Source organism: Arachis hypogaea, chromosome 2 (genome assembly GCF_003086295.3).
Source record: "Arachis hypogaea cultivar Tifrunner chromosome 2, arahy.Tifrunner.gnm2.J5K5, whole genome shotgun sequence".
NCBI lineage: Eukaryota > Viridiplantae > Streptophyta > Magnoliopsida > Fabales > Fabaceae > Arachis > Arachis hypogaea.
The window spans coordinates 4,672,256-4,744,344 of NC_092037.1; the positions used below are offsets into that span (position 1 = coordinate 4,672,256).

Below are 72,089 nucleotides of genomic sequence, written 5' to 3' on the forward strand. Positions count from 1 at the left end.
TTTTGCTCTTTTGAATTTTTCCAGAGCAGTGGACCAGAGCCACAAAACTATCCTCCTCATCCATTTGTGAATAACACTCTACCTCTCCATATTTGGCCCCTCCATGGTTTATATAGGGAGCCCAATGAAACACACTAAACGTAAACCGCTATAGGCACCAGCGATTTACGCACGCACACCAACCAACATAAACCGCTGCTGGCAGCAGCGGTTTATGAACAACGCATCATACATGTAAACCGCGACTGGTACTAGCGGTTTCTGTTTTTTTGTAAACTGTTGCTGCCAGTAGCAATTTATATAGATATGTGAATCAATGTATTTACGTATCAGTTTCTGTAACAATGTATTTGCATAATATTAAAAGTAAAACAATTTAAACAAGTAAATTGTCCTTATTTTTATTATTTAGAAAAAATAAAAAAGAGTCTATGCCCAAGCGTTTTTCCACGCTTACCCACCACTCTATCAGTAGCTACATATATGAAATGTTTACTAATTTTACATGGGTGTTTCCATGTAATTTCTAATAATGACTATTAAAAAACAATATCCCTTTGCTTTCATCCTAATAAAAGTCAAAAGGAAAAAAATAAAAAATAAAAAAGATTCTTTCATTTGAAATTAGAAATTACTAAACTCAAGTTGACTAAGGGAATTGAAGCTGGTCCAGCTTGTGTAGTGCAAAGTACAAAACAAGACCTGGTAGCTTTAGATAATGGAAAAGGGGAAGAAGTTACATGGAAGTTTCCATATCTAAGAAAGTTGACACATTTCAAATATAATAATGTGTCTTAGTATCTGAGCATGATATGATTAAACTTATTTAATGGAAATAAAACATATTTAGGAAATAAAATAAAGAGAAATTAAAATAGTTAATTCTTTTTCCTTTTTTTAAAGTCATGGGGGACCATTTGGCTTATAAATGAAAGACATGTGTATTTTCGGTCAAAAGCTGTTATGAAAGAGACCAACCTAAAAAGAGTTTATTATATTGAATTTTTTATTTTTTATTTTAAAGGATCCAAATTGTACTATGATTGACTCTAACAAGAGCTTTATGTTAACACTACAAATAAATTTTCAAACTAGAAACCAGTCTTCTATAGTCCTAAATGTTTAATCTCAAACAAAGACAATCCTATTTTGGCACTGATTTTACTTTTTTGTTTTTTGCATTATTAATACCTGCAGCCACCATGCACCAACCTTGTTCCACTTATTAAATTCTTCTATTATTTTTATTTATTATTTTTTTAAATTATTATACTTATCTTTTTTTAATTAGTTATACTTATTTTTTTTAATAAAATTATTTAGAAATTTTAGTTATTTTATCTTATTTTAAAATTCAAAATTAATTTAATAATTAATATAAATAAGTAACATTTATTTTTTCATATTAACAATAACCTTTTTCAAACATAATAATAAATTTTTTATCTTTTTTTTTTCATTCTTTCACAATTTTATTACCACTCTTTATTTTCCTCGGTTTAACTTTGATTGTTTGTTTAATAGTATTCTTGTTGTAACGACAATTTGGTAGGTTTGAACTTTCAATTATTACCATTAATTTATTTACTTAATCTTTAATCGTTATTATTGCATCTTTGACAAATCTGAAAGCAATAGGTAGTAGAGAGAGCTGCAAGCTGTTTTCATGCATTATATACGCCACAACACTAGTTGAACCTATCATATATCTTAATATTCGATATAAAATATTTACGTGAAAAATAACAAAATTATATTAGGAAAGAGAAGAGTAAACTGATAAATAAATGTTTGAAGATTTATACTTGGGATAGATTAACAAAAATAATCAACTTTTATATTATTATATTAAATTTTTATTTTATTTATTATTTTTTTTAAAAAACAAAATTTGTTATATTTATTTTTTTTTTAAATTAGTTAGGTTTATCTTTCTCTAAAAGAATCATAAATAAATTTTTCAACTTATTTTAAAACTCAAAATCAGTTTAGTAGTTAGTATAAATAAATAGGTTAAATAGCATTGTTATCCCATAATATATAATAACATACAATAAAAAATTTTTATTTTTTTTATTCTTTCATAATTTTATTAGATTATGTTAATAATAATAAAAAATAGATATAATTCAACTATTAAATAAAATATTTTACACTATTTGCATCAAAATTAACCTAAAAAAAACTCAAATATCATCCAGCAAAAGGTCAAAAGCATAGTGGGTGGTGCAGTTTTGTTCCAACTTCCAACTCATGCGTCCCATAATCCCATTACTCCTCTTTAGAAAACTTCTAAAAAGTAACTGTCTCCACTTTGAACATTTGTTATCATTACAAAAGAAGAAGTAAGATTTGAAAAAGCATCCGAACCACATTCTAGATTCTCATTCACTCCCAACCAAACCCAACATAACATAACAACACAACACATTCTTAAATTCTTTTTCAAACACAGTATTAGTCTTAGTCTTCAGTCTTCACAGTTGCATTTCTTGCAGAAAAGGTTTCCTCCTAACTGTTGGAAAATTCCAATTCATGGGCTTTAACTTTGCTTTCTTTCCAAGCTAACAGAATTTTCAACTTCGTCCCTTTCTTATATTGGTACAAATTTTGTTCCTTTCACATAAATTAGACAACCCTTTATATTGTTTTGTATGAGTTTGTCTGTCAGTGGTTGAGGTATGTAGTAATTATTGTCCTTGATGCCCTTTTAGTTGTATATATTTTTTATGAATGATGATAAGATTAAGATGAGGTTCTTGTCCCTTTTTGGGTCTTGAAGAGCTATAAATTTCTGCATTTAATTACTTTGTGAACTATAATTCATCCTGAAAGTACAGAAAATCTTTGATTCTGTTAAATGTTTTTTGTTCAAGTTAACATTGCATTTGATCTGTTCACCGAAATGCTTGTGTGAAAGTAATTTGAATGCCCTTTTTTTTCAGTGTTGAGTTCTAGCTAACTTGTCCATGGAAGTTCCAATGGAGGAGAAACCATTCCCAGCATGGTCATGGTCTGTTGAGGAGTGTTTGAAAGAGTATGGAGTGAAACTCGAAAGGGGTCTGAGCACTTTCGAGGTTCAGAGGAGGCGCGAAAAGTATGGTTGGAATGAGTTAGCAAAGGAGAAAGGGAAGCCATTATGGCAATTGGTATTAGAACAATTTGATGACTTACTGGTAAAGATACTTTTGATTGCAGCATTCATATCATTTATCTTAGCTTACTTTCATGGAGGCGAAACGGGGGAATCTGGATTCGAAGCTTATGTGGAACCACTTGTAATCATTTTGATTCTAGTCCTTAATGCCATTGTTGGAGTTTGGCAAGAGAATAATGCTGAAAAGGCTCTTGAAGCTCTTAAGGAGTTGCAATGTGAATCTGGAAAGGTGTTAAGGGATGGAAATTTTGTGCCGGATTTGCCTGCAAGAGAGCTAGTTCCCGGTGATATTGTGGAGTTGCGCGTCGGAGATAAGGTCCCTGCTGACATGAGAGTTGCAGCCTTGAAAACTTCAACTTTGCGAGCCGAGCAAAGCTCGCTAACCGGAGAAGCAATGCCAGTTCTCAAAGGAACAAGTCCTGTTTTCTTGGATGATTGTGAGTTGCAGGCCAAGGAGAATATGGTCTTTGCAGGAACCACAGTTGTCAATGGGAGTTGTGTTTGTATTGTTATCACCACTGGAATGAACACCGAAATTGGGAAGATACAGAAGCAGATACATGAGGCTTCTCTGGAGGAAAGTGACACTCCTTTGAAGAAGAAATTAGATGAATTTGGTAATAGGCTCACCACTGCAATTGGTATAGTTTGTCTTGTTGTTTGGATCATAAACTACAAGAATTTCCTTTCTTGGGATGTTGTTGATGGATTTCCCTCAAACATCAAATTTTCCTTCCAGAAGTGCACATACTATTTCAAAATCGCCGTTGCACTCGCAGTGGCTGCAATACCAGAAGGTCTGCCTGCTGTTATCACAACTTGTTTAGCACTTGGTACAAGGAAAATGGCACAAAAGAATGCAATTGTTAGAAAGCTTCCAAGTGTAGAAACTTTGGGATGTACTACTGTGATTTGCTCGGATAAAACTGGTACTCTTACGACGAATCAAATGTCCGTGACAGAGTTCTTTACTTTAGGAGGGAGAACCAATGCTTCTCGAGTCATTCGCGTGGAAGGCACAACTTATGATCCAAAAGATGGGGGAATTATTGACTGGACTTGCTTTAACATGGATGCCAACCTTCAAGCCATGGCTGAAATATGTGCAGTTTGTAATGATGCTGGAATTTATTTCGATGGGCGCCTTTTTCGTGCCACAGGCTTGCCTACTGAAGCAGCACTAAAAGTCTTGGTTGAAAAGATGGGAGTTCCAGATACAAAGTCAAAAAACAAGATTACTAATTCACAAAACAACATGGTTGAATCCAACAGTACTGTGAAGTTAGGTACGGAAAATGGACCAATTAATGAAAAAATAAATAAATTGCCAAAGTACAACTCTCCTAGGAATAACGGTGTACTTTTTAATTCTTATTGTACAGGTTGTTGTGACTGGTGGAATAGAAGATCCAAGAGGGTAGCAACATTAGAGTTTGATCGCGTTCGGAAGTCAATGAGTGTCATTGTTCGCGAACCGGATGGTGAAAATAGGCTTCTTGTAAAGGTGATTTGTTGGTTATTCTGCTGCATAATTAAGATACATGATTTGGACCTTTAAGTTCTAAAATAGTTGAATCACAGGGTGCTGCTGAGAGTTTACTGGAGAGAAGCTCACATGTGCAACTAGCTGATGGATCTCTGGTTCCAATAGATGAGCAATGCAGGGAATTGCTTCTACATAGACTCATGGAGATGAGTTCGAAGGGATTGCGCTGCTTGGGATTTGCGTACAAGGATGAGTTAGGAGAGTTTTCGGACTACTATGCAGATACTCATCCTTCTCATAACAAATTGCTTGATCCAGCATGCTACTCAGCCATTGAAAGTGATCTAGTTTTTGTTGGTGTTGTTGGTCTAAGAGTAAGTTTGCTGAATATCTTTAATTATACCAATTAATCGATCAATCGATCAATCAATCTTCGTTTTGTTATTCTCTATAGAAAAAGTTTTACACTGTCATCCAATCAGATATTTGCTGAATATCTTTAAGACTATTTTGGTATTCTTGATTAGGACCCTCCACGCGAGGAAGTTCATAAAGCAATTGAGGATTGTAAGGAAGCTGGGATAAGAGTTATGGTGATAACTGGTGATAACAAGTCAACAGCAGAGGCTATTTGCAGAGAAATCAGTTTGTTCTCCAAAGATGAGGACCTTAAAGGACAAAGCCTAACAGGTAAAGAATTCATGTCGCTTCCTCCTTCAGAACAAGTTAAGATGCTGCTGAGACCTGGAGGCAAGGTCTTTTCGCGAGCCGAGCCAAGACACAAGCAAGAAATTGTGAGGTTGCTGAAGGACATGGGGGAGATAGTTGCAATGACCGGAGATGGAGTGAACGATGCGCCGGCACTCAAGCTTGCTGATATTGGCATTGCCATGGGAATAACTGGGACAGAGGTATAACATAACGGAGTTTTCAACTGTTTTATTCTCATTTGATATGATGATTTCTAACATTGTCTGATAAATATTGCAGGTTGCTAAAGAAGCTTCAGATATGGTGCTAGCAGATGACAATTTTAGTACAATTGTCACGGCCGTAGCAGAAGGCCGCGCAATTTACAATAACATGAAATCATTCATCAGGTATGTTTTATGGAATTTGTTTACTTCTGGTTTTGGTTGATCTACACAAGAAGTCCTTACTAAAATTTATTAAACATTAACAGGTACATGATATCCTCAAATGTTGGAGAAGTTATTTCAATATTCTTGACTGCTGCTCTTGGGATCCCAGAATGCATGATACCAGTGCAGCTCCTGTGGGTGAACTTGGTCACTGATGGTCCACCTGCCACAGCTCTTGGTTTCAACCCTGCTGATGTTGATATCATGCGCAAGCCGCCTCGGAAAAGCAATGATTCTCTCATAAGTTCTTGGGTTCTTGTCCGCTATCTTGTAAGTTTCTCAGTTCCCTTCATTTTAGGCTATGTTTTGGCACGCTTGATTGAATTAGGCCTGATAGAATAAACTCTGATACTGATAACAGGAAGCATATGAATGATTATATCTCTAAATTGATAAGTTATATTCTTTTGCGTTGCTGCTTTATGCTGAAATTTTTTTTTTCTTTTGGCGGTTTAATAAGGATCGAGCTCTAGATTTTTCAGTCATACAAGTTCTGATACCGTGTTATAAAACCACTCTTCCCAAAAGTTTAAGCTAATAGGACTAAACTTATGCATAACAAATATGACATACAATACTTATTGAAGTCTATGATCAAGTCTCATAAATTCATCAATTTGATTTTGAAGAATAATTCTACAATGCTTATTGCAGGTTATTGGCTCTTATGTGGGAATTGCTACAGTTGGAATTTTTGTCTTGTGGTACACTCAAGCTTCTTTTCTAGGCATCAATCTTGTTGGTGATGGCCATACAATCATAGAACTCTCCCAGCTTCTCAACTGGGGAGAGTGCCATTCGTGGCCTAACTTCACGGCCACGCCATTCACAGTCAGTGGCGGCCGAGCAATAACATTCTCAAATCCATGTGACTACTTCTCTGTTGGCAAAGTGAAGGCTATGACTCTGTCCCTCTCTGTATTGGTTGCAATTGAGATGTTCAATTCCCTAAATGCCCTCTCAGAAGAGAATAGCTTGAGAAAGATTCCACCTTGGAGGAACCCTTGGCTTATGGTAGCAATGTCAATATCATTTGGACTCCATTGCCTCATACTCTATACTCCATTCCTTGCTAATGTGTTTGGTGTTGTTCCACTTAGCTTGAATGAGTGGTTTTTGGTGATTCTTATATCAGCACCTGTTATTCTCATTGATGAGATTCTTAAATTGGTGGCTAGGAATCAAAGGAAGGTGAAAAAGGAGAAAGTAGCATGATCAAGCCAAATTCTTTGATAGATTTTTATTCTTTTGTCTTTTAGGAAAGTTATTACAGTTCATTAATTTATGTAAAGGAATTTGTCACTTTAAATGTTCATCATACAAAGTTTATCTTAGGCATCTTGTTCAATATCCCTCCATTTTTTTACTACCTGATGAAACAGAAGTTACCAATAAAAAAGAATCTTAGTATCTGGAATATGATTCATGATTTGTAACAAATTAACAATGATATAAGGAATTGTATTCAAAATATGGTTTAACTTAATTATGATGGAAGCTTAAGGCCTTAAACCCTCTTCAAAAAGTAACACATTTCATGACACTTGAAGGTGGGTAAGTGAAAAACAATCTAATATTTGTTTATTTATACTTAGTGACTATAGTGAGTAATACCAATTATGCCAGTACTTTCGCCTTGGTCACATTAAGGTTGTTGAAAAAATTTCATCAACAGTTACAAATATTCCGTCGAACACCTGGCGTGCCATCTACAGGTTCAGCGGAACTGAAAGTTCAGAAAAACAAAAGAGTCAAATACAAAAATATATTCCGTTGCCGGGACTTGAACCCGGGTCTTTCGGGTGAGAGCCGAATATCCTGACCAACTAGACTACAACGAATTGATGATTATGTCGTAAATCGTAATTATTAATTTTAAAAAAAATTTATAATAATTTTTTTTGGGACACATATCTATGATTAGATAAAAAGGACCAGCCCAAATCTTTTAATGTTAAAAAAATATGTTGTGGAAAAAAAATCAATAAGACAAAAGTGTGGGGCTATAAAAGATCCAATCCAACCAAGTTGGGTTGGTCTAGTGGTTAGCTCACTAGTCCGCTTAAGCAAGTGTCGGGGGTTCGAATCCCGCCTTGTGCATGCAGCAACCCATTGGCCAGCGGCAAACCCTTAAATGGAGCTCAGTACCGCGGCGGATTAGTCCTTGGCCTGCCGGGCTGGGGGATACCGTGGGAAACCAAAAAAAAAAAAAAAAAAAAAGATCCAATCCATTTAGAAAATAACAATAGCTGGATTGAACTTAGTTGCACAGTTTCAAAAAAAAAAAAATACAACTTAGCTGTACCCAAAGCTTTGATCTAGTGATTATCATGTATGTTTCGCAACAAGCGCATACGAGTTCGAAATTTGGCTAGGTTAAGTAGTGGATGGAACCTTAAGTAATGTGCATGTGAATGTGGTGTGGCTAAATTTGTAATATCTGGAATTAAAAACTGTTCAATTCAATTGACAAAAACAAAAATAACTTGATTTGAGATAACCAAGTTGAGTTAGTCTAAAATTCGCTCACTAATTTATTTAAAGAGTTGGTTTGAGTTTAAAAGAAAATCTCTCCCATCAGCAAAGCTTAATCGCAAAACAAATAATATATTCCAACGAGTGTCAATCATCCCACTACCCCCCTAAATTGCACAAAAACTTCAAAAAGCCAGATGTTGGGTATAAATTAAATGATGCCACACAACATCTATGCATGTGTGGATTTTTTTTCTTTCAATTTATACCATACAATCTCTCTAATATCATGTTAGCTGTTACCTTATAGAACTATAGGCCATTACACAAATATAAAATACACCAAACTAATTTGGTTTGATTTGGTTTGGCTGAGAGTTAATTTATCCATTTAAATAAGTATTATAAATTTAAATTCTGTTTTATATATAAAGTAATTCATTGACTAACAACAAATTTTTAAATAGAATTTACATTCGAACTAGAGAATACTATAAACGACTAAAAAAAATACAATATACATCATTTATTTTTGTTAGTGCAATAAATTACTACAAACTTATATGATTTGGATCAAAATTTTTTAAAATAAAAAATTGATAAAATGAAAAATAAAAGTCTAATAATTTTTTAATAAAAAAAACTATAAAATTCATATATGATAAAAGTTGAAAATCAATTATAATTAAACTTTTTTTTTCTTTTTCAATAATCTAGCATTTTTTTTCATATGATGCTATAAGTACTATATTCTTTGTATTAATTGCTTATGATATATAAGTACATTCAATAACCAATATTGAATTAGTCGAGTGACAAGTAATAAAGTTATCTTAATAACATAATTTAAATACTGCTGATAAATATAAAAAAGAAACTAATCTTTTAATTATTTTATTGTTCTTTTAAATATACATTAAAACAGACAAAGAATTATTAGGGTTCACTATATTTCCATTTATTTCACCTTGAGGGGGAAATAAAAATGCAAGAACACAACAATATAATATGATGTTCAAAGAAAGTACTTGATTAATCTTTAGCATTTTGATGCATGAGCTGGTTCATCAATGTCCAAGGCCACACCCTAATAAAACATTCAAGAAAAATTCTTAAATGATTAGACTAAAGCATAGCATTTGCAAGATATAAACAATGATATTAATTAGGGGAAAGCAAAAGAGAAAAAAAAAAAAGAAGAAGAAAGAAAAAGGTGGTAAAATTGGTGGAAAAGGAAAAGTAATTATCTCCATCCATGCATTAAGCCTTAAATTAAGGAAAAGAAAAAGAGTGATATGAAACTAGACAGCTCAACCATATTCAACAAATGAAGATTGATAGTTCTATAACATGAGGCATAATAATTAATAAACATCACCACCATAATCAAGGTAAAGAAAATTGAGATTTTATATAAAATAAAAAAATAAATTAAGTGCATAAAATATAAAATTTTAATAAAATTTAAATTGTAAAATCGTTTTAATAATACAAATTTTGTAAAATCGATTGGCTCATTTAAAAACATTACCATAACTACTTTTTAGAAAATTTTGATCAATTCCTACTTAGCAGGTTTCCCTTTTTTGCCTAAAAAGAATTCAAACATTTACTTAAGTACATCCTATATAATACATCAGCAACAGAAAACCATCAATGTTCAAGGCAATAGAGTCCAATAATAGTTCCAAATAATATTAAAATTGTGAGACAAAAGCTGGCCCACATTTCCTTGCCTATTCTTTTGGTTTGGTTTTCTTTTAATATTGTTAAACTAAAAATAATAAAAAATGATTATTTACAAAACAAAATTTTAAATAAGGATTATTTTAAAAATTGTATTTTGTGAGAATTAATTTTACAATAAAATGGAAGAACAAATATTTATTAGCACCTCACTATCTACCAAAAAATATATTAATTAAATATTCTACCTTCAGCATAAAATTAATTTATTATAAAAATATTATGCATATACTAAAAATCAATCACTCTCACAAATTAAAATTCAATTTCCTGAATAATTTTTACTTCACATATCATTATGATATTGTTTTATTTAATAATAATTTCACACAAGTGATTCAACAACTACCTTATCTTGCTCTTTCTTTTTTCCCCACCAAGACCAAAAACTTTAGAAACAAAGTTGCATTTAAATGCTCTACTAGGACCAATTAAAGACTTAGACCAACAAACACATAGTTACCTTTTTTATTTCAAGCTTCTTAGTGTTCTTGACATGAAAATGAATGGTGTTGAGGCTGAAAAAAAACAATATAATGAGAGTGAGAAAATAATAGGGTATTATGATGATGATGTGAATGAGAAAATAGATTATGTGTTTAAGGTTGTGGTGATTGGAGATTCATCAGTGGGAAAGACTCAAATGCTCTCAAGATTTGCAAAGAATGAGTTTTGCTTTGACTCTAAGTCAACCATTGGTGTTGAATTCCAAACTAGGACTCTCACCATTAATGGCAAAGTCATCAAGGCTCAGATCTGGGATACTGCTGGCCAAGAAAGGTTCATTCATGTTTTTTTTTTTTCCTTTCTTTTTTTAGTTATATCCTTAAATAAAATAGTATAACTAAAATATTATTTCTGGTCAGACATTTTATATTAATAGTGGAATTGACCTTTTTTATATAATGATACATATTTGTTTGAGAAATAATATTATATGGCTAATAAATATTTATTATTTTAAATCAATATTTGATCAATAAAAATATTTTTATATTAAATTTTGAATTATAAATCTTAAATTTTAATAGCATTGGTTTCTTGATATTTTCTATTTGCTTTATTTTCTATTTACTTTGCACATGACATGATTATTGACTAAAATGAGACAATGCAAGTTATATATATATTTGGAATACGTTTAAAACATCATTTTTAATGTATCTTTCATGTTATCTTAGCTCAATCGACTACTTGTTATATTTCATATACATTGCGGCTAGAATCCAATGAATCCCAAGTTGGATATTATATATGGTTTAATTATTTTGTTAGTTTCTATAATTTTATAAAATTTTAATTAAATTTTTGTATCTTTTTGTAATTGAGTTCTTATATTAATTTTTTTTATTAGGTTCCTATATTTTTTTTATTTGAGTTTTTATACTATTTTTTTTTAATTGGATTCCCATAAAATTAAGTCAATTACTGTCAAGAGAGATCTAATTAAAAAAAAATTGGTGTAGAGATCCAATTAAAAAATATATATATATAAAAACCTAATTAAAAATTTTGAAAAACTATAAAAACCAACACAATAATTAAACCATTATATATTTATGTGCCTGTACATTAACGATTAATGACAGAAAGAAACATCAAGTACCTATATCTTTTTTTGGCTACATTATGTGCTATTATTTATAACCTTTAAATGCATGGTTGATCTTCAGCCTTTTGACTGAATTTTGACAGAATTTAGTAAAACCTTGAAAAATCATTCTGCCTAATATTAATATAAGAAAAATGTTAAGTGGTTAATACCTTTTATCAATATTAGTAAATATTTTAGGTAAATATTTTATTTTTATACTATTTTTATACCATTTAATCATTGTTAAGATTCAAACCCAAATACAGCATATTAAAAAATATTATATATTGTCACTCAATCAAAGCTCTATTTACAGTTTTAGGATCAAGGATCAACCCTAAAAATACGTTTGTTGACCAAGTTTTGATCTATAATATAATATAATAAGTGTAATTTTTGTTTATCTTTTATGAGACTAAGGGATATTACATAAACACAACATGTCATGATTTTCTACACTCAAATTAAACTGACCTCTTTATAAGTCTAAGGTGATCAATTTTATAAATATAAAAAAAAAGTGAGCACCATATTTTATAAAATACAATTTTAATTTGTTCAGTGTTATATAACCGAAATTTCTGTAAATTATTAAATTGTAAATTGTATTGTTGATGATATATTAGGTACAGGGCAGTGACAAGTGCATATTACAGAGGAGCATTAGGGGCAATGTTGGTATATGACATAACAAAGAGAGACTCATTTGATCATGTTACAAGGTGGATTGAAGAACTAAGATCACATGCAGATAGCTCCATTGTGATCATGTTAATTGGTAACAAATGTGACCTTGTTGACCTAAGAATGGTGTCAACTGAAGATGCAATTGAATTTGCTGAAGAACAAGGCCTTTTCTTCTCTGAGACTTCAGCACTCAATGGTAACAATGTGGAAAGTGCTTTTCTTAAATTGCTTCAAGAGATTCATAATAGGGTTGTTTCTAAGAAGAAAAGTTTGGAATGTGGTAGTGGTGATGATGACATTATTGGTAATGGTGGTAATAATAGTAGCAACACACTTAAAGGATCTAAGATTGATGTAATTTTAGGTCATGAATTGGAAATTAGTGAGATGAAGAAGTTGTCTTCATGCTCATGTTAATCTTGGAAAAGGTTAATGTTGAAAGGAAAAAAAAATATTTGATGGTATTATAAAATATTTAATTGTCATTCTTATTGATATTTGTGTCTAGGGTAAAGTATTATTTTAGTTCTTAATATTTGGGGCGAATTATAATTTGGTTCCTAATATTTTAAACGTTTTATTTCAGTTTCAAAAAACTTTTAAACATTATATTTTAATCCTAAAAAAATTTTAAGCGGGTTTAATGTTGTCGCATTATTAAATTTAATACAAACAGTTCGCTTATTGAAAAACCAATAGCATTCGATTTCAGTATATAAGTAAGATCGATTCACTAACGATCATTAATATAAATTTTTTTCTTTAACTTTGAAGTGTTAGATGATTGATAGTTAGAATTTAAAATTTGATACAAAAAAATTTAAAAAAAATATTACAACAAAATTTTAGTTATGTTTTTTTAATAAATATATGATTTAATTAGTGTTGGTGGTCCCAACTAAGTGGGATTCACAAGTTAAGAAAATATAAAAGTAGCTAATAAGCCACGGTAAAAAAAAAAGAGAAAGTGTGTGTTAAGCTTCTTTTATTGTTTGAAAGAAAGAAATGAAATAAAGAGCTTCCATAGAGAAGAAGAAAAATTGGGGGGAAAAAGAGATGCTATTTTGATTCGATTAAATCAGTAAATTTATTTTATTTTTTATGAAATTTTATAATGTTATTCTTGGTGTAGAGATGAACATTAGAATTTTAACTTGTTATTTGTATTGTCTTTTGTTTTGTCTGATTTGAGATACCCACTTTTATGAAGAGTTTATATTGATTCCATCAATTTTGATGATATATTTTGTTGATTGTTGAGATGTCCTAGTACCATTAGGAAGACTAATTGTGTACTCATTATTTTAATAGTGGAAGATTTTACTGGATTAGATTTCGTTTTATTTTTTGTCCTTCTTTTGGGGGTTTTCCTACGATAAAACTCTGGTGTTTGATTATTTAATTTCTGTCATTATATCTGCTGCTTAGAGTATCTTTGGTATTGCCTATTTAATCGCACAGATTGTGAAAAAATTATTCTTTTTGGTGCTTCCGCTGTTAGACATGTTCTTATTGAACCTTGATTTTCCCAAAAAAAGTGGTATCTAGAGCTTTGATTGTTTATTTCTGTGCTGATTAAATAGAGAAAAATACTCATGGGTCAAATATGATCAAATTAAATTCCCAAAATTACTGAATTTGGAAGATCCTCATGAAAGATATGTTGTATAGCAATGACTTGTATGATCTAGTGGAAAGGGGATAAATCTAAAAGTACCAAATCTGATGTTGAATGGAAGAAGCTGAATTGGAAGGCAGTTACTTTGATTAGGTAATGATTTTATCTTAGCGTGTATCCACGTGTTGACACTGAAACGAATGCCGAAAATATGTGGAAGAAATTGAAGGAGTTATATGAGAGGAAGAATGTACACAACAAAGCATTGTTGATTAGGAAACTTATCAATATGAAGTATATTGAAGGCAAATCAATATCGGAGCACTTGAGCATTTTTTAGGAGACGGTGAACTAACTGACAAATAATGAAATCACTTTGAATGATGAGTTGCAACCCTTGTTGTTGTTGAGTTCTTTACCTGATAGTTGGAAAGTTCTGGTTGTGACACTGACTAACTCAACTCTAAATAAAAAGTTGATATTAGCAATGATTAAAGAGAGTATGTTGAATAAAGAAGTCAGAAAAAGAGAGTGAGGTTTGATTAATGTTTCCTCCCAATCAGAATCACTTGTTTCAGAGTTATATGAGAGAAGTCATAATAGAAAACCTAATAGTTCTGACAAGTCAGAGAGTCAAAACAAGTCAAGAGAAAAGTACAAGCAAAGAAAGGGGTTTATTTGTCACCATTGTGACAAATTGGGGCATATCAAGAGGTATTATAGGTTCATGAAAAGAGAACAATCAATAAAAAGAAATAAAGACAAAGGTAAAAATAATGATAAAAAAAATCGCTGCTATTATTTATGAAGATGTTCTTATCACATATGATGAAAATTACGTAAATCCTGTCTGTGATTGTTCTACTTGGATTATGGACTCTGGTGCCTCATGTCATGTCATTTCGAGACGTGAATTTTTCACTTCTTATACTGTTGAAAATTTAGGCAAAATCAAATTAGGAGATAAAGGAGTGTGTGATATCATTGGTACGGGTGATATGTCACTTGAAACTAACATGGGATGCAAGTTATAGTTGAAGAATGTTAAGCATACGCCAAATATGCGATTCAATCTTATTTCAGTGAAGGCATTGGATCAAGAGGGGTATTGCACTTCCTCTAGTAGTGAAAAATGCAAGATTATCAAAGGGGCTCTCATTGTTGCTAAAGAATACAATAGTCTCACTACTCTCTACCAGTTGCAAGTAAAGTTGTGCAAAGAAGAGGTGAATGTAGCTGATGATTCTTCTTCTGATTTGTGGCATATGCATATTGGTCACTCGAGCGAGAAAGTACTAAGCGTCTTAGCCAAGAAGCACTTACTTCTAGTGAAAGGTACAACTTTAAATACTTGTACTCATTATTTTGTTGGAAAGAATGCTAGAGAATCATTTCATAGTTCTAAATTTCATAGGATATCACATGTTCTAGATTTAGTTCACATTGATATTTGCACTATGGATTCTAAGACACTAGGCGGTGCATCATAGTTTGTTACTTTTATTGATGATTATTTTCGAAAAGTATGGACTTTTGTTTTGAAACCTAAAGAACAGGTGCTCGGTATCTTCAAACACTTTAATTCAAGTGTTAAAAGAGAAAAGGAAGAAAATTGAAATATGTTCGGGCAAATGATGGTGGTGAATACAGGGGTCCATTTGAAGAGTATTGTAAAGGACATGGGATCAAGTTTGGAAAGACGGTTCCTAAGACTCCTCAACATAATGGAGTTGTAGAGAGAATGAATTGCACTATCAATGATAGCGTCGGGTGTATATTCTCTCATACAAAGTTGCCTAAATTCTTTTGGGGTGAAGCAATGAGAACTGTGGTAGATTTAATCAACGACCTTTCTCCTTCAGTTCCACTAAATGGTGATGTTCTAGAAAAAATTTGGAGAGAAAAAAATGTCTTTTATAGTCACTTGCGAGTGTTCGACTGTAGAAATTTTGTTCATATTCCAAGAGATAAAAGGTCCAAACTTGATAGAAAGTCAAAGCAGTGTATTTTCATGGGTTATGGTCACGAAGACTTTGTTACAGATTATGGGATCCGTTGAACAAGAAAATAATTAGAAGTCGAGATGTGATTTTTTTTAAGACCAAACTATTGAAGTCCTTGAGAAGATAGATAAGCCAACAATAACTGTTAGATGTTCTGCTGATGATAAACCTGGTCCTTCCACTAGACCTCCTATTGATGGGAGAGATGTACAAGTTAATAATGTCCATGATGATTTGCGTGATGAACCTATACCTCAACCTGAGGTGCCAGATGCAGAAGTTCCACCAAATGTTGAAGTCCCACATGAACCACCAGTTAAGGCTGAATTGAGAAGACCTACTAAAAAGCGTCATTCTTCTCAGAGATAATCTCTTCATGAGTATGTGATTAACACTAAAACTGGGAAGTCAGAGAGCTACCAGGAAGCTATGTCTGATGAACATAAGAAAGATTAATTGAAAGCCATGCAACAATATATAAAATCCTTGCATGAGAATCATATGTTTGAATTGGTGATGCTACCGAAGGGTAAACGAGCATTCAAGAATAAATGGGTGTTCAAATTGAAAGCTGATGAAAATGTCTTACGGACAAGGTACAAAACTCGATTGGTTATAAAAGGCTTTGATTAAAAGAAAGGTATTGATTTTGAGGAGATTTTCTCTCCAATTGTGAAGATGTCCTCTGATCGAGTTGTGCTTGGATTGGAAGCTAGCTTGAATTTAGAGGTTGAGCAACTTAATGTGAAGATTGCATTTCTTCACGTTGACATAGATAAAGAAATTTACATGTAGCAACCATAGGGTTTTGAGGTTAAAGAAAAGGAACATCTTGTATACAAGGTGAAGAAGATCTTATATGGGGTGAAGCAAGCACCAAGACAGTGGTACTCGAAGTTTGATTCCTTTATGAAAGGTCATGGGTATAATAAGACTTCTTCTGATCATTGTGTGTATGTTAAGAAATTCTCTGATGGTGATTTTATAATTCTCTTACTTTATGTTGATAATACGTTGATTGTTGGTCATGATACTAAGAAGATTGAAAGTCTTAAGAAAGATTTGAACAGAACCTTTACTATGAAGGATTTGGGTCCTACAAAAAAAAATTCTTGGCATGAGTATCACTCGTGACAGGAAGAATGAAAAATTGTGGCTGTCACAGAAGAAGTATATTGAGAATATTTTAGAGAGGTTTAGCATGAGTAATTCCAAACCTGTTAGTACTCCACTTGCTAGTTATTTTCAAGCTGAGTTCGCGGCAATGTCCTACAAATGAGAAAGAGAAAGTAGAAATGAAAAAGATTCCATATACATCTGCAGTTAGCAGTTTGATATATGTTGTGATTTGCACCAGGATGGATATTGCTCATGCCGTTAAAGTTGTTAGTCGGTTTCTCTCTAATCCTAGCAGTTAGCAGTGTCAAAATTTAATTTTTTTTTGACGAATTTTAATTCTTTTTTAACACATATAATCTTAAAAAATAGTCTATATTATTGTAGTGTTTAACGATAGAACTACATTAAACTTGTTTAAAATTTTTTGGGATAGAATTAGAATATTTAAAATATTAAAAATTAAATTAGGAGTTAAAAATTGAAGGCTAAAATAATATTTTATTTTTGTATTTATTTGAAAATTAATAAAATTTGAAGATGAAAAATGGTAAGGTATTTGAATAAAATAAAAATAAAGAAATTTGATGTGATACTCTTTTTTATTAAATGAATAGTTTAAGATATATTTAAGAGAATTTTGAATTTTAAAAGCAAAGGAGCAATTGAATAGTTAATGCGAGTCAATTCAATCACTTCCCAGCACGTTCCAACTAGACATTTCGTGTATAGATAAATTTGTGATATACTCATATCACACACATTTATTTTGAAGTTACCATGTATTTATTTAGGAATTGGATATTCTAATCAAGGTGGCGAGAACCGGACCGGTTAATGAACCGGTGAAGTGACTGGTTTATTGGTTTAGTAGTTTAACCGGAGTTCAATCGGGGTTTAACCGGTTTAATTAAATATTAAATAAAATTATTAAAAATTTAATATATAATTTTATATATTTAAATTCATTAAAATTCATGAATTTTTAAGTAAAAAAATTTTAATAGAATTTAAGATATAATAAAAATTGAAGATAAAAAGTTCATTGATAATATTCAGATTGAGTTAAATTTATTGATAACTTTAAAACAACTAACTGAGGCAGAATTTCCATTCAAGCTGTAAAAAATTAAAGATCTTGCAGGCAACATTGTCAAGGCAAGGCTAATTATTCAACATCAATTCTCTTATACAATCCAATTATCCCTTTTTGGGCTGCCAATATACAATTCAATTGAATAACACATTGATGAAATTTCTTATTATGCAACAAGCTTCTTATAACTAACCAAACCCTAACTAGATTCAACAAATTCAATGCTTTTCAACAACAAAAACTCAGAATGCAGAGTTACAGACAACTCAACCTCCAAATCCAGAAACAGAAAAACTAAGTGAAACAATTCAAATTAAATTCAGACTCACATTAAGGAATAACCCAACTCAGAACAACCCAACTCAGAACACAATCCCAATTCAGAATCTAGTACAAAAAATCAACTCAGAAGCCAGAATCTTAGAAATTGAAACTAAAGAAGCAGCGGCTTACTGGAGACACGGCGAGGGAGGAACGACCGTGGTGACAGTGAGCTAGAAGAGGATCATCAGTTTCTTTTTTTTATTTTAATTAAAGTTTCAAAACCAGATCAATTTCAGTACTGCACCATTCAAACAAAACAAATCAAATTCAAAACAACACAATTTACACAAAAATGTATACATATATACACAAAATTGAATCAGAGGAAACAGATCTAGAGAGAAAAATAGAGAAACCGAATGAAGCCATTATAGACGAGGAAGTTGAAGGTGTGGTTGTCGCAGTTGTAGGTGAACTTGTTGTTGGAGGAAGGAAGCTTCTGGAGGCACTGGAACGACGGCGAGGAGAACAAGCACGTTGGCGACGGCGAGGGGAACAAGCACGTTGGCGACGGCGAGAAGAACAAACACGTTGGCGACGGCGAGAAGAACAGGGCTGAGTAGACGTTCGCGATGCCAGAAGCTTGAGAGTTCAAAGTTCAAGATGACGACGCTGCTGGAAGCTGCTTCGATCCGCGACGGTGGCAGTTTTGCTGACAGAAGCTCCGATTCGGCGTCAATTGTGGTAGTGACGGTGGAGTTTGTTGGAGGAAGTTAGAAGAGGAAATTAGGGTTGAGGAGGTGAGGTGAGTGGCTTCGCGACGAGCACAGAGACGTTGAGGAAGAGAAGAGTGGCGGCGGCTGGGGGCTGACGGTAGCGGCGAATGGGGCTGACGGTAGCGGCGGCTGGGGGCTCTGATAGGGTTAGGGATTTGAATGTGAGAGTGAGAGAGAAGAGAGAGGGGTAGGGACGCACAACGGCTGGGGGCTCTGATAGGGTTAGGGATTTGTTGGGTTTTATTTTTTTTCCTTTTTTTTTATTTTTTTAAGAGCAAAACGACGCCGTTTAGGATTATATTTTCAAACCAATAAACCGTAAAAAACCGGCCAGTTCTCTCGGTTCACCGGTTAACTACCGGTTCGACCAGTTTTTTCACCGGTTTTCTGCCAAACGGTTTCTGACCTTATCCGGACCGGTTAGGTGACCGGTTCTCGATTTTTCCGATTGAACCGGCCGGTCCGGTTCGGTTTTCAGAACCATGATTCTAATGTTTATCCAAGACAAGAATATGCAATGCTATTCACTCAAAAATAAAGAAAGAATATGCGGCTCTGGGGAAGAGTGTGAGTGAACGAAACCATAACATATTAATTGGCCCCTAAGATATTATGGAAATAAATAAGAACGAAAAAGTAAAAATTAAAAATAAAAGGGGTCACGATCATGTATATTACTTGCTACTTGTATGTGTTTACTTAAAAACCATTATCTTGGAGTTGATCTAGTTAGTGACAAAGTTAAGTACTTGACTCTTCAATCGCTATTTATTTATTATTATTTTTATGAAGACATTTACAATCACTTGCAAATATGTACTTTAAAGTTTAAAGGGCGAAAAATAGTAACATTTTAAAGTAGTTTCAAAACAATTTTGATGAGTAACTAGTTTAGTAGTCGAGAGTGAACTTTATTTGACAAATTAATTTCTCTATCATTTTAAAAGGAGAGTTATTATTTGTACGAGGTACTAAATTAGTATCCAAAAATTTTGATATTGGTAAAATAATATCTCATTTTTGTTATTAACAAAATAATTCTTAAATAATTTTAAAATTTTACAAGAATATCTTTAAGTTCGCCAGAGCATATTTTCGACGAAAAGAATGCTGGAGTGGCCACCAAAAAATCTAAAGTAAAATTTTTAATTAGTTACCCAATTCAACCTTTTAAATCCAAAATTCCTCTCGTATGAACCATAATCTCCTTTTTTTCCTTTTGAACCTTAATCCCCCCTCCCCAACGTACTCCCTCACACTCTCAACGCACTCTCCCAAAACGACAGTAGAGTTTAACCTTCTCAGTCTCACAGAGTCGTTGTCATTGACGCCATACAGTTGCATCTCGTCGTCGGGTCTTCTACGTTCGCTAACTCCTGTGTCATTTGTCTCCTCTGTTGGCATCGCATCTCTCGTACGCCTTTACCGTTGTTGCATTGCCTAAATCCACTGTCCGTCGTCCCTGCACCTTCACTGTTATTATTATTATCAAAATAATTTACTTGTTAATTTTTAGAGAGAAAAAAATTGGGGTGAGCACAGGTACCAGGTACCCAATTATGCGTCCAAACTCGAACTCGAACTAATTAAATTGGTTCTGAAATCAACAGGTAATCGGGTCCAATTCGAACCAAACTGATAAGCTTTGTTAGTGATTGGTTCGGATATCGGTTCTGAGGATGTGGAATCCGAACCAACCCGTAAACCCGATCATATATTAAATATGTGTGTGTGTGTGTGTGTGTGACTTTTAGTGAGTTTTGCAACTTGTAACCCTAATACTGTGAAAATTAGACAAATATTTGTATTGCCCTTTTGTATTTAGTTTCTAATGTTTGGATTTTAATGTGTTTTGATTTTAGCTTCTTTGAAAGATTATTCACTAGACTTTTGTATTTAGCTTCTAATATTTCTATTGCATTTTTGTATTTCAATTAGAAAAAGATTATTCACTGTTAATATGTTTGGATTTTAAAGAGTTTAGTTTTTAATGTATTTAGTGTTTATCATATTTAAATTATTTCTATTGATGTTACACGTTTGTTGTACTTGTTGAATTTTTAAGATAAAAATTTGGGAGTTTTTTTTATGAATTTTAAAATCATCGGGTATTCAATTATCCGAATCGAACCAATTCATTTTTAATCGGTTTGGTTTGGTTCAAGTACATGTACAAAAAAATGTAAATTTAAACCAAACCGAACCAATTATATTTTAATTGGTTCAATTCTAATTTTACCTTAAATCCAAACTAAATTGACCCATGTTCACCCCTAGAAAAAAACTTAGCAAATGAATATCGAAGCCTAGTGCAGAAGCTATGGAACAATAAAAGCATGCAATTGTTTGAGTTTGGAGAGTAGAAAGAAACTAAGAAAGAAAAATTGAACGTGTAAAACTGTGAGCGAAGAAGGTGACATGTAAAATTAAAGAGAGAGAAAATAACAATGCAATGTGATTCGTGACGTATATCTCAGCTGCCACGTAGCATACCGTATACTTCGCCTCTAAACAAAGTCAAATAGATAACAACCCACAAAATTTGGATAAGTTGTGAAAGTTCAGAAACACAACTGACTAACTTCAACGTTATCATCATAAATAATCTCGGCAAGAGCGGAGAATCCCGAAATACGCTCCAACCGAACAACCTAAGATGCCTATATAAACAAATGAGCAACCTCGAAGCAAGTCAGGTCACATAACTCACTCTGATTTATTATATTCACTTCTCTTAACTCCTATTCTTACTTGAGTGTCGAAGTGCTTTTTGTAGGTGCTCCCGCTGCGATGTTCCAGCTCAGTTGACATGTAGCTCTTCCACCCGAACTCGGTCAACACTATAAGAGATCCTCATACCTCGGCTTCATACACACAGAACATTTGGCGCTTACCGTGGGGCCTTGAATTAACATAACCCCACTATTTTCTCTACGCAGTTCTGCATTCTTTTCTTTTGCAGGATTCCCGATCTTCTAACATGGCCGATAATGGAGTTCATCAGTCCACACAAGCCAAACTTCTAGCACAAATTGCTGAACTCCAAGCAGAAGTTCGAAGGATAGTCGAGCTGTCCGCCCATAATAATGCCGGAAAGAACAAGGAAGAAAACTCCATAAGCTCGGCCTTGGGTAACACAGACCCTCTAAGCATCACCCCGCCAAAGGAGAAGCTGACATTAGACAATCCCTTCTCTGAAGAGATCACCAATTTTTAAATACCAAAAAACTTCGTGTTACCCACATCCCTCGAGCCATACAAGGGGATTGGTGACCCCCGTGCTCATATTAAGAAATTCCAGTCCATGATGTTTTTTAACGGCGCTAAGAATGAGCCCATACTTTGCCGAGCTTTTCCCACTTATCTTGATGGTGCTGCTTTACTCTGACAACACGAAAGTCTAAAAGACTACATGACCCGATTTGCCGAAGCCACTATGGAGATTCCGGACTTAGATCCCGCAGTCCACTTACATGCACTCAAGACCGGCCTCCGACCCGGAAAATTCCGAGAAATAATTGCAATAACCAAACCAAAGTCACTTGAGGAGTTCAGAGAAAGGGCCACAGGCCAGATGAAAATAGAAGAGCTTAGACAAGCTCGACGGATCAATAAACCAACTCAATCAAAAGAAGATGACCAAGAAAATCTTTGTGAATCAACAAATTGATCGGCATGGGACTTATACCCTTCAAGCACTACTAGGCAAAGAACTATGGCTCGAAGATGTACTCTTTTTTCCACTCACACGACTTTTTCCTACACCGAATTTTGCTTGGAGAGCTTTTTAATGAGGCACTTTCATCCTATACATTTTATATTAAGAGGGTAATTCTCAATAAAGAGTATATTATTTTTAACTTCATCATTCTTTATTTTTATCTATGCCTTTAGTTCAGCTATTGTTTACGCTCTACACATATTATAGCAAACTAATATTAAAGTCGGCATACAAAAATAAACCGACAGTTATAAGTCGGAACCAATCTAACAAATCGGCAACCATAAGTCGGAATCAATACAACAAGCCAACACCTATAAGTTGGAATTAATCTAAACAAACTGACACCTATAAGTCAGAATCACTCCAAACAAACTGATAATTATAAGTTTGAATCAATCAAAGCAAACCGATACCTATAAGTCGGTGCCATTCCAACAAACAATCACTTATAGGTCGGCATTAGTCCAACAAACAATCATCTATAAGCTTGTTAAAAAATATATTGAAATAAGCAACCCATTTTCTCATGACAAACTTGTCTAATTTTATTTTCAAGATTATCAGATTGATCTTGGGGGCTAATCCTCATATCTCTGAATTAGAACACAACCGCATCTTTTCTATATCCTACCGAGTTATACCTCAAAAGCTCAACCTGCTTCTCTTAAAAATAATCAGGTCAAGCTAGGGGGCTATGATCTGGTCACTATAACTCGGCGAATACAAGCTATAATTCAGAGATTAGGTCTGATCTATCATTATAAGTCGGCCACGTAAGCTATAGCTCGGCCACTTACAAATTCAAAACAAAGCAGTTCGTGATCCATCCGTATAAGTCGGCCGTATGTGCTATAACTTGGCCACGTGCAGCAAATTGAAAAAGAGAACGGTTACTTATTGATAACCCTAAAAAGACCTTTTCAAAAAAGTCACCAAATAATTCTCTGCCAGATTCTTGGACCGTATCCATACCTCATATCTCGGAATGAGGAGAACATATCACAATCAAGTCATATACAAATCTTATATAAACAGAACCAAGTAAACGTAGCAGGATAAGTCCCAACCTCCTCCGATGTTCCTCGACGGCTGAAGTATAGCTCGGCGTCTGTACTCTGAGGACAGAAAACTCTATACACACGGAAGAAAGAGTTATACCTCGGCACCAGAAGGAATTATATCTCGACTGAGCCACGTTTTCATGTCAATCATTTCATCCAGTGCGGGAAGCGAAGCGCCCATTAAATGCATAATTTTCTCTCTCCTGAAAACCAGTGCTAGCTCGAGGAAGAAACATCTCCGACAACATATTCACAAGCCGAGGTACACGGACATATTAAAAACTCGCCTTTGTTTTCTTACATGCACAAGACAAGCTTGGGGGCTATGATACGTGACGTATACCTCGACTGCCACGTAGCATACCGTATACTTCGGCTCTAAACAAAGTCAAATAGATAACAACCCACAAAATCCGGATAAGTTGTGAAAGCTCGGAAACACAACTGACTAATTCCAACGTTAACATCATAGATAACCTCGGCAAGAGCGGAAAATCTCGAAATACGCTCCAACCGAACAACCTAAAATGCCTATATAAACAAATGAGCAACCTCGAAGCAAGTCAGGTCACATAACTCACTCTGATTTATTATATTCACTTCTCTTAATTCCTATTCTTACTTGAGCGTCGGAGTACTTTTTGAAGGTACTTCCACTGCGGTATTCTAGCTTAGCCGACGTATAGCTCTTCTACCCGAACTTGATCAACACCAAAAGAGATCCTCATACCTCGGCTTCATATGCACGGAACACAATAAATTTATCGGTTTGCAGGGATTCGATACGTATCAACTATGCAAACAATAAGCGTTTCATGTATTATCAAAACAATACGTCCTTTATGTATTATGCATTTTCAAAAACACGCCGTCTGATTCCTGTAAAACACAATTTCTTCTAATAATCAAATAAATTTCACCTTCTTCTATTATGAAATAAAAAATCCCGTTATTGACAAAGTCCCCACAATAATAAGACTACTCATGACATTAATTATGTGATAGCTTTGTGTTGAATAATTCATTTTTAACAAAAGAAGTAGCCTACGAGTATTAAGTACTATTGAGATTTAATTTTGTGACTCTTAAGTTGTAAGGTAAAGTAAATTCTCTTATAAACTAAACTGCACTTGGATTCAATGGATTCACTTTTCATCTAAAATGATACAAGTAAAGCAAAGCCATTCATATGGTTGTATAATTCCTCATAGCATATAGCATATTCTTCTCCTATCCCAAATCCATTTACATTCTTTCCCACTGTACAGCCATCCCAATATGCCCAAAACCACTAACAAGATCCAACTTAACCATGATTCTATGAACAATTCACTTTCCAATCAAATAATTGTGTATGCATGTATGTATGAAACAAATAATTCCCTATGACCTAAACTTACATGAAAACTTTATATAACTTAATCCATACATAAAATTTTCACCAATGACCATGCCAATGCAACTAGGTATATTTTACCTATGCTTACGGCAAAAAAAATATTTGTACATGTATGATGTATGATCTATCATCTAATCATGGACCAATGTATTATTTGACGGTCGAGATCTTTTCCCATTTCTTAATTTGAACAAACCATACAATTTTCGAAAATCCTTAACAGCATTGCACCCATCTCCGCCGTCAACGTCATCACAGTCATCATCGGCGCTTTCCCGCCGTCCGATCCCATCGCCGCCATCCGGCCTTAGCGCTCCGATTACTGATTTTATGGCTCGACTCGGTGACCCACGGTTCGCAATCATTAACTCGCCGACCTCGGCCGGGCTAAGACTCACCCCACGCGCCAAAATCTCCTCCACCCGCGGGAACAGTTTGTGCTCCTTCACACCCAAGTGGCTACTCGCGAGTTCCTTGAACGATGTGAAATCGCACGTGGGAAAATGAATGTGAACGTCGACCCGACCCGGACGAAGCAGATCCGGGTCGACCCCATCCTTACTGTTCATCGTGAACACCATCACGCGCTCTTCTCCACAACACGCGCTAAGAATCCCGTCCATTATATTCAGCATCTGTATCCCCGTGGCGCTCGCCGCCGGCAACGATGATTCCGTCGTCGCGGCGACAACAAACTTGTCGAGATCTTCCACGACGACGATCGATTTCGGCGTCGTCTCCAGGAGGAGGAGCTTCAGATCTGAATCGCCACCGCGAACATTCTCGAGATCGACGTCGTAAACGTCGTATCCAAGGAAATTCGCCATAGCAGCGACGAAGCTCGATTTTCCGGTGCCGGAGGGACCGTACAGCAAGAAGCTCCGCCTCCAAGCTCGGCCGAGCTTCCGGTAATACTTTTTCCCTCGGAGGAACAATTCCAGATCTGATTTCACCTTGCTCCTCAGATCTTCCCCCATCGCGATCGTTTCGAACGTCGAAGGATGCGTGAACGGTACCGATCTCCACCTAACTCCTCCCTCGCCGTCTCCGGCGTTCACGAAAAGCCTCAATTCGCGTTTCCCGTTGCTCTCCATGTCGCCGGCGACGTCGTGGATGTGGCGGAGATAAGCCCCGAGAATTCTCCTCTTATCGTTTTTTCTGATCTTGAGCAAAAACGAACCGGTCCGGTTCTCATTATTCCGGTTCGGTTCGGTTTTCTGGTTGAACCAGTAGAGAGTTGCACCAAGAAAATGATCCTCTATGAGTTGATTTGCGTCGAGGCATAAAACGATATCGTTTTGGTTGGTTCCGGTAACGAGGTTCGTGAAATCAGAATCTTCAATTGAAGGAAGAGAATGCAAATAGAGAAAGACTTTTCTGTAAAGTGGGTTCGGTTGCATGCTCTCGTTGAGTTCGGGAACTTTAAGGTACTGATGAACGTAGAAAATTTCTTGTAACGTTTGTTGCAATTTCTTTGTGCTGTGGATTAATCCTGTTTTGAATAGCATAACCCGAATCAGGAATAGCAGGATTATTAGAATGAGGATTATCATTACAATAGTCATGGCAATGATATTGATAACAGTAATAACGGAATAATGATAACACTAATTAGTGTTAATGTTGGTTAATTTTGCGTGTTTAGTTTCAGAGACATGTTTGATATGAGGCTTGGAATTTGGAGGAGGAAGAGAAAGATGATGGAAGATGTTTTGTGTTTAAGGTATGTGTGAACACTAATAATCCTCTTTGAATACAATTTTCCATTTGAGGAATTTTGGGATGATATAATTAATAGGGGTAAGGTTAAGTGGTGTATTATATAGTAATTAAGTCACGTAATGTGCTTAGTTTAGTTTCCTTCTATTCAAGAGAAATTACGTGGGAGTGGGGAACTTGAAGAAGAAATTTTAGGTACTCTTTCCTTAGCTTGGCTATGCCAAATTAAGGGATATTCATTTATTATGTGATTAATAAAAAATTAATAATTAGTTACCAATAAAGTTACTGCACATAAAAATATATATAATATTTTATAAAAATTATTTTATTATTATAAATAAATTTAATGGTTCGTCTATTGCATATTTAATTATTCAATTATAATAGATTTAATTATTTTGATAATTTATTATGTAATTAAAAAAATTCAAATAAATATGTATAAATTAATAAAATTATTATTTGTATATTAAAATTAATTACTAAAATCAGATATTATGTATTTGTATATAAATATTTGTAAAATTTAATTTATTATTAACGTGTATTTTATATTTTAATATATATTTTATATTAGTAATTAATTTTAATATACATTTAACATAATTAATAAATTAAATATATACAAATATATAATAGATGATTTAGTATATGAAGTATTTTTGAACAACTAAATATATTGGAGTTGAATTAACAGAGAGAAAGGAAAGAAATAAGAACATATTTACAGTGCATGAAAGTTGTTAATATTTAAGTAACATGAAGTATGATGGTAATCTTATAAATTAGAAGAAAGAAACTCCTTATGGATATATTTCAAAATCTGAATACTAATATATATTAAATTATTGGATCATAATAATAAATAATTACCTTGCTTTGTCCACGGTAAACTTAATTGAAAAAACAAATTAAAAAACATTAGTATTCAACGTCAAAACAAATCGTGATTCAATGTTATCAATTATTTCTCTAATTAAGAAATAATTTCCTTATTAATCTATTCTCCCTATTATATTGAACGGACTTTGTAAACTTTCCTTATGTTAATATTTTCATATATTTCATCGTCACCTCTTTGAAAACCTTCCACACATGAAGAATTCATTTCTATACAACGTGTTAAAAGCAATATATGCAGTTTGGAATATTTTCTTACGAGGAAGTCTTTAATAATGTTACGATTTTGCTATAAAATTGTTTTGTAATCAACAATCAATTAATAGAGTAGTAGATGAGCAAAGATTAAGACCAGAATAAAAAAAATATTCTATAATCTCATTATCTGATACTATATATCCATTTAGGTTTTGGAAATGCCACTATATATGAATAATCATTTCTAAATCCATTTAGGTTTGGAAAATTATTCTGTCATGTCTTGTTTAATTTATAATTTTTCAATAATGTTCTCTTATTTGATGTACTTTTTGGTTTTTCTTTGAGTTTTTTCCAAAATACATATATACCTTACCATTGCAATGAATATTTTATTTTTGTATAAAATTCAATGTTTTCAATTTGGTGATTTTTTAAAGAAAAAATATAGGTAACTAACTCTTAATTCGTCAACTTTAAACAACTGTAATTAATAATTATTAATTTTACATTCTTTTAAAAAATAAAATTTAAATAATCACTAATTAATAAAAATTAATTAGTATGAAATGCAATTTTAAAATAAAATACTTCAAAACAGTATTTAGTGTCTACTATATGTCTATATATACAATGATGCAACTCAACTAGCTAATAATTAACTCATTAACTGGCATGCATGATGTAAAGTTATGCATGGACTTTATATATGTATATTCCAAATGGAGATTATAATTCCATTTGAAAATTATTTAATTCGAAAGTTCGAACTATATGGGGATAAATCACTCTTTGGACACTGCTTAATTATTTATTTGAAAATTTCTCAAATTAAATGCTTCGCATTTGCATGTGCTCTCATGCATCATCTAACTTTTCAATTAATTGGTCCCTTTTTATTTCATCTTTATATCAATGACGTTTCAGATTATCCTCAACCTCAATTAGATCATTCAATTCATCTTTTATAATTTGTTTTTGTGATGAAATCAGATTCCAACGTATGAGTCGGTTCATGACTATATTGTATTTTCAACCTACTTTTTGTTTGTTCTATATTCTCTATTTATTTGTTTTTCTGCTTTTGACAAAGTTTACGACATTAAGCTAATCAAATGTTGCTGGCCAATAATATAAGCTAATCAAATAGTTGATGAATATTTAACAATATAAAGTATGTTCCGATCCTAATTATATAGAGAGTGTATTCCCATAAAGATATTTAATATGTCTTTTTTTAAAGATATTTTTTAATGATTAAAATCTAACTTATATAATCGATCAAATTATGTTATTTTTGTCAAAATTATACTAAACAAATAGATTTGATCGAAAAATCGATAAACCAAATCTTAAACCGATCTAAATTAATATTTTTTTATAAAAATGACTATAATACTCTGTTATAGAAAATAACTTTATATATATATATATATATATATATATATAAAATTTAAATCATAACCTTTCTTTTTTTTATGTTGTCATAGAATTAGAATTTAAGATTTTTAAAATTAATATATAATAAAAATATTTTAGTATTTTTTATAATAAAAATATTATAATTATTTTTTATAAAAAAATATTAATTTAGATCAGTTTAAAATTTAATTTACTAAATTTTTTGTCAAACTAATTTATTTAGTTTAATTTTGACAAAAATATCACAATTTAATTGATTATATAGATTAGATTTTAATTAGTAAAAAACGTCTTTAAAAAAAAAACGTTTTAAGCATACGAGTGGCTCCCTTCTCATATGCGTTGCTCCCTAAATTAAATTACAATCTCTTTTGAGTAATTAAACTAGAGCATAATACTCTTCGTTTTGAGAGTTGAACATCATAAAAGAGATCCTGGTCCAAATAATCTCTCTCTCTCTCTCTCTCTCTCTCTCTCTCTCTCTCTCTCTCTCTCTCTCTCTCTCTCTCTCTCTCTCTCTCTCTCTCTCTCTCTCTCTCTCTCTCTCTCTCTCTCTCTCTCTCTCTCTCTCTCTCTCTCTCTCTCTCTCTCTCTCTCTCTCTCTCTCTCTCTCTCTCTCTCTCTCTCTCTCTCTCTCTCTCTCTCTCTCTCTCTCTCTCTCTCTCTCTCTCTCTCTTGGTCCAAATAATTTTGAACGATCTCTCTCTCTCGTCATCGTTCACTTTTTTAATTTACAATTTTTTAAATTTTTATTTTAGAGGATCCAAATTATGCTAGATTTAGTATATATGTAGCTCCACTTCTATTATTATTATTATTATTATTATTATTATTATTATTATTATTAAAGATAAATTATCATTTGGTACTTAAAAATTTGTAATTTTGATTAAAAAAAGTTCAAAATAAAAAATACATTCATAATCTCCTAAAATATAGAGTAAACTTTGATAATATTTGTCAAACTTTCTAATATCTAAGAAACTACACTTGTCTTTTTTTTTCCAATTTAAAGATTATTTTATCAAATTAAAATCATTCAAGTGTCAAAATGTTTTATCTTAAGTGTAAAACTAAAAAGTATTTTTCTTTTTTAGTTTTTGTTTACTTTAATTTATATATATTTGGAGGAGAATCATTTTCATATGGTTTGACTCATTAATTTGTTGGTCCATTAAATAAGCGAAGAGCCAAGGATATATATTGGGGCAAAAATTATATTTGACTCTAGTGTTGTATGTGTTTCATTCTTTCTAATGACTATATATTTTCCGGTTGTTCCAACTTTTGGACAATTATTTATATTGACCGAACTAATTATTAAAGGATAATACTATTAACGAATAGTGGTTTTGAATGAAGAGTGAACATTGTTTTTATAAAATAAAAAATAAAGACATTATATATAATATATATTTTTAAAAGATTTAGTTATAATTTTCACTCTTTATTCGCCTTTTTTTTCACACAAAAAAATCTCGTTATTAAATATATTATCCTCCAATTTGTAAGCATATGCTTTGGTGGTTTTCTTTCTAATAACTAGTTAGCTACTCTTTGCTACTTGTGTAAGCTAATATATACTTTTCTATATCACCTTAAGTCAAGCATAAGAATCTTTCAACTGAGAAAATAGTAAAATACTCTAGTCCTGAATATATAGAAGAACGAAGAAAGGTATGGTCAAAATCCAAATGGAGGAAATATTTTTATTTTTTCTTTTTAAAGAAAAATGGTTAAAAGAACAAGAAAAGGATTCCCAAATTTATTCTACATAAGCATTCTGACCAGAAGTATTGTTTGCTTGTAATTGTTTATGGGATTAGAATTATCAATGATCAAGACTTCAACATAATGGCAAGGTATGTATCCTGCCTTAATTATATGTTTAATTTTTCGGACTGCTTAATACCTATGATTTTGTCCTATTTATGTGTTTGATAACACAAACTACCTAATGCAATTTTTGTATATCTTTTATTTGGCATATTCTAACGTACAATAATAACAGATGATGAATTTGGTTTGTCTGGCGTTTAATTTGTAATAAGACGAAGGGATAAGTATTGTTTTGGTCCTAATGTTGAGGGTTAGAATTGAAACCGTCTTCAATGTAATTTTGGATTTAAAATTATTATTAACGTGTTTTTTGTATTAAAATCGTCCTTTTAATTTTTTTTGGACAAAAATTCCCTCCACTACCATCAGTATCTTTACCTCCACCACCATCAATACCTTAACCTCTACCACCACCATTAACACTTTTATCTCCATCACCACTACCACTACTTTAACTTCTATCACAAAAAAAAAAAAAAAAAAACATCAATAAAATCAACACAAATTCAACAAATTTAGAAGTCAGAAATTTAACAAATCAACTCAAATTCAATAAATTTAACAACCAAATCAAAATCAGAAACAAAAATAGTCACAGAAACAAAAGCAGAGACAATCATAGAATCAAAAACAGAAATTCAAGCAGAAACAGATGCAGAAGAAGAAGATGCAGAAGCCGAAGCAGAAGAAAAAGCAGAAGAAGCAAATGCAGAACCATCGGCGCTTGGTCACCCATCACTAGCGGCGGCGACGGAGCGTGCGAGGATCGGCGACGCACTCCACCCTCGGATCCCTCTCTCTCCTCGGCCACCCATCACCAGCGGCGGCGACGGAGCGTACCCTAAACCGGCGACGCACTCCACCCTCGGATCCCTCTCTCTCCATGGCGGCAGAAACATGCATGCTCCTCTTCATTTTCTTCCTCTTCTTCTCCGGCTTCTTCCACTTCTCCTCCTCCCTCTCCTCCATCACCACCACCACCAGTAGAAGAGCTCGATTCACTCCCGCCGCTGCCGCATCGAAGCCATTCACCGATCTAGTGGGAGCATTTAGGAGGTGGGACTCGAAAGTGGGGTGCCAGCGGTTTAGGGAAAAAGGGGGTATTGGGTTGGCGCTGGGTTTCCTGGCGGCGGCTCTAAGCTTCGCCGCCGGCGTCATCCCCCCTTCCCCCTCCCCGTTCCCCCTTCCCCTTTCGTATACTCTTTTCCTGCACCCCTTTCCAACGCGTTTTCTTTTATTCTTTTTAAATTTTATAATTTTTTTTATTAAAGTAGGGATAATTTAGGAATAAAATAAAAAAATTTATTAGAAAGGACGATTTTAAAATGAAATATAACATTAAGGATGATTTTAAATCCAAAATAACAATAAGGACAATTTTGATTATAACCCTCAACGTTAGGGACCAAAATCATACTTATCCTTAAGATGAATGTTTGGGTCATATCTATAAAGCACTAAGACTTTTCGAATTTATGGTGCCTGCGTGTTAGACATATTTTAAGGAAAAGTCTAGGGCAGTAACTTTATTAAATTCTGGCCAGCATGTAACCAGCAAAGAAAAGTGAGCCATTGGATGAAATCTCACACCATTAAAATCATCATTGATGGCTATAAATCACAAAGGTTGCTGTCCCCCCTAGCACTCCTCATATTTTAAATACAACACTTATTGACACTCTTTCGACATGCGTATTTTTTGTGTTTAACTTGTCTTGATAAAAAATAAAAAATTCTTTTTCGGATACGTTTAGATACACTTAAATACTATCACGTGTCAGCGTATCTAACCTTATTTTTAACATATATTCTTAAAATGAGTTTAAAAATAGTATATATTATTAATTATTAAAATAAAAATATTTTAAATATTTTATATAATTAAAAAATATTAAAAATATTAAAAAATTAATTTATATTAATATCAATAAAATACTAAAATTTTATTATACTTTATCTAAAAAATACTTTATTTTTATATATATATGTCGTATTTTCGTATCTTATAAAAATTTTAAATTCGTATTTCGCATGTCTTATATCGTATCGTGTTCTATATCCATGTCAGTGCATCATTGAGTCATATACTATGTTATTATCTTTAATTTTATTAAACATTATCGCTTTTAATTTTGGTGGTAGTGGCAAAGTCACTTCACCTCTCATGTTCAAGCCCTAGGGGGCGAAAGTAATTGTATGAACTTATTCTAGAGCTTAAACTTAGAAACAGGAACAAAAGAGAATAATACTTAATTAGAAATTTTTAAAAGTAAATCATTTTATCTTGTTAACAGCAGTTAGTCAATATACTAAATATTAAGGGGAAGTACTGGATTTTAAGCTGGATTAGTGCGAAGGAAGATGACGGTGGATTTTCAATAAATGGATCTAAACAGTTGGGTTTCTATATATGAGACTCTAATACTAAGATCAGTAATAATCTAAGAGGGATAAAAATTAGAGAATAGAAAACATATTCACACACACTAATCTAGCAACGACACTAGGACTCTAAGTTACTCAAAATTTAAAAATATAGGTTAATATAAAACATATACCTAGAAAATATAAATTGTTATATTTTATTCCTTTCTATAAGTGTTGGCTATGTATTAGTCAAAAAGTTATTAAAATATGTATTTACAGAAGGTCATTAAGTTGGAGAAAACATCATAAGCTAAGTAACATGCATGTTGATTGGTGTTTGGAATGAGTGAGCAAATTAGTAATTTACAAATATTTGTTTATGCAAAGCTACCCCACCCTTCATCCCTCCTCCTTTTTATCTATTTTAAAGATTTTTTTATTTGAAGAAAAATAATGAAACATATTTGATAAAAAAAAAATAACAAATGTCAATCTTTGCAAATAATAAGAAAAATTATTGGCTTAACTAGAGGAGTATAATCGAGTTAGATTGGGTCGAATTTTGAATGCAAATAAAAGTCGAATTGATTAAAATTGATCCGTTTAAATTGGATTGATGCACTTTTTGTAATTATACCTGTATCGAACCAAACGATTAAATCTGGATTGAATCGGTTCGAATAATCAGATACACAATTAAAATTAAATTTATAAAAAATTGGAGAAAAGGGACAAAAAAATTCTATAACACTAAGAAATGAAAATAAAAAAATAGATCAATTACACATTACAATTATTTTTAGAATATACAATCCGTACTTTCTAAACTTTTTATTTAAAAAAAGATATTTTAATATAATTAATAAATATTTTTATATTATATAATCAAACATAATTGATAGAAAAATATTTTTATATAAAATATCTAAATATTAAATTACTTACATGTTTTTTAACTACAAATATCTAATTTATATTCTATGGATAGAACATGAATAAGAATATGATACTAGAAGACATAATCTCAATTTAAATATAGCGCCTTGTAAATCAATTAATTAATATGTTGATATTTGTCACCGTTATTTTTGTTAAGTATAATATTTTTCAACAAATGAGAAGTCTCCGGTATTCCGAATTCTATTGGCTATTATTTGAAAAAAAAAACACAAAAACAAAAGAAAAAAGGAACTAATATGGGACAAGCTAGATAATTTTAGAGATCACTTTAATTTAATTAAAATTTAAAATATTAACCTAATTAACGTATGAAATTTAAGTAACTAATTTAAAAACTATTCAAAATATATTAATAGAAAGTATATATATGTAACATTTATGTTTAATAAAAATATTAGGTAAGAAATAATTTTTTTATATTTATTTTGTATTTAGACTAACACTAATCAACGACTCTTTAATTTTTTACTGAAAGTATTTATCTTTAGTATTTTCTAATATTTAATACAACACATTTCATCACTATTTATTAATGATTTAATTATTTTGTCGATCCCTATAGTTTTACTAAATTTTTTATTAGGTCTCTATATTTTTTTTCAATTGAGTCCCTACAATTTAATTACTTTATAGTCGCAGAAAACAATTTAAAAATATAAAAGCAGAATAAAATAGTTAGTAAAAAATAATAATAATGATAGTTATAGACTTATAGTATATAATACGCAATGAATATTGATATATAATATTCTTATTTTAATAATGTCACTTATTTTTCTTTAAATTTATGAAAATATATACACAAAAAAAAGTTATATTTGGAGTGATATTATAAAAAAAATAGAAATTTTTATATAATATAATAAAATACATAATATAATAATAGTCATATTATATTATAAAATATTGAAATTGACCGTTTATAGTTTCTAGTTCTAGTTGCTCCTAGTTCCAACTACATGAAACATGTGCCTTTTGTCTTTTGAATTTGTGATACATGGCATTGCCAAGTGTGTTGTTGTGTGGGACCATGACATATGAATTACCAATCTTAGTCAACAAATTGTTGCAATATTCAACATCTAATCTAAATCTCAATCTAAACTCAAGTTTCTCTTATCTTCTGTACTATTTGGAGTTTCCCATTTCCTCTGAGATTCTCATCTTGTTTTTGTTTCTCCTGTGTCCCCTCCACCTGTTTGATCAAAGTCCTCTCAAACCTGAAACTAGGGATGCTGAGTATGGCTTCCACACTTAGCCTCTTGAAATTTTCAGTTCTTCCCAAAAATCCACACCAATTATTTTCAACCCCAAAAGTTCACCAACTTCCCTCATCAATCTCAGCAAGATTGAACACCCCAAAAGATCCTCCAAAGCCAACACAATTTCTAGAACAACATAGCATCAGCAATGCTCTCAAAACTGTTCCACTTACACTCACAGCACTCACATTCCCATTCTTGTTGGAACAAAAGGCAAGGAATAAGGGTCTGCCCTTCAATTCTTGTTTCTGTATGCATAATGATCCAGTCTAGGTTTGTCACTATAGTTGTTGATCTTTGTTTTCTGATGGGGTGTTTCTATTTTGACAAGGATGCTGCACTTGCTGTTGATGGAGAATTTGGGATATTGGAAGGAAGAACATTTGCTCTGATACATCCTATTGTGATGATTTCTTTGTTCTTCTTTACATTGTGGACAGGGTATTTGGGGTGGCAGTGGCGGCGCGTGAGGACTATTCAGGAAGAGATCAATGAGCTCAAGAAACAAGTGAAGCCTACACCTGTTACACCAGAAGGGAAACCAGTGGAAGGAGCAGAAGCACCATCATCATCTGTTGAACTCAAAATCCAGCAACTCACTGAGGTGATAACTTTGCACAATTTTTTTTTTATGCTATTATTCTGTTGTATTCTGAATTTCATTTTGGTATGCTACTATGATTGTTTTTACTGAAAATGCAAAGAGTCAATTTGACGAGGATTTTGGAACAATTTATGGTCTATGTCATGGCACTATAGTGTTATTTAATCCACGTAACCAAACCCATCTTGTAGGAAAAGATTTAGTTGTTGATGCTGGTGTTGCAAGGAGATATACACTAATTTAACTTACAACAACATAATCTAAGGTTTAACAGCAAATTCCTGAAGTTAGGGACAATATTATCTATGCTTACAATTTTAGGGACTTAAACGGGTTCATTTGATGTACTAACATATTTTTCCAAATTTTGGGGTGTACCTTGTCTTATCTATCATTAGCCGAAAACATGAACACTTGTTGATCTTTGTGCAAGGTTTAAGATCTTGCATTGTTTCATTAGTTACATCATGTTGGGTTGAAACTATAACAAATGTAAACCTTGATTTACTCCTACGTTACTGAATACTTGATTTTGGCATATGGTCATCACCTAACTTATTGGCTTGATTTTCAAATTCAGGAAAGGAAAGAGCTGCTTAAAGGCTCCTATAGGGATAGGCACTACAATGCAGGATCCATACTCTTAGGATTTGGGGTGCTTGAGGCTGTTGGTGGAGGGTTAAACACATGGATTAGGACGGGAAAGCTATTTCCAGGTCCACATCTGTTTGCAGGAACAGGTAAAGTCTTAAATTTACATTTGATTATGGAAAAATTAAGAGGATGAAGATCACAAGAAAATTCAATTTTTTTATGTGTGTCACTTTTTCAGTTCTCTAAACATATTGATTAACTATGTACTTCACTTTGATCTTATAAAAATGATTCATTTAAGTCCTTAGACTCTTCGATAGCAGCATTTTGGTTGGTGTAGCTGCACTGCATCGACCTTTTTAGTTCCGCCATTACAAGTCTGCTGACTGCTAACATGTCACGTGTTTTGACCATATGGCATATCATGTGGCTTGATACATTAGCAGATTCGTAATGGGGGGACCAAATTAACTGAAGGGGTCCAATCTCAAAGATCAAAATGCTGGTGTTGAAATGAATCATGCTTACAAAGTAAAGATTTACTATAAAGTATAAACACTTAGCAAGTATGTGAAAACAAATCTTTTAAAGAAGTATAACATTCTACGATATTATTATTTTGGTGTGAAAAATGATTATGCTGCATTCTTTTGGCCACCAGCTATCACAGTATTATGGGCACTATCAGCAGCACTAGTTCCATCAATGCAGAAAGGGAGTGAATTGGCCAGAAGTCTTCACATTACATTCAATACATTAAATGTTCTTCTCTTTATATCTCAACTTCCTACTGGTTTTGAGATCTTAATGAAAGTGTTTGAGTTCACACAATGGCCTTGAATGTAAGATTCTTATGTGAAAAAATAAAAAAATCATACTCTTTTCATTCTTCACTATTTGTCATTGTGACATTGAATCCTGACTTATTGATTCAAGCATGTACCAAAAAATAACAATGACAGATAAAAAGAAAGGGAGAGAAGCATTTGCTTCCCTTTTAGCTCTCTTTCATGGAAACATCAAATAATAAGAATTTTTCAAATATATGTAAAATGTGTTCCATGAAAGTGCTGTGATAATAGGGATTGTAATTGACAAGTTGAAGACTAGTTCCCTTCATATTTAAGTATTTTAATTTTTTAAGTCTCTTATATATAAACTATTTTATTTTATCGAATAATGATAGAATAATTATTTTTAATGTATTTATTTGAAACTTATCATCTTATAAACAATTTTATTTTTCGTTTTACTAATGTTTTGTATCATAATTCAAGTTTATTTAAAAATTTCTAATGGATAGTAAAATGAAAATAGAAAAAGTTGATAGCTTTGAGTTCTGGGGGGGGGGTGATGTTTACATAATTGATGTCTGTCATTATTGCATTATTTTTTTTGAAGCCATATTTATTTTTGAGATCACTAAAACAAATATCTAAAATTTATTAGCATATGCTTTTCTTCATTTTTTCCCCCATAAGTGTCTATGACAACACTATCAATCGACTACAATTAATTCACTCTAAAAATAAAACTTGTCTTATTTGATTGGATTCTATATTCTTCAACACATTTTAAATTTGGAATTTAAATTTAACCCCCCCCCCAAAAAAAAAAACCTTCATGTTCGTGCTCTCAACTATATGGCTAATGCCATGGTTATTTTGATGAATCCGAATACTTATGTGTATATATACAACAACAACAACAAAGCTTTGTCCCACTAAGTGAGTCGGTTACATGAATCAAACGACGTCATTGTACTCTGTCATTTATCATGTCTACAAAGAAATCGTTTACATGTAAATCTCGTTTGACCACCGCATAGATGGTCTTCTTAGGTCTTCCTCTGTCTTTCGCCCTTTGTCCATCTTTCATCTCATCTACCCTCCTGATTGGATGTTCTATCGGTCTTCTTCTCACATGTCCAAACCACCTGAGACGCGATTCAACCATCTTTTCCACAATGGATGCTACTCCAACTCTCTCTCTTATATCTTCATTCCTTATTTTTTCCAATCGCGTATGACCACTCATCCATCTCAACATCTTCATCTCTGCCACACTCAGCTTATGTTCGTGCTCCCCTTTAGCCGCCCAACACTCCGTACCATACACATAGCCGGTCTTATAGCGGTGCGATAGAATTTACCTTTAAGTTTTAAAGGCACTTTTTTGTCGCATATAAAACCAGATGCACTCCGCCATTTTGACCAACCTGCTTGGATCCTATGATTTACATCCTGTTCAATCTCTCCATTATCCTGTATGATGCACCCAAGATACTTAAAACTTTTAACTTTTCGTAAGATGTTTTCTCCAATCTTCACCTCTATATTGGGGTTTTCCCTTCTCAGACTGAACTTACATTTCATATATTCCGTCTTGCTACGGCTTATGAGCAGACCATACACTTCTAAAGCTTCTCTCCATAACTCCAACTTCTTATTTAGGTCTTCTCTTGACTCTCCCATAAGGACGATATCATCGGCAAAAAGCATGCACCATGGCACAGGCTCTTGGATGTGCTCTGTGAGTACTTGCAAGACTAATGTGAAAAGATATGGACTTAAGGATGATCCCTGGTGCAATCCTATACCAATAGGAAATTCTTCTGTCACACCACCTTGAGTCTTCACACTAGTTGTGGCCCTATATAAGCATGAAAATTATGAAAATTGAATTGCTAAGATTTTTGCTAATGAAAAACTACAGCAGGGCTCACATATATATGAGATTTTTATCTCAGTCTAAGGCAAGATATGATTATTTCGGATTCTTAATTTTTATCTTGACATTAAAGAGTGAAGGTTCTAATAAGTCTATTATTTGACAAGGATATAAAAGTGTTATTAATTCAAAGCAAACTGAAGAAAGCATGGTGAGGATAAAAGAAACAAAATTAGAAAAAGTTTAGGGAGCCAATTAAAGTTAAAACAATTAAGTCTTTTTTTTAATTTTTTATTTTAAAATTCAAAATATTAATATAGTGAGGGGTTATTTTTGTTTTGTTTTGTAATAGACCTGTTTTTAAATTAGTTGGTTAGAGTTGGCTTTATTGTTAGTTGATTTTTTCGCGGAACCGAAAACAATAACAATAATAGTTAAAATTTAATGGGAGTAATTTGTTAATGGAGATATGTATATTTATAAAATAATAAAATAAAGAATTAAATTCTTTTGCATTAACAATTTTTATAATATACTAATCCCACTAAAAAAATGATAATTAATGTTTTAAAAATGTTATTTTCATATAAAAAAAAATAACCACTAAATTAATTACTACATATTTATATATAAATATATGTATAATTTAATTTATTTTTAATATATATTTTATATTACTAATTAATTTTGGTGATTGATTTTAATATATAACTTTCATAGTTGTGAATGTTTCATTTGTTTCTTTATCATTATATTGTCCTAACTTTTGATGATCCTGTTCCACAATTTTTTCTTTGTCACCTTCAATTGAACGCGCATTGTTGTTACTTGTTAGCCAATACCCAAACCAAACATTAGCATATCCTTTTATTCTGATTCCATTTGCATGTAAATGTATGGTACATAAATCAATTGATTTCTAGAAATAATTATAGCTATGATCAATTATGATATCATCAAAATCCACATCTTAAAGTCAACAAATTATAACTCAAATGGATAATCTCTTTATACTCACTTAAAAATTGTGGATTTGAGTCTCTCTATCTTAGAAAAAGAGTCCACGTCTCAAAAGTCTTATACTCCGAAATTTAATATAAAAAAAGGAATTTGTAGAATGATGGACACATGCAAAATTTCATGGCAACTTTAATGAACGAAATCTTGGCCATGGTACAAATTCTTCAATCTCCCAAAATGAAAATTTTCAAGCTTCACCACTTACCATTGACTTTTTATTATGTGTTTATTATATAATTGTCTAGAATATATGTCATGTATGGAAAAGGTTAATGGAAGCCGCAATCTCTTCATAGAAGATTAACGAAAGGCTTCACAAAAATGTCAAAAAATGGAACAAATTACAATCATCTATGATCTCGTCTGAACATTACTTTTGTTTTTTACTTTGTATACTAGAATAAGGAATAAATACTAATAATTTATATAGTGAGACCATTTTTGACGAACACAAATTAAAGACTACTTTGCATTACCATGACTCTATATATATATACCCTTTTGTAATATTTTAGAGTAAATTTAGTTTTATTATTTAATTACTAGTATTTTTAAATTTTAAAGGTAAAACCTTAAAAAAAAATTATGTTAATCTACATTTTAATGTGATTTTACTTATCAAATCATGATTTGGACAAAGAGAAAAAAAAAAGCTTTGATTAATTGAATAAAACCTAAAGGGGTTCTCTGGTGCCAAAAAAATTTTCTGTTGAATTTGTCAAAAAATAATATTAAAGTGTAAAGTGAGATCCACTCCTTTATTTTTAAGTCCTATAGCTAAATTTTAGGTACGGCAAAAGAGACCAAAACTATAACTTGCAAAATGCAAACTATATATATAAATCTATGTCTTCATCATAGTACTATCTTTTTTTAAATTGAAGGTATATTTATGGCTATTTTTTGTGTAGCATTTGTCAAGAAATCTCTAGCATATGTTAGCATCTTGAAAAGGAAGTAATTGAAGGGAAAGGAGCTACACTGATACACAAGTGTGACAAACTGAGGTAATAAATTAAAGTGTATGAATCCAGCTTTTGGAACAAATACTTGAATCTTATTAATTGGCAACCATGATTAAGATTCTTAGTTAGTATAAAAATATTATAGCATCAAGGAGCCGCATCAAGCACAGTGACTACAAGTACAAAATAATTTGTATCCACATTTTCGATTTAATTTAAAAAAATGGAGTTAATTTAGTGTTGAATATTAGAAGAAGAAAAAATAAATACAAATAAGAATTTTTATTTGCAATTTGACAACTAAAATATGATTATTTTAAGAAACATTTATTTAAATGACAAATTTGAAGAATGTCAACTGACTAATGTTTTCTTTTAACCTAAATTTAAAGAATGTCAATCACTTGAACATGAACGGTTGAAGTTAGTTACCAATTGGTTCGATTTATGTCAAAAAAAGATAGATGCTACCAATTTTCATCAATTGCCAAACCAGAACTTACCACGTTATCACATGACTGTATTTGATTTTTTTTTTTTAGAAACAAAAAACACCAACAAAGGAAAAAGTTAATGGTTACAAATTGCTCAAAATATAAATTATTAGTATTAATTTGATGAGCTTTGTGGCAACATTTTTTCCTTTTCAATTAACATGTCATTACTTCAAGTTCAATAATGGATTCAAATAAAATATTTCCAGAGAATTTCTTTTATGACATATTGGAAACAAAACAGTTATAAAAAATTTGAGTAATACTAGAAAGACAATAATCTAAAATTATTTTATTTAATTTAACATCTATAAATTTATGCATATAATATTTAAAATTATATTCCTATTACATCTAATATTATGCATTTATTTCAAAGATAATTAATGAATGTAAAATAAAGTAACTTTCGGCTGATTTGGGCTAATTTTTATTGTTTTTCAAATATTTCTGTTAAAAAATACTAAAAATTGAAAATAATTAATGTAGGTTTTTCAAACAAGTATAACTTGTCAAATCGTTTAACAGTTTTCAAATATTAATTTCACATGAAAATAACTGTACGAGAGTCTTCATCTTAATTTATTTTATGTATCTATTTATATTTGAAATTATCAACAAATATAAATCATTACAATAGAATATGATCAATGTAGTATACCAGAAATCAAGCACAAATTGTTGGCTATACAAAAGGAACAGTCTTGTATCATAAAGAGGTGTAAAAGAGAAATGATGAATCTGATGCTCACTCCAACTTTCTTCTAACATGTTTTCACATTGTCTAATCACAAGTCTCTTTCTTTTGGTTTCACTGTATTTCCATTGGTACAGTATATTAAGGTTTCTCCTATAAATAACATTGCATTACTAACATATTTTTTGTGCTCAATTCAATTCTAAACCTTACATTGCTTACAAGCCTTATAGTATATCTATAAACTACACCATTGCATTAATCATCACATAACTTTTGTGTTCACTTCAAAGCATAACCCTCATTTACACAAACGTTGCTGTTCTAAATAAGCCTGGATCACATCTCAAAATCAATGGCTAACCCTCCGCCAGTTCGTCCATGGTCCCGGTTGGCCTCATTGGGCCCAACGCCATCGAAACCATCACCTCAGACTCAACCATCTCAACAACAAACTCCAACATCAAGGTTTAAGTTTATTCTAGGTGCTGCTGGCAGAACATCATCGGCACCTTCATCTCCAGAACATAAAGTTCCTTCTCCTCCTAATTCTACTTCAATGCGGAATTCGCTGATTCCTAAACCATCACAATCACCAAAAAATTCCACAACAGAGAACAATGCTTATGCCAATTCTACAGAATCTCCACAGGGAACAACACCATCTGTTCAGTCCTATTTGAAGGTTAACACTGAGGTTCAGCCTACTAAGACAGCATTGCAATCAGAGCCGAAAACATCGATGTTAGTTCAGAGAGAATCAAGTGAAAAGCAGAGAGAAACTGCAAAAGCCAAAGAGAAAGGTATCTTTCACAACAACAAGCTCTCAGATTCTGAGAACAATGGAAGCATAAGGGTCATAACAATTTCTGGTGAGAATAGAGGAGCTTACATGGAGATAATTCAATCTTCTTCAAAGAAGAAACCAAACTTTCTTCATCACAAGAAGGGGAACTCCGAATCATCAGAGAATTATTCTGCAGATGGAAAGAACATGAACAAGAATAATCAGAGTGAAAGAACAACAAAATACTGCTCGAATTCATCAAGAATGAGTAGTGCATTCTACATAAACAGCAATGTGCAGTGTGTGAACAACTCACTTCTCTATGAAAGCTCTTGCACTTGCAATGATCCTGGAGTGCAACTTACTCTCTCAGCAAGGAAACCACACAGTGAAGCATTTCATCAAACAGAACACGTGCATGGCAAGAACAAGAACAATTAAGTTGAATATGGTTGTTGAAGTTTGCTAATTCTAATTCTCCCATGTTTCAGGCATATTTATGGTACTATATTATGGTGTGTGTTGTACTATGTTTGAGAAAAATAAATAAGAGTTGTCATAAAAGGGAATTGGTTCCACTAGGTCCATGCTACATTTTCTGTATGGATTGAAGGTTGAAGATTCACCATTATTGCCTAAAAGGGTCTAGTCTAGTAGTCTAGTATGCATTTTGTTTGTTGTTTACTTATTTGATGCTAAAGACACACCCTAAATTTCTAGACACACATTTTTTTTTGTAATTGATGAACAAAAACATATTTTTTCCTCGTAGATCAAACTATGCATAGTTAATTAGTTATGACACGGTACATGACATACTCATATACAAATTTAAAATTCTTATAAGATATGAGAATAAGATATATATATAAAATTATAATTTTTTTTAAATAAATTGTAATAATATTTTTATATTTTATTAATATTAAATATTAATTATCAATAACTGTGATATCTAAAATGTGTCTAACGCTTGACACAGTAAATAAAAAAATCTGCATATTTCATACGTACTTAGCATCATCTTAAAGTGGTTCTTATTTCTTAATTAATAGGGTACATTCTTCGGGTTTATATACATGATGTAATGTTAAGAAACAATGGATACATTTATTGAGTCACTTTTCCAACCCTTTCAGTTCAATATTTGAATAAATCAAATTTTTGGTTTCCATAGTTTTTACCCTATATCAAACGTTACATGAATTCACTAAATAATAGCTAAAATGTATATTAACAAATTAAAATCAATTTTAATTTTTCTATTAGTTGAAAATAAAAATGAACAAATAAATAGATATTACTAGAATTTGTATTTTTATATATATTTTATGTTAAATAATAGATAATTAAATTTACATTTTTATATATATTTTATATTAATAATTAATTTTGATGACTAATTTTAATAAGTAGTTAGCATGATATCTTAGATTCTTACACGTAGAATATTAGAGCAGCCAAACGACGAAACAACCACCATGATATATTGACATCAATCATGTAGAATATTAGTTAGAAACTCAGGAGCAGTTCATTTTATTTTACGTTAAGTTGATAACGAAGAGTCGTTAGATGGTTAACAACTTCATATAAAGTCGATTGCACTTAAATTTTCACCATAACATTAATATAATATAAAATAAAAATATTCGGACGACATCACATGATCAGGGACGGATCCAGAAATGATATTATATGGGGGCCAATAACACATATAATATTAAAATATTATGTAAAAAATTATATAATATAAGATGTATAATGTATTACAAAAATATATCGACAGAGAATATATTTTAAAATAAAAAAATATATGTATACTTTTTACTAACGAAGTGGTCGATTCTTCGTATCATAAAATTCACCGATAATAGAATTTGTGTAAAATTTTTCAGTAATTTTCTTTTCAATATAATTAAAAGATAATTAGCAAAAAATTCATCTTTTATTTTATTTTTAAGTTATTTTTTACAATATTTATAGTTGAAAAAGATATCTTAATTGTAGCAGTTGAAACTAAGAGAATTAATAAATAAAAAAAACAAAAAAAATTCACTTTATCAGATTTAAAAATTTTTATTTAATTAAAAAATATTAGTAATAATATTTTTTTTAAATTTCTTTAATATTATTACTTACTTTTTAGATATTAAAAATTATTAATAATTTAAATTAAATTAAACTTTTATTTATACTATATTAAATACTAAATAATTTTTTTAAAAAAATTAAATTCTACATAATAACTTATTACTATTGTCCGTCCCTGCACATGATGCCTATGTTGGCATAAATAACGAGTTTCCCTCAACAAATAAATGGACGATTAGTGACTAGTTTATTGTTTCCCACATTCAAGGTTCTCAAAAACCTTGTGCAATTGGTGCTCACATATATATATATATATATCGTTTGAATAAATCAAGTTTTTGGTTTATCTTTAGTTTTACCCTTATATCAAACATTACCCGAAAGCACTAGATAAAATGTACACCTATAGTTTTTTCTTAAAGAATTTATGTGGCAAGTATAGTAATATCAATATTTCATATATCATAATTTGACCTTAAAAGAATCATTTTCTATTTTTTAAGTTTATAAAAAATGCAAAAGTAATATTTTTATTGTATTTTTTTACTTTAAAATTTTCTTCATATTGCAAATTTTTAAAACAAAAAATACTACAATTTTAAAAAATATTTTCTCAAATAAAAAATATCCTAATTTTCAACAAAGTTTCGTAATTTTTCTTTTCTTTTATATGGTGATGAAATATAGTCTAAGTTTACTTTATACTGAGCGAATTTATTTTTATATAATAGTAAACTATGATATGTGAGTTGAACTAATTTGAGTTAATTGAGCCCATCAACTAACTCGTTTTCTTAAATAATTATTGGAGTTTGAATTTTATATTATATATAAATAATGTTAGAGAAAAAATATCTAAAATTATTTTATATATATAATATAATATATATACTTGTATGAATAATATTATATAATTATTTAAATAATAATTAATAAATATTAAATAAAATAATTTTAAATTATTTGACCTAATTTTTTATTATCTACCAAACATTATGGAATAGATATTCAACAACTCTTTCTGCCACATATCCGATCCTTAAATAAAGGCCTTTCATATTGTGTTGTCCTTGAGTAAAAAATAACATATGTACGTGAATAAAGTATTTCCGTAAGTATTATTTCACATATCACATGTACATATAATATATCCTTCTGAATTTGAAATCAAAGCACGCGGCCCTTAAAAAAAATGAAGAGAAGCAGCAGCAGCAGCTAAAATAGCAAAAGTAATGTGATTAGTGCATGTGAAACCAACCTTAAAAGCTAAAGGGAAATCTAATTACTTTTTCTTAGGCCTTTTAATATTATGGATATTTATATCTAGTTTTAATATTACATTTAATTTGTCTCCTTTATACTGTTTAACAATATTACATATATATTTGGTCATAATAACAACCTTTTAGATTGTATAATATCGAAAAATGTTTACATGACTCTGTCAAAATATATTAGGAATTTCTTTATTTATCATCCAATTAGCAATTTAAACAATACCTTATATCATGTTGTACATCAACACATGTGTCTATTAATATGTAATTATTATCAATTTCTATTAGCAATTTCATCCCTTAATCTTGCAACTTTTGCGCCAATATATTTGTTAAGAAAAAGTATAGGAAAATAATGTTTAAATAGTTAATATTAGTTAATTGTCTCTTTATTGTAAAATTATTTTTTTAATTTTAATTTTTGGAGAATTTAAGATATCAAATTTGAAATTTAGAATTTAAAATTTAAAATTAAAAAAATTAACTGATATTAGTTGAAAAAACTAACTCCAAAATTGTTGTGTTATTTTAATAATTAACAAAATTATTTTTTTTTCATATAAAAAGTTTTAAAATAATATTAGAGAACCAATCTTATAATAGTCAATTTTAGTTAATATATAGCTATATGAGTTTTATTAAAGAATTAACTAAGAATGTAGTCAAGTAAAGTCAATTAGTTAAAAAACAGATTTATTATATAAAAAAAACTTTTTATTATCCTAATTTTTAAAATTTTAAAATTAAAAATAAAAAAAATTAAATTAACTGATATTATAATTGATTTCTTAAACTTTTTTCTAACTATATAATGTTGATCGACTCCAAAGTCTTGAACCGGTAGAGTGCATGCATTCTCTATTGTAATTATTACTTTTAATTTATTAGTACTTTTAGGTTAGCAGGGAATAAAGCAATAACCCTAAAATATGAGTATTTTCATTAGAGGAATGCTAGGGGCAGCAATATTTGGGATTTATAGCCATCAAATAGTCATCAATGAAGCTTTTAATGGTGTGAGATTAATGTGAGATTTCATCCAATGGCTCACTCTTCTTTAATGGTTACATGCTGGCCAGAATTTGATAAAATTGCTGCCCCTAGACTTTTCCTTTTCACTATTTTGCATTCCATGGCTGTACTGTTATGACTTCTGACCGCGCCACTAGTGTCTACTACGAACTAGGAAACACCAAATAAATGATTTGTTTATGGATGATGATGAACTTTCTAGTCCACTGTCCACACCACAAGTCCACAACTACAAAACAAAGGCATTATATTTTCAATTTATATGTATATAAAATATTAGAAAAAATATTTGGACCTATAATTATATATACAATTATACATAACATGATGCATGTTGGCATAAACTATACGAGTTTATGATTTTTTTTTTTTAACAAGAAAAGTTCGATACACTAAAGTGGAGCGATTCAACTAAACACAACACATACAAAGCAAGGATCACATAAACAATCAATCTATTGTTATTTCTGACATTCACATTAACAACCACATAATTCATCACCACCCCACTCCTTGTAATTTAGAAACGACCTCATAAAGAAACGATGGATTGATGACTTCTTTTATTCTGTTTCCCACATTCTTGGTTCTCAAAAACCGTGTGTTAAGTTGGTACTCGCTTGACACAGATCTGATCTATCCAAATCCAAAATGGTTCAACCGAGATTGAAATCCAAAACTCTCACTAGTGCTTTAGCAACATTCTTCTTGTTCTTCTTGTTGTTGTGGCGGTGCGTGCTATCAGATAACGAGTTAGTGGATTATGAAGCTGCTTATCTAAAGAAGCTTAGGAAGGCCATATTCCCTGCTCCCTCCAACTGGTTCACCGCCACCAACATGTGCGACTGGAGCCGTGTGATTTGCACCGACGGTGTCAACGGCCGCACCGTAGTTGACATCAACCTCAGCTCGATGTCTCTTAATGGAACACTCCCTTCCGGTCTCAACAACGCCTTACTCAACCTCAAAACTCTCGATCTCGGTAACAATTCTCTCACCGGCCCTCTCCCCTCCTTTGCTGGCCTCTCTCTCCTCCAAGAGCTGCATCTGGAACTCAACAACTTCACCTCCGTCCCTCATGGCTGCTTCCAGGGTCTAAAAAGTTTGCAGCAGTTCTCCTTCACTTCCAACACCAACCTCGAACCGTGGACTTTTCCCGCCGATTTGACTGACTCTATTGAGCTCCGAATTCTCGATCTCGGCGCTACAAACCTCGCAGGCTCCTTGCCAGATACATTTGATTCCTTCCCCGATTTGCAGATTCTTGAACTCTCTGATAACAACCTCACTGGCTTGTTGCCCAAGTCTCTTGCGAAACTACTCAAGCTACGATCGTTGTATCTCAACGACCAAAAGTTGTCGGGTAAAATTGAATTCCTTTCATCCATGACCCAGTTGAAATATGTGTGGCTTCAGGGGAACGCGTTCGAGGGTCCCATTCCTGACTTGTCAAACTGCACCAACTTGGCAGAACTGTATCTTGACAACAATCGATTAACGGGTGCAGTTCCACCTTCTCTCATCAATCTCTCGTATTTGGAGGAGGTTTTCTTGGCCAACAACTCGCTGCAGGGCCCTATGCCTGCGTTCAACAAGAATGTGGATACAATAATTCTTGAAGGAAATGGGTTCTGTTTAAAACATCCTGGCCCTTGTGATTACAGAGTCACCACTTTGCTACAAGTTGCTGAGGCGTTTGGGTATCCGTTTCAGTTGGCGCGCACGTGGCGAGGGAACGATCCCTGTGACCGTTGGAGTTTCATCACGTGCGATATCCAAGGCAAGATCAGAACCGTCAATTTGACGAACCTGAATCTCACCGGAACCATCTCGCCTGCCTTTGGCAATTTAAGCGATTTGCGAGAACTGCATCTTAGTGGGAACAATTTAAGCGGATCAATACCTGAAAGTTTGACAACTCTGTCACAACTCAAGATTCTGGATGTTTCCAACAACAACTTATCCGGGATCATTCCCACATTCTCTTCTAGCATCACGCTCAATACTACAAATAATCATGGTTTAGTTGATAGAAGTTCTCCACCCAAAGCAAGTCCTCCTCATCCATCTACACCTCCTCCCAGTCCTACTAATAGAGCAAGGCTAACCGCATCTAGAACCACACCTCTTTGGATTAAATTAGGTACGCTCTAATCTACGTACACCAACTGCAATCTTGCATGCTAAAAATTAAAAAAATAATTCATGTAAACTAAAAGTTAGTCATCATGTATTTGCATATATTTATATGTATTGATTCAATTTTTTTTAACTAAATAATCAGCAACTAGAATAATACAATAGAAGAATGATCAAACATGTTTCCAGCAGTATGATAAAATATTTTATGAGATGTCAAATACATATTTTTATATCTTATGATTTATTAGCAGCTAATCTTTTGTATACACTTAATACGATTGCTTAACTAAATTTGTCTGTTGTGTATGTATGCTACTTGGAAATATTTTCCTAAGGAATATACAAAATATAATGGTGCGTTTAGTTTGATTTTCATTTTTTGTTTTTATTTTCAATGTTTTTTGTTTTTTAGATTTTGTAAAGAAAAAAGTGAAAACACAATAAAATTCTGCTTTTTGTTTTCATCTCCTGTTTTTACTTTTTACTTCACAAAATCCAAAAAATAAAAAACACTGAAAATGAAAACGCAAACCAAATGCACTCTAAGTTTATATCTATTTTCATTATCTCTTCTCAGTTCTATCTTTTCCTTTTGCAAAAAACAAAATGGAAATTTCTTCTAAAATTTTGAAAATTAAAACGAAAAAATTTAAGAATCCTTTCTTGTGTCAAATATAACTTTATTCAAATAGCATTACTCTATTTGTAATTATTCTTCACGTCATTGCATATACGCAGGTGCTGGTGCTGCAGGTAGTGTTGTTGGAATTATTGTAATATTTGGAGTGATTGTTTTTAACCGTAAGAAGCCTTTAGGTTTGGTACAAAAGATAGTGTTAAGGAGAAAAAGAAAGCACGTTGATCATTATGTTGAAAATCTCATCAAAAGTTACAGTTCTTTGAGTCTTAAGCGATATACTTATAAAGAAGTGAAAAAAATGACAAAGTTGTTCAGTGAAAAATTAGGAGAAGGAGGATATGGCATCGTGTATAAAGCAAGTTTAGCTGATGGTCAACACGTGGCAGTAAAAATACTGAAAGAGTCAAAGGGAAGTGTGGAAGAATTTATTGATGAGGTTTTTATCATTAGCAGGACATCTCATATGAACATTGTTTCACTTTTGGGATTTTGTTATGAGAAGAACAAACGAGCATTGGTTTATGAATTCATGCATAATGACTCTTTAAATAAGTTTACTTATAAAAAAGAGTCTTCTAATGGTCTTTATAATTTGGATTGGAACACCTTGTACCAAATCTCAATTGGCATTGCTCGAGGGTTAGAATATTTGCATCGAGGATGTAATACAAAAATTTTACATCTTGATATTAAACCTCAAAATATCCTTTTAGATGAACATTTTCACCCCAAGATTGCAGATTTTGGATTGGCTAAAATATGTAAGAAAGATCAAAGTATTGTATCTATATTAGGTACAAGAGGAACTCCAGGATACATTGCACCAGAGGTTTTTAGTCGAACATATGGTGGTGTTTCTCACAAATCTGATGTATATAGTTATGGTATGTTGATTCTTGAAATTATTGGAGGAAGACATAACTACTATGAAAGTAAAGAATCACATACCAGTGAACTTTGCTTTCCAGATTGGATCTACAAAGATCTTGAGAAAGGAAATGTTCCTACAAGGTGTTTGCTTGACAAAGAAGAAGAAAATGGCATGGTAATGAAAATGACTTTAGTAAGCTTATGGTGTATTCAACCAAATCCATTGGATAGGCCTTCTATGGGTAAAGTAATAGACATGTTAGAAGGATCACTTGAGTCAATACCATATCCTCCAAAACCAGTCTTATTTTCTCCCGAAAGACTTGTCTCACAATATTCAGATATATCTTATAGCAATGAACATGAGACAAGTTCAACAACAACAGAAGAAATTGACTTAGAGAAAGGGTTAATGTGACTTTGATGAAACTTCCAGTTCTTGTTAAGCATTATTGTGTAAGTTCTTTTCACAAACTTCAAATATATGCCAACATAAATTTGGATCAACTATGTATTTATAATATAATTAAGTGAAATAGTTTCAATATATATGGTACAATGTGGTAGACACTATTTTATTTCTCCTCTTCATCCCAGTGATCTCATCATTCTGCTATGTTTATTGTTTCTTTCTCATTCAGTTTGTTTAATTTATGTTACATATATACATGCACTCTCAAAAGTAAAACATGTGTTCCATATGATAGAGAAAAATCAAATTTAAACAAGAATTACTGATTGTAACTTCTTCAATATAAGAAGGCAGTGAATATAATAACTTCACGCTTCTAATGATACAAGTTTAAGTGGTAGAGCATAAAATGTGAGAGAGGTTGTGCATCCCCTGTTACTCTTACAAGTGTGACAGAATTCGCTTTTTATCACATGTTATTTAATTCTTTGATATTACCATTCAAGTTCTCAAGCTTTGAAGGGTGTAAGAGAGTAGCATCATGAACTCACTAAAAACTATCTTCTATTGGTAATATAAAGAGAAGAAAACAAAAGATTAGTCTACAACAAAATCAAGATATAGGAGAGGAAGAACCTGAGTAGGGGGTTCATTCCAATCCTTGCACACAACAGATGCATCCACAACCATCTTGGCTAGACAGTTTGCACTCCCATTCGCCATTCCAAATCACTACTCCACACTCAGCCATGGTCCCAAGGGAATTGATGCTGTCATCTAAATTGATTTTAACAAACTTTATCTCTGGACAATGCCAATCTATATGCACATCAATCTCTCTGTTCTTCTTATGGAGCCAATAGTAAGCTGAAGATGTAACATAGAAACCTGATGGTTTTGGTTTCCAAATCCAAGTGTCTTCCAAAATCAGAACAAGGTGCTGTTAGAAGAGTGATAAAATTATATCTTGGGGAACACTTGTATATAGATGCTGCAAGTTCCATTGATTGTCAATTCAAAATTTCAAATATCCTTAACCCTCATATGACTATCCACAATATTAGTAAGTAGTAACAGAAACTCTGGCACCAATAGCTCCTCCACTCAATCAATTTGAAAAACCAAAGAGAAGAATTTTCATTGCCCAAGTTAAAATGAGATGATCCTTTTCATAACAATTATTTCTCCATGTCCTAGTGGCATTCCTCTTAGGTTCTATACAAGAACACTAGAGCCAGATATACATTTATGGAGCCCAAATAGAAGTGCAGGCCTCTCGGGTTGGGTAAGAAGTAAGAACCTTCCAAACCAGTGAAGCATTTCATCAAACAGAACATGTGCATGGCAAGAACAAGAACAATTCAATTGGACATTGTATTTGGAGTTAGTTAATTCTAATTCTCCAAAATAATAGTCATCACATAAGCCAAAGAAGGCAAGTGAGGAAGTGCATAATCCATCACAAGAAATCAAAACAAAACATTATTATGATATTATTACAACCATTACAAATTAGCAGAAGTCTCCACTCTCCAGCAATTGGCAACTCACATCACACTCTCCAAAGCAGCGTAACGAACTCTACCTCCTCATTGGCTGGGAAGTGCGGGAGTGGTATCAGCTTTTTTCTTCACGCGCCGAACGGCGAGTATCAAAGCAACAAATCGCAACGAAAGCAAAACCACCAGAAACGTGACAAACACATAGATAAAAACGCGAAATCCGGCGTGAGTTTTCTGAATACGCGGATTGAGAAGAAAAGCACCGAGCGTGTATGACACGGCAAGAAGGATGAGAGAGAAGGACATGAGCATTGCTAACACCAGAGTTGGGTACCCTGGACCCAGAGGAACACCGCTTATGACCAATATGCACGTGGTGATTGAAAACAAGAAGGAGATAGAGTTAGTTAGCATGAACCCGGAGTAACCGTGACGGTCAACTGCAGCGTAAACGGATTGACCTGGACATGCTTGACCGTGGGCAATTGGTAACGGACAAGTGACGGATCCGTTGTCGCCGTTTTGAATAACGCCCCCGGGTGGGTTGAGACCGTTTTGAAATGCCATTGTTGCAATGACGGTTGCCATGAGTCCCAGGTTCCCTCTCATTTCCTTCAGCCACTCGCCACCATCGTCACCTGGCGGAAGCGATACCAGATAACGGAAGCTACCCGAAATAATACTCACAATGACGTCCATTGTTAATTATTGAGAGAGAGAGAGCAAGCAAGCATGAGGCACTACTACTACTAAGTAGATTTTGTGAGTAGTAACCATCTATTAGCCATTAATAATGTAATTATTGATGTGAAATTTTATCTAATAATAGAGAATCACTTATTTTTATTTTGCTGGCTAAGTACTGACTAGATCCTCTAGACTTTTCCAGAAAAAACAGTACACTTCTTTAGGATTAATTTTTTTATACGTATTTTTGTTAAAAATGAGATTATTAGATGTAATTATACATCGGTAAATTTTGTAAGTGAGAACTCAACAGAATAAGTGGAGGGCTTATTACAAGTTTATAACATGTGGAGATATATTGAACACACATTTCAGCCAATACACAAAAACGTGTTGAATATTTTTATAATACTGTAATACATTTCAAATGTCAATATTTAAATAAAACATCATCTCTACTTCCATATTAAAAATTATTTCTGTGCACCTAGCATTGTCAGCTAACAACTATTTAGTAAAATTTAGAATCTTTTCGTTGTGATAATTCCTTTACTTAACTGGGATTTTCGCCATCTTTCTTCGTATTTCAATAATGCATTATTAAATAACGGATATAATTTAATCTTTGGATTCTCAAAGTATGTACAACAATTTTAAATTAAAACAAATTTCTAATCAACTTGAATAGTCTAGTAATTATCTCACTAGTCTATTTAAATAAAAATTGAAATTTGAATTCGTATACAATACGTAATAATTTATTAGCCAATTACAAATTTTAAATAAAATTTTAATTTGTGATAGATTAGTTCTTAATATGCCGAATTGAGGAGTAACATAGCTTAGAAAAAACAAATCCTTTGTTAGGAACATATATATATATATATATATATATATATATATATGGTGCCATCTCTGGTGGCCCTTTATGTTCAGTGGCTATGCTAGTCAGTGGCTATGCTAGCTAAAAGCCAGAGACCAATCAAAACGTGACAGGTAAAAGATAGAATTGCAGCTGACTAAGGATTTGACATGGTTAAAGACACGGTAAATTTTTTAATAAAGCACGGTGAATTAGTTAGGAGGAGTTAATTACTAGCCGATGATTTTTTTCTTGGACAATGTTTGGACTGGGCAGCCCAATCCGAGCCAGACTTGGATCTATAATTTGTTCCCCACCCAAGTCCAGATTGGCAACTCTCTTCATCACATTGCGGTCCTGCATGGAGTTCTGCGCTGCCGCCTGTCCTTGCACGAAGCTCTTCCACGACGCCGCCTGTCCCTGACTGTTGCTGTGCTGCTGCAAGATCGTATGAATTGGCACACGTTTCTCACCTGTTGTGGTCCTTCCATGGCCGGCCAGTGCTAGTTTCGGGGCATACCCGTTGTTTTAATATTATATATTTTCGGAATAAACTAATCTGTTAGAAGGTTTAAAATCCACACTGAACTTAAAAAATTAAAGTCCAGACAAACCCAACCTATTATCTTCTTCAATCTCTTCCTCCCAACTAAGGAGTGGATCATTGCCGAAGTGCCCGCATCCTCCTCCTCAAGTCTTAGGTGAAGACAGAACCATATCGTTTCATCCCTTCAGGGCACTGTTCAGCGCAGACTCTCAAACTATAACTATCAGGTCCTTTTCGTTTCTCAGGTCCAGAGATCAGAGTCTCAACCTCATTCAAAGTGAAGTTCGAAGACATAGAGTTTGTTGGTTTGTTAGAGAAGGATGAAGACTTTATGAAAAGACCCCTTGTTAACTTAAGTTAGATTAAATTTCTAGTACTCTATAACAGCTAAATTTGGTGCATTGCTTCTTTGGCTTGGGGTTGGACTTGCCCAAAAGAAAACAAAAAGGCTATCCAAGATGAAGGCGACGATGCAAATTGGTGGCAATGGCCACGGGAGGATTGGCTATGAAAGGTGATAAAGGGACAACTACAATTACCTTTTTAACCTTTGGTCATTAATAAATATTTAAAATTATTTCTGGTAAAAATATTTTAGTTACCTATCTTGGATTAATGATGATGATTAATTTTATAATTACAAATCTAACTATCTTTAAAATATGACAAGTGTCATTTTATTATTGGCAGGTCAATACCTAGCCATCCTTAGCCACCACTAACCAAGGTACCAGAGACTTCAACTATATATATATATATATATATATATATATATATATATATATATTAGGAGCATAATACATGGGTTTTTTCATACCTGGGTTTATATTAGGAGCATAATATATAGAGATATAGAGGGACATGAACATATATAGCAGCAATAGAGATATAGAGGGACATGAACATATTGCCAATACCAAGGTGGGATATCCTGGACCCAGGGTAGCCCCACTCATAAATATAATACATGTGATTAAAGATAACAAGAAAGAGAGAGTGTTGGTCAACGAGTATAAATTATTGATGTATTTTGCTTGATTGATCGCAACTTAGAGCACGAGGCAGTGGCAAGTGTGAAAAGAAAAGCAAAATTTTTCTTTTGAAAATTTTAAGAAGTTAGACCTAGTTTTGTGACGACGATGTTGCAAAATTTGACCTAGTCAGTAACTAGCAACCTTATATGCTGCACGCCTACAACTTTATAAAGCTGAAGTTGATATTTCTTCTTGAACAGCCATGAGTGTAACATAAATATGTAGGGTATCTCATATATGTTTTATGTATGGAATTTTCGGTTATGAGTAGTAGCTAGTGCCAAGGATGAAGAATCTTAGCATGAGTGTCAAAAACCAAAAGTAGTTAAGAAAAAAACATTCACTACAAGTAAAAAGAACCATTCAAAAGTCAAAACCTGTAAAAAAAACGTAATTAAAAAGAATATCTAAAATAGAAACAGATATAACAAAATATTTAAAACAACTTAAAATATAAAAATCATCTAACCGGTTCTCAATTATTATTGTGCAGTGTGCACCAGAATTTTCATAAAAAATATATTTAAAATCTAAAAATAAAAGGCACATCAAAAGACAAAGGCAACCAAAAAAAAAACGAAACATTCAAAACTAGTAAACGTAATCGTCAAAGCCTAGATGATCAACCATGTCCATGTCCATACGGCAGCAGACGCTAAAAGAAGAGCTGCGGCGCGGTATCCCGCGCGACGGTTTTCCTCTTCAGCGTCGCTCGCAGCTCCTGGCCGTTCGTTCCTTCCCGAGCATTGCATGCATCGTGGAGGCGGTTGTCGCGGTGCAGCAGCGCCTGCAGCTCCTGGCCCTTCTTGCCTTGTGGAGGCGGTGGCTGCGGCAGCCTGCTTCACGGGCGATGGGCGAGGTTCCTCTGACAAGTTCAGCGGTGGCGCGGTGGCGACGCTGGACGGCGACGATTCGGAACGGCACGGCATGGGGATCGGGAGAGGGAGCAGCACGACGAAACAGTGCGGCGTGGACGGCAGGGTGAGAGGACGGCGTGCAGCTCCTGGCCCTTCTTGCCCTGTGGAGGCGGTGGCTGCGGCAGCCTGCTTCACGGGCGATGGGCGAGGTTCCTCTGACAAGTTCAGCGGTGGCGCGGTGGCGATGCTGGACGGCGAGGATTCGGATCGGCACGGCATGGGGATCGGGAGAGAGAGCAGCACGACGAAACAGTGCGGCGTGGATGGCAGGGTGAGAGGACGGCGTGGCGTGGGGGGCTTGGGAGAGAGATATTAGGAATTGTGTGGTGGGTTTTATACTCGGCGTATATTTTGCTTGATGGGTAAGTTTTCTCAAAATTATCTTTTACAGTAATTTTAAAATATTTAAAATTTTTTAATTTTTATATTTTGAGTTGTAATTTCAGTTTTCGTGTTGAGCAAGCTCACATCTATGGCAGCTCCACATGACCCGATGGTTGATCCAATGACCGGCGAGATCCAAACGACACTAGAGATTTCCCCGATCGAAATGCAGAAATTCGCCAAGATGATGGCACATTTCACGGCCTACCAATCTCAGATTAGCAGATCTGGCGCCCTTCCTGGTGCGAGTCCTCTACAAGATCACTCGAGTCATTTTTTTCTAGGATCTAATGAAAATCCAGGTATATCCCTCTCTTCAGCTCCATTAACGGTTCATAACTACCATAGTTGGGCCAGATCTGTCCTGATTTCATACGCACAAAGAATAAGGAGAAATTCATTGATGGAACACTTCCTAGACCTGACAGGGATGATCCCATCCCACCTACAGTACTTGGGAGCGGTGTAACAATTTTGTTTTATCCTGGTTACACGCTTCCTTGAGCCCTGAAACTGAGAAGTGTGATGTGGTGCAATAGTGCCCATGCCTTGTGGGAGGATTTGAAACATAGGTTTTATCAAGGAGGTCTGTTTAGAATTGCTGAATTAGAGAAAGAATTATTCTGTAATCAACAAGGTGATATGTCTATTACTGAGTACTATACACTGCAAAAGTCAATTTGGGAGGAATTGGATGAATTCTAAACTATTCTGATCTGTAAATGTCTTGATGCATGTGTATGTGGTTTGGCTATGATGCGATAATATAGGAGGGAGGCCAATGCTATTAGCTTCTTGAGAGGAGTGAATGAAAGTTACACCACAGTTAGATCGCAGATAATGCTGATGCAGCCATTCCCTGATATTTCCACCATTTTCTCCATACTTCTGCATCAAGAGAGACAACATAGTGCTCTTTATTTGGGTGACACCAAGGAGTTGGTTAATGCTATGAACACAACTGGAGAGGGATTCAATCATGATAACCGAGGTAGGAATTTTGGCAGAGGAGGGCATGGAGGTAAGAATAAGTCCTCTGGAAAGAATTAAAGTATATTGTGCTCACACTGTGGCGAAACAGGACACTTGGTTGACACATGTTACTTCAAACACGGTTTTTTTCCTCACATGAGAAATAAAAAACCACAATCATTTGGAACTGCCTCAATTAATAATGTTAATGCCACAGCTGAGATGAATGATGAATTCAGCAACACTCCATCACTTTCTGGTCAAAAGGAAGGTAGTCAAAGCTTTGATGCTTTATTTTCTGAAGAACAGAAGCAAGCCTTGATTGCCTTACTCCTCAAGCATGAACCATCACCTTCTTATAGTAAGTCAGCAGCAGCAACTGTACAGGCCCCTTCGGCAGGTATATTTCACACTCTTTCTTTGTCAAGTCATTTGATATACAAATCTGATTGGATCTTAGATACAGGTGCTACTGCACATGTTCATTTTCTATCTGTTATTTCCAGTCTTATAAACGGATTGATCCTGTTTTAGTCAAGCTGCCTGATGGTTCAAAGACTGTCTCAACCATTTGTGGGACAGTCATCTTCAATAAAGGCCTATACCTAAGTTTTTCTTTCAATATAATTTCAGTATCTGAGGCAACTGATGCTCTGTCTTGTCAATTTTTATTTTATGCTACTGGTTGTGAGATACAGGATCGCCCTTTCTTGAAGATGATTGGAGCTGCTGAGCAAAAGGGGGGCTGTATACATTGACAAATAGTACATGTATTGCTCCAAACATTCATACTCATTCCATACATACAGAACACTTACATACTGTATCGCATACCACAGATCCAACAATTTGGCATTTACGTTTAGGACATATATCTTCTAGACGCTTGTTAGCAATGAAGAATAGTTTTCCTTTTTTTTTTTTTGTCCATCCCCTGGTACTGTATGTGACTCATGTCATTTAGCGAAGCAGAAAAGACACCCTTGCCCTATTAGTGATACTGTTTCTGAAAACTTATTTGATTTAATTCATGTGGATATATGGAAACCTTTGGGAATCCCTTCTGTGAATGGTTACCGATATTTTCTTACAATTGTGAAAGATAAAAGTCGTTTTATTTGGCTCTATTTCATGAAAAATAAGTCCGAGACTTCCAATTTTATTAAACAATATGTGCAGCTAATACAAACAATTTCAAAAAACTGTTAAATACATTACGTCTGATAATGGGAAGGAATTCTTAATGATTGATTTCTAATCGTGTTCCTAATGTAGCCGTTAATAACAACATCTCATATCAGATTCTTTTTACTAAATTACCAAACATTTCCTTACACCTGCTGCATTGCCTTCACAACTTCATGCGTCTCCGCCATCTCATTCATCATCACATGCATTAGTGCCCGTAGCTTCCACTACACTTTCATCTTCCAATGCATTAGTGCCCGTAACTTCCACTACACCTCCTTTAGCGCATTCGACTATCACCACTTCTATGGAGCAGCCGGTCCTTAGAAGGTCCCAAAGAGTTAGGCATCCACCAGCATATCTTAAGGACTTTCAATGCATGCAGCTCTCCACTGCTCCAGCTACAATCACACAGTTTTCAAAACCATATCTGATCTCCAATTATGTCAGCTATGAAAGATTATCCTCTTCACACAGGGCGTTTTCTTTAGCTATCACCACCCACATAGAACCAACGAGCTATGAGCAGGCCATTCTTCAGCTTGTTGGAGGGATGCAATCACTGCCGAGATGAACGCTCTTGAGAAAACCAAGACATGGGCTTTTACCACTCTCCCTCGTGGCAAGAAGGCCATAGGGTGTAAGTGGGTTTTCAAAATCAAGTACAAACTGGATGGGACAGTGGAACGCCATAAAGCTCGATTAGTAGCAAAGGACTTCACACAAACGGCAGGATTCGATTTCTTTGATACCTTCAGCCCGGTTATCAAGATGACGACTCTCAGGATACTCTTGGCCTTCACCAGCTGGATGTAAACATGGCATTCCTTCACTGTGATCTTGCTGAAGATGTTTTTATGCGAGTTCCTCCTGGTCTGCGTGCACCCCCTAACATGGCGTGCAAGCTTCGGAAGAGTCTCTATGGTCTGAAACAAGCGAGCAGACAATGGAACACTAAGCTATGCTCTTTGATGGCAAATTCACCGCAATTCTGGTCTATGTGGACGATCTTGTCCTCTCTGGGAATGATCTCGATGAATTACACGGGTCAAACAGGTTCTGGATAATCAATTCAGCATCAAGAATTTGGGAGATTTGAAGTTTTTCTTGGGCATGGAAGTTGCTCGCGTTGCCACTGGAATTTCCCTTTACCAGCGCAAATACACCTTATATCTTCTCAAAGAATTCGGCCTTATGGATGCTAAGCCTTCTTCCACCCACATTGATTATTCCAATCCTCTCTCAAAGACAACATGGTCTCCTCTTCCTGATCTCACTCCATATAGACGACTCATAGGGCGTCTGATCTACCTAACTAACACCCATCCGGATATTAGTTTTGCAGTCAGCAAGCTAAGCCAATACCTTGATTGCACCACTGATCACCACTTTCAGGCTGGCTTACATATTCTTCGTTACTTAAAGGGGTCCCCTGCTCGTGGTCTTCTTTTCCGTAGCCATAATGGTTTGAAGCTCACTGGTTATTCAGATTCAGATGGGGGAACTTGCCCTGATACTCGCCGATTTGTCTCTGGGTATTATTTTTTCTTGGGATCTTCTCTTATCTGCTGGTGCAGCAAGAAGCAGAGTGTAGTTGCTCGTTCTTCAGCTGAGACTGAATATCGTGCCCTTGCCCTTGCAACCTGTGAAGGTGTTTGGCTCCGGTTCATTCTCTCTGATTTTCATCTTCTGCCACCTGGACCTTTCACCTTATTTTGGGATAATCAGTCTGCCCTTCATATAGCTGCAAATCCTGTGTTCCATGAACGCACGAAACACATTGAAATTGATTGTCACACTGTCCGTGACAAACTGCAAGATGGCTCTCTCAAGCTACTTCCTGTTTCATCCTCTCAACAGGTCGCTGATGTACTCACCAAGGCGTTACCCCCTGCTGCATTCAGTTCTTTTCATTCCAAGCTTAGCATGGAGGATTTCCACATTCAAAACTTGCGGGGGGATGTTATTTCCTCTTAATTGTTATTTAATTAGCATTTTTAGTTAGACTATAGAGTTAAATTTATTATTCTTTGAATCTGTATAGTTTATTTACCATAGTTCAGTTACCATAGTCAGTGTTACCATCGTTAGTTGAGTGTATATAAACTTTTCTTTTGTAATAGAGAAAGGTGTGATTAACCATTACAACTGAAATTTCAATTCTGTTACAATTTCCTTTTTTTTCTCTCTTTCAGACCTCTCCCTTTTCTGCTCCCTCATTTTTCATTCTTCTTTCCTTCGCACACGCTCCAGAACACTCAAGCTCAATGAAGCTGGGTTTCTTCAATCATTTATATATATATATATATATATATATGATTGTTACATGTTTATTTAAAATTAGGGGTGTTTGAGCACCTCATATGTGTTTTGTAACCAAACAATCTGGATCATTGATTCCGAGTTTATCTAAAGAACATTTATGTTTTTCATCATGACCATATGTATAATTTAGTATTAGACTTCAGTTAACCTGATTCACGAAGTTGGATTTTCATAATACAACTCACTCTTAGGTTAATATTATTTAATCTAAGAGAAAATACACAAATAGAAGACCATATAGATATAAAAATATACACGGATAGAAGGCCAGATAAATATGAAAATATTGGGCAAAAACCGATGCATGTATTATTATTATTATTATTATTATTATTATTGCATTGAGGATTATCTCTTATATATACAATACGTTGATAGTTGATACTTGATATCACGTGGTCCGCAAGCAACTAATATACTCTATATAACATAGAAGATGCAAATGAAGTGTATGTTAACCCCTTTCCGAACCCAGATATGCTCCCCGCCATGAAAAAATAATTCCCCCCCCCCCCCCCCAATCCCCATTTTTTGCAGGGCTCTATTCCACGGAATCCATTTCCCATCTTTCTGGTTGATAATTTTCATGGAAATTCTAATGAAGAAATTTGGTCATAACCATAATACATGTGATTATAGAGAAAAGGAAAAGTCTAGGGGACTAGCAATTTTATTGAATTTTGGCCAGCATGTAATCAGCAGAAAAAAGTGAGTTATTAGATGAAATCTCACATCTATCTCACACCATTAGATCATCATTAATGGCTATTTGATGGCTACCAATCACAAAATTTACTGCCCCTAGCATTGCTCTATAGAAAACAAGAAAGAGGTCGTTTTGGTCAACATGTACTATTATTGATTTATTTTGCTTGAGTATTCGCAACTGAGAGCACGAGGCAGGGGCAAGCGTGAAAAGAAACGCAACTTTTTTCTTTTGAAAACTTTTCAAGGAAGAAGTTAGAAACATGAATGTAGATATAAAATCCAAGTTACAAGTGGCGTTAGTTGATAAAACTTGCAAACAGTAGTGTATGCTGTGGACAACAATTTGACAACTTGTTTTGTGATAAGGATGTTGCAAAATTGCTATAGTCTTTCCATGCTTACCTAGAGGTCGTAACTAACCATCTTATATGTATGTTGCACGCGTACAACTTTATAAAGCTGAATTTGATATTTCTTCTTGAACGGCCATGAATGTAACATAAATATGTAGGGTATCTCATATATGTTTTATGTATGGAATTTTTTGTTATGAGTAGTTAGTGCCCTGGATGAAGAATCTTAGCATGAGTGTCAAAAACCAAAAGTAGTGTAACATCAAGAATGAGTGTGATGAGTGAGTGTAACAGATCAAGAAAGAAAGTGAGTGTGTTATAGACTTATAGTTTCGTCAAAAGGAAATAAATGTTACTAAGGTTTCAAAAAGAAAATAGTTGCACTATACCCCTAGCAAGTAAGTTTAATTTTATAGAGGAGCAAGTTTTTTAAAAAATTGTAATACTATGTTTCTAAAAACTATAAGGTTAGTTGTATTTCATTATTGGATAAAGTACTAAATTCGTCGTTTAGGCGTAATTTTGTTTTGGTTATTAAAGTTTAAAGTTTTTTGTTTGAATCCAAAAAAGTTTTAATATAGTCTGAGGTCAAAGTTAAATAATTAACGAAATATCTTACATAATAACAGTACAATAATAAGGTCGATCATCTGGAAAACAAGTAGAAACTCTAGAGACACAAAATCAATCGTTCAAAGTTTTGATGGTTTGGCTTGACGGATTTGACCCGTTTTATAATTTTAGCTATCACATACATAATAGCTAGCGAAAAGCTTCAACGTTATCAGAGACTTGTTAGCAAAAGGTTGGAAAACTGATTGGACGGAGAGGCAATTCTTTAGTTTGTCTTTATTTAATTAGAAAAGAAAAACACAGAGAATATGGTAATGGTTACCTATATCATTTCCCAATCATGGAAAGTATTGGAGTTGAATTGTGGATGCCCCACCCACCAACACCCAACCTTCCCTTGTCTCTAGCTACCACCACGGCATGGTTTCATTCCCACTAAACACATCTCTCCCCTTAGCTTGTGGAACAAAGATACAGATCAGATCTGAAATATGGGTTTACTAACATTCTTCTTGTTCTGGCAGCGTGTGTTGTCCACGAATAACAATAACAATAACGAGATAGTAGGTGATGAAGCTGCTTATCTCATCAAGCTTAGAGAGGCCATATCCCCTGCTCCTTCCAGCTGGTTCAACGTCACCAACATGTGCGACTGGAGCCATGTCATTTGCGGCACCGATCTTCACAACAACCCCTGCGTGGAAGAAATCAACCTGAATTCAATGTCGCTCAAGAGGTGTTCCTGAGCTTCAACAACTTCACCTCCCATCCCTCACGGTTGCTTCCAGGATCTATATAGTTTGGAGCAGCTCAGCTTGAGTCTCAACACCAACCTTGCACCCTGGACATTTCCCGCCAGTTTGAATAACTCAATTGGACTTACCTTTCTCTCACTCGACGCTACAAACCTTTTGGGTTCCTTGCCAGATACATTTGCTTCCTTCCCCAACTTGCAGACTCTTTATCTCTAAAAAAACAACCTGACTGGCGTGTTGCCCAAGTCTATTGGAAAACTACTCAAGCTAGAATCGTTGCATCTCGGTGACCAGAAGTATGGTGGCTTGTCGGGTACAATTGAATTTCTTTCATCCATGACGCAGTTGCTTGCTGTCAGACTTGAAGGAACTCCTTAGAAGGTCCCATTCCCAACCTGTCAAATTGCACCTCTTTGCAATCTCTAATGCTTGGGGACAATCAATTAACGGGTGCATGCAGTTCCACTTTCTCTCATCAATCTCCCCTTCTTGACTCAAGTTTCGCTGGACAACAACTAGATACAGGCCCTGTGCCTGTATTCAACACGAGTATTACAGAGTCACCGTTTTGCTACTGCGGCGTTTGGGTATCCGCTTCTCTTGGCGCGCACGTGGCGAGTAAACAATCCCTGTAATGGTTGGAATTTCATCACGTGCGATATCCAGCACAAGATCAGAACGGTCAATTTGACAAACCTAAATCTCACCGGAACTATCTCACCGGCGTTTGCCAATTTAACTGACTTGGAAGAACTGTATCTTGTTGAGAATAATTTAAACGGATCAATTCCTGAAAGTTTGACCACCTTGCCACAACTCAAGATTCTAGATGTCTCCAACAACAACTTATCAGGGATCATTCCTATATTCTCGCCTAACATGGTGCTCATCAATACTGCAAATAATGCTTTTATTGTTGCGCATTCTCCAGCTAGAACTACACCACTTTGGATCAAATTAGGTACGTTTTATCTGCGCCAACTGAAATGTCCATGGTTAAAATTTGTTTACAAAAAGGATAAATTGTTTTTACAGAAAATTAGAGCAATATAATTACTATGATATGCATGTCTGTGTATAGGAAACATATTGTTAAAGAGTATTTTTTTTTTGTTTTACTTAACAACAATAGAAAGGGATTAAATGCATGTTACTGATCACATAAGAGTATAAGACAGACAAACAAATTAAATTTTCTGAAATAGACCATATTGTGATATGATTAATAAAGGGCAAGTTCTTCAATGGGAAGAAGAATATAATGGATGTTGATGGTATTTTAAAGAGAATTATGAATTATCAGTATCTTTTTAAAATATTAAAAGTTTTACTTTGGATCCAATATTATTTCATTGATTCAGAATATCTTATTGATTAAGTAACTAATTAATAGTTCAGTTAAAATAATACAGGTTTAACTTGGCCCATATTTTAATAACTTTTTAAACGAGTCAATTTTAACTTCATTTATTTTCAGACTACTATGTAATTTGTAAAACTCAAATTTTAAATAAGAGAAATGCTATGAAATTATTAAAAATTATTTTTTTATCATTATTTAGTCATTAATATTTAAAAGTATGAGATAAAATATATTAGATTATTAGACTAAAAAAATTGAATTGATAGTTAAATGATGATAAAAAATAATAAATTCTAACAATTCTTAGCATTTTTTTAAATAATATTTAAAGCTAATATCAAATAGTAATATGTCAAATTTTAAAAACAGTATCTTTAGATGGAATATTTTTTAATTTGAAGCAATTTATTGAAGATATTTTTGTAACGAAGAATGCTAGAGAGCTATCAAAATTTATTATTTTTGGTCATCAGTTAGTCATCAATATTTAAAGTATAAATAAAATATATTGTTGAATTACTAAATAATGTTAAGTGATTGCTAAAAATAATAAATTTTTATGGTCTCTAGCATTTTTCTTTTGTAATAAAGTAATTAACAAACTTATGATTAATGAATATGTAGACTCAAAGATTAAGTGGCCACAATTTTATTGATATAAGATATTGGCTTCAATATCTCATGCGTCACCTCTAGCTTGATTGATTTCAAATGTGTAGGACCATTTTCAAAGTTTTATACTTTTATTAATTACTCATGCTTCTTGTTACTATTGTCCTAAGGATTATATCAAATATTAGGAAAAGTTTGTTTGTACCTCAATGAATAAATATCTTTATTTTCTCCTCAATCTCTTTGTTTAATTTTATCTTTTACCGTTTTGAAAATTTTAAAATTTCATCTACAAAGTTAATAGTTAAGTTAAAAATAGAATTTTTCTTTGTCAAGTGTATGTAAAGTTCACGTAGCATGCATTACTCTATTGGTAATTATTCTTCACTTCGTTGCATCGAAGGTGCTAGTGCTGTAAGTATTGTGGGAGTTATTTTAATCTTTGGGGTGATTGCTTTTCATCGTAAGAGATGTTTTAGGTTAGTAAAAAGGACAATGTCGAGGAGAACATGTTGAAAATCTCATTAAAAGTTATGGTTCCTTGAGTCTCAAGCGATATATACATATAAAGAAGTGAAAAAGATGATAAATTCATTTTATGAAAAATTAGGAGAAGGAGGACTTGGTATTGTGTATAAAGCAAGTTTAGCTGATGGTGTCAACAGGTGGCAGTAAAAATATTGAAAGAGTCAAAGGAAAATGTGGAAGAATTTATAGATGAAGTTTCTATCATTAATAGAACATCTAATGTGAATATTGTTTTACTTTTAGAATTTTGCTATCAAAAAAATAAGAGTACTGGTTTATGAATTCATGCATAATGACTCTTTAGATAAGTTCTCTTATAGAAAAGATTCTTCTGATACTCTCTGTAAATTGGATTGTAGCATCTTGTATCAAATCTCAATTGAGGATTAGAATACTTACACCGAGGATGTAATACAAGAATTTTACATCTTGATATTAAACTTCAAAATATTTTTTTGGATGAACATTTCTGCCCAAAGATTGCAGATTTTGGATTGGCAAAAATTTGTAAGAAGGACCAAAGTATTGTATCTATATTGAGTACAAGAGGAACTCCAGGATATATTGCACCAGAAGTATTTAGTCAAATATATGGTGGAGTTTCTCACAAATCTGATGTATATAGTTAATTCTTGAAATTATTGAAAAAAAAAACAAAACTACAAAAGTGAAACATCACATGGTAGTGAGAATTATTTTCCCGATTGGATCTATAAAGATCTTGATCAAGGGAATATTCCTACAAGGCGTTTGTCCTACAAAGCAGAAGAAAATGATATTGTGATGAAAATGACTTTGGTGAGTTTATGGTGTATTCAACCAAATCCAGTGGATAGACCTTCTATAGATAAAGTAATTGACATCCTAAAAGGACCACTTGAATCAGTACCATATCCTCCAAAACCAGTCTTATTTTCTTCTGCAAGACTTATTCCACAATATTCAAATATGTCTTATAGTAATGAATATAGTAATGATAACAGGGGAGATTGTCTCAAAAGGCAAATGTAGCTTTGATGTAACTTCCACTACTTGTTGAGTAGTATTGTGTAAGTGCTTTTTTTCCTCCCCCAAATATTCAGATATATGTTAATAATTAGCCTCAGTTTGCATAATAGGAATTATTTGAACATTTATTTATAGTATAATAAAGTGAAATAATTTTATACAAATGGTACAACTTTAGATAGCATTGTCAGAATTGTTAAGTGAAGAGAATTGACCAAGCTAATAGGGAAGGTAGAAGAGAACTGATTAATCGGAATTGTAGAATATGAATTCTGATTATGATTCTGAAAGCATAAGAATCAACCAGTATTGATACACTTGATGCAACAGCACCTAAACTGATAAGCACTTCTTGATAACTAACCTAACTAATATAACTGCCTATAACAGAAGCTAACTAACTTAAAACAGAATCGGTAAGCGAAGAGAAGCATGGTCAGTTGCTTGAGGGTTAAGTAAGTCTCTTAGCTTAGATTATTAATAACCGAATCTAAGTCTTAACAATTGTAGGCCATAACTGTTAATTAGCAATTTCTGGTGAGAATAAAAGAGCATACAATGAAAGGAGCTAATCCAAACTTATACAAAGAAGAAACAAAATTTTCTTCTCCACAAGAATGCAGGGGAATTTCGTCATGATTACATGGTATGATATTGAGCTAAAAGTTATTGAAAAATATATTAACCGTACATAGATAAATGTTGAATAGTGTGATTAGTGTCATGTGGTGGATAAATCTCGCCTTCTTTGACAAATCTTGCCTTCTTTGATGAATGAATTACTCTCCGTTGGATTTAAATTAGGTACAGATGTGTAACTAGACTGAACAGAAGAGAGCAAATGAAAATTAATAAATAAGTAATGGCAGGAACAATAATATAAAATTATCTTATTTAATTTAATATTTATAATTATATATTTAATATATTTAAAATTATCTATTTATTTTAATAATAATTAATAAATACAAACTAAGAAAAACTTGAGTTACTTTAAGCTTATTTTTATTGTCTTGTAAATTTTTTTGAAAAAATGACAAATAAATCTTTATTCTTTTAATTCGAAGATAAACAAATTCTTAATTAATGGAAAATAGAAAAAGTATTTCTCACATTTTAAAATGTGAGACCTTTAAATTCTTCTAAAAAACTTATTTGTCACCATAAAAAAAATTAGTTATTACGGAGATTTTTAGGTATTTACAGCAGTTTGAATCGCCATTATTCTCAAAAATAACATTTTTAGAAAATGTCGTAATTAGAAGCGTTATTCTAGTTATTACAGCGATTTTCAAAAAATCGTCACACTTTCTAAAATTAATATAACAATTTTTAAACAGATTAAAATATTAGTTCTAATTGTCATTATATCCAAATAAAATAGTATTTTTTTGGTTGATTAAACTGTCGTTTTTTTACATGGATAAAATGACCTTTTTCATTGTGTAAAAAAACAGTTATAAACTGGCTTCTTTTCAAAAGAGTGCCATTTTTATCATTTAGAAATGGCAATTTAAAACCACACCATTTTTCCTAGTTAAAAAGGCATTGGTTACCAACCACTATTTTTTTCGGATTACAATGACATTTTTTATTGTTTTAAAGAACAATTTTATATGTTATTTTTACTAAGTTAAAATAACAATTTTTTTCTCGTTTAAAATGACAATTAAAATCGTCATTTTGATCACATTAAACAAATATTATTTTGTTTAAAATTTTAGAATAACTCAAAATCGTAACCCATAAATAAAATATTACATAACTCATAAACAAAGTATCAAACATAGTATTCGATTTTTTAATATTGGTAATAAAAAATCATAACTATTGTACAAAATACATGACATGATTTTTCAATTTTAAATATCTTAATACATAAAATCTCCATCATAAAAAGATCATGATGCTTTGTTGCTCACACCAAAAAATTACTTCATATTGCTACAATAAAAATATAATTTTAAAACATATTAAAAAACAACAAAATAAAAAATGATATTGACCCAAGTAGGACAAAAGTATATACATATATCAAGAATCAAATGAAAAATAAATATTTTTGTCATTTTTCAAATTCAATTTTATTAGCAGTTGCAGACAACAAATTCACTTTATCAAAAGATAGCAGCCTCACTTTTACCATTCCCTTTATTACTTACCCATTACCATCCTAACTAGCATAATTCAAAATGTAAAAAAAAAAAAAAATACAAAAAGAAAAAAAAATTTGTAGCTACAAAAGTTTATATATAATTGCAACTTTCAGTGGAAAAGAAACTATAACCCCAAAAATAGGGCATAATTGACCCAAATCAGAGTTAACTATGACCATCCATAGATGAAATTTTACTGTACTTCAACTAATCAGCCCAATTCTCAGATCAATTGATAAACCTCTTCCATTTATATATTTTATTTTTCCTTCACAAAACTAAAAATCTTTTTTTTTTCTTTTTTCACATACCTAAAAAAAATATCAAAATTTATCAATTTTTGTTTCATTTAAACGTGTCCAAAATTAGTCAATTTGAGCAGCCCATCAACTCATAGAAGTGACTCAATTTCTTACTAGCTGCGGAAATAATTAACTAATGTGATAGATATTATGAAATATGAACAAATTTACAGGACAGAGCCCCACTTCAGAAAGGTTATTCAGCCTAAACTCATTCATCAATTCATTTTATCAAGAAATAGCAGTATGAATTTATTCTCACTAGTACTTAACAATTACCATCCGAACTAGAATAAATTAATGAAGATTGTGTTTTTACCTTGGAGTTTGATGATTAGATAATATCGCAGCCAATGACTCCTTAGAAGCAATATAGGAGATTAGTGCTTGCAATTGCGTTTTAACCGCATCCAATTCTTCTTGCACATTTGAATTACAATTAGATGATGTGCCAGTCTCATTTAAAGAACGTTTAAAGAAAAATTCTTATGAGTAATCTCCGTAGCAGTGTTCTTAAAAGTCACTGTTGGGACAACTCTCATGTCTAAATCAGGATCCACTTTTTCAAGAATTATTCCAAAAGTATCAAGATGAGAATTACCAGTTGAATCCATTACTTGTTGAGTGTTATGTGTTTCAATTTTTTCCTATATATATTTATAAAAGAAAGAAAAAAAGGGATCAAACAGAGTTAACTTGTTAAAAACGATTAAAACTATTAACATAGACAGCACAAAATAGTCGTTATAGGTAGCTTTTGATAAAACCGTTACCAAAAGCAAACTGGATCTGTAAGTCACTCTATACCTCCTCGGTGGAAGTTGGATCATGAGTAGCTTCTTCATTGCTCTGCCGAACGGCCATAATCAATGCAGCGAAGCGGAAACAAACAAAACTCACCAGAATGGTGATAGGGACGAAGATAATTACGTAGATGATGATACTGTAATTTGTTTGCACATGTGGGTTGAGAAGGAAAGCACCAAGCACGTAGGAGACAG

At 32.9% G+C, this 72,089-nt stretch overlaps 6 protein-coding genes and 1 non-coding gene across 9 annotated transcripts; 4 read left to right on the top strand and 3 right to left on the bottom strand.

Moving 5' to 3' along the window:
• The first annotated feature begins 2,264 nt into the window (after positions 1 to 2,264).
• LOC112734024 (calcium-transporting ATPase, endoplasmic reticulum-type) lies at positions 2,265 to 7,133 on the top strand. 3 transcript variants are annotated; one of them, XM_025783210.3, is made up of 8 exons: positions 2,265 to 2,601; positions 2,946 to 4,443; positions 4,540 to 4,661; positions 4,739 to 5,017; positions 5,171 to 5,554; positions 5,634 to 5,743; positions 5,827 to 6,055; positions 6,440 to 7,133. In XM_025783210.3, exons 2-8 carry the CDS (start codon positions 2,970 to 2,972, stop codon positions 6,998 to 7,000), a joined length of 3,159 nt encoding a protein of 1,052 aa, XP_025638995.1. In that variant the 5' UTR covers positions 2,265 to 2,601; positions 2,946 to 2,969; the 3' UTR covers positions 7,001 to 7,133. The 3 variants fall into 3 exon arrangements, with proteins under 3 accessions (XP_025638995.1, XP_072069617.1, XP_025638987.1); XM_072213516.1 differs by having other exon boundaries at positions 2,318 to 2,503; XM_025783202.3 differs by having other exon boundaries at positions 2,448 to 2,679.
• Positions 7,134 to 7,553: 420 nt separating this feature from the next.
• TRNAE-CUC (transfer RNA glutamic acid (anticodon CUC)) lies at positions 7,554 to 7,626 on the bottom strand. The gene has a single exon. It is a non-coding gene; the product is annotated as a tRNA-Glu (tRNA).
• Positions 7,627 to 10,398: 2,772 nt separating this feature from the next.
• On the top strand, positions 10,399 to 12,782 carry LOC112734038 (ras-related protein RABA3). The gene is made up of 2 exons (XM_025783222.3): positions 10,399 to 10,786; positions 12,227 to 12,782. Exons 1-2 carry the CDS (start codon positions 10,503 to 10,505, stop codon positions 12,702 to 12,704), a joined length of 762 nt encoding a protein of 253 aa, XP_025639007.1. The 5' UTR covers positions 10,399 to 10,502; the 3' UTR covers positions 12,705 to 12,782.
• A 12,334-nt stretch (positions 12,783 to 25,116) lies between these two features.
• On the bottom strand, positions 25,117 to 27,098 carry LOC112734048 (AAA-ATPase At2g46620). The gene has a single exon (XM_025783233.3). The coding sequence runs from the start codon at positions 26,907 to 26,909 to the stop codon at positions 25,476 to 25,478; it is 1,434 nt and encodes a 477-aa protein (XP_025639018.1). The 5' UTR covers positions 26,910 to 27,098; the 3' UTR covers positions 25,117 to 25,475.
• An 8,720-nt stretch (positions 27,099 to 35,818) lies between these two features.
• LOC112734057 (uncharacterized) lies at positions 35,819 to 38,105 on the top strand. The gene is made up of 4 exons (XM_025783244.3): positions 35,819 to 36,227; positions 36,346 to 36,618; positions 37,199 to 37,358; positions 37,874 to 38,105. The coding sequence occupies exons 1-4, from the start codon at positions 35,985 to 35,987 to the stop codon at positions 38,050 to 38,052; spliced, it is 855 nt and encodes a 284-aa protein (XP_025639029.1). The 5' UTR covers positions 35,819 to 35,984; the 3' UTR covers positions 38,053 to 38,105.
• Positions 38,106 to 48,614: 10,509 nt separating this feature from the next.
• LOC112720770 (receptor-like kinase TMK4) lies at positions 48,615 to 52,491 on the top strand. Its single transcript, XM_029289773.2, has 2 exons — positions 48,615 to 50,391; positions 51,129 to 52,491. Exons 1-2 carry the CDS (start codon positions 48,900 to 48,902, stop codon positions 52,316 to 52,318), a joined length of 2,682 nt encoding a protein of 893 aa, XP_029145606.1. The 5' UTR covers positions 48,615 to 48,899; the 3' UTR covers positions 52,319 to 52,491.
• A 1,410-nt stretch (positions 52,492 to 53,901) lies between these two features.
• Positions 53,902 to 54,513, bottom strand: LOC112720778 (uncharacterized). The gene has a single exon (XM_025771864.1). It carries the CDS (start codon positions 54,511 to 54,513, stop codon positions 53,902 to 53,904), a length of 612 nt encoding a protein of 203 aa, XP_025627649.1.
• Between the last annotated feature and the right edge of the window lie 17,576 nt (positions 54,514 to 72,089).

Coding starts and splice junctions, on each gene's coding strand:
- LOC112734057 (XM_025783244.3), top strand. CDS start 35,985: ATGCTGAGTATGGCTTCCACACTTAGCCTCTTGAAATTTTCAGTTCTT. Junction 36,228..36,345: donor CATTCTTGTTGGAACAAAAG/GCAAGGAATAAG, acceptor TATTTTGACAAG/GATGCTGCACTTGCTGTTGA. Junction 36,619..37,198: donor AAATCCAGCAACTCACTGAG/GTGATAACTTTG, acceptor TTTCAAATTCAG/GAAAGGAAAGAGCTGCTTAA.
- LOC112720778 (XM_025771864.1), bottom strand. CDS start 54,513: ATGGACGTCATTGTGAGTATTATTTCGGGTAGCTTCCGTTATCTGGTA.
- LOC112734024 (XM_025783210.3), top strand. CDS start 2,970: ATGGAAGTTCCAATGGAGGAGAAACCATTCCCAGCATGGTCATGGTCT. Junction 5,744..5,826: donor AACATGAAATCATTCATCAG/GTATGTTTTATG, acceptor AAACATTAACAG/GTACATGATATCCTCAAATG. Junction 6,056..6,439: donor GGGTTCTTGTCCGCTATCTT/GTAAGTTTCTCA, acceptor TGCTTATTGCAG/GTTATTGGCTCTTATGTGGG.
- LOC112734048 (XM_025783233.3), bottom strand. CDS start 26,909: ATGACTATTGTAATGATAATCCTCATTCTAATAATCCTGCTATTCCTG.
- LOC112734038 (XM_025783222.3), top strand. CDS start 10,503: ATGAAAATGAATGGTGTTGAGGCTGAAAAAAAACAATATAATGAGAGT. Junction 10,787..12,226: donor GATACTGCTGGCCAAGAAAG/GTTCATTCATGT, acceptor ATGATATATTAG/GTACAGGGCAGTGACAAGTG.
- LOC112720770 (XM_029289773.2), top strand. CDS start 48,900: ATGGTTCAACCGAGATTGAAATCCAAAACTCTCACTAGTGCTTTAGCA. Junction 50,392..51,128: donor ACCTCTTTGGATTAAATTAG/GTACGCTCTAAT, acceptor GCATATACGCAG/GTGCTGGTGCTGCAGGTAGT.